Here is a 72,089-nt window from a genome sequence, read left to right on the forward strand (position 1 = left end):
ATCTGGTGATGTGTGGAACAGATGTTTTAATTTACCTAAGAGAATTTGCATAATCAATTTAACATGAGGCTTATCAAACCTGCCAAAGAGCAGGTGACAATATGGAATTAATATGATTACTAATTTGACACATCATTGAGATTAATGTGACCTTTCTTGCTCTCAGAATACCCAGAGGTCTTTACAGACAGGAATAATGTGCTGTGAGCTGCCATGTGTAGCAACCTGAAATCCACCACCCCAGTCCCAGAAATAAAGCAACCGCTTGGCTTAGTCTGGCCTCATACTTCTACTCCTTTTCTTTCAAACTCTCTTCTAAGTTGAAAAGAAGGCAGTTAGTGAGTATTGTAGAAGCCATCAGAGTGTTCATGAAAAGCAATTGATTTATCTTTCCTCCAGTACTATAAATGGTACTACCTTCTCCCTGGTCTGTTGCTTTATCCTTGATCCCAGCCTTAAAGAGATGTCACCTTTGAGAATCCATGGTGAGGATCCATTTAAGTCTTTAAGTCTAGAGAATCAAAATAAGGGGTTAAGATTATGCATTGGTTTGATTGCAATAGTAAATTATTGGAAATAATAGAAATGTTCACCAGTAGGGTATTGGTTAAATAAAATATGCCAGCTGAATGTATACAACCATTCAAATGATATGGGAAAAGTATATTTAATAACATAAAAACATGTTTGTGATATGACATCAACAGATCATATCATAAAATAGTATATGTTGTATAATTTTATTTTTTATATGGAAAATTATGTGTACATCTCTCTGGAAATATAGATACCAAAATGTTAATCATAGTTATATCTACATGGTAGGATTCAGGGTGATTTATGGGTTTTCCTTTTTATTTATCTATATTAAAACATTTTTTTTACCATGAACATATATTTTGTGTGTAGTACAGAAAAAAATTAATATTTTTTTTATAACTGGGAGGTGAGGATGGAAGATTGAACTTAGCATCCAATTTCACTGTCTCCCAAAACTCCATTAAGTTTCCTATAAAACACACACACTTTGGAAGCTAGAAGGCAGATATAAGTACGGTAACTGCTTTGATTGGCTAGAGAAGGCCTAATCCCAAAGCAAGCAGTGGGGAAAGCTATGGACCAACCTGCTTTATGCCGCAAAATCCTCCCAGGGATTGCTGCTGGGACTGAGTGTAGAGGGGATGGGTGATGAGAGCACCAAGTAAGGAGAACTGGGAAAAGCCATTTGAGAGGCTGCTGAATCTCCAAGTACAGTTTCTCATCATTTGTCATTCCTCAGCCCTAGAGCCTGTTATCCATCACCCTCACAGAAGTTTGGACATTTATTATCTGGAGAGGGTCTCTGTACTGTGGACACCAGGTGGAAGTCTGAACACCATACCAAAAACAGAACAAGAAGAGATCTTATACTCACCAAATGCTGAATGCAGAGCCCTTCCAGGTCTTTTCACTTGGCTCCAGAACACCAGCAACCAGATTCCTACCCTTCCAGATAAGAGACTGGAAGAGGCTTCTTTACAGGCTACATTTATGCTTGGTTGCTCAAAATTTCAAAATTAAACAGTGTATCACTTAGGCTTACATATGTATGTTATATCACCAAAAGAGAAGTAAGGGAATGAATACTCTTGCTCCCTATGATTGGGAGGAAGGGGCTGCAACTGGGGTAGAATCCTCGTAGTTTTAATTTCTTAAACCAAATGGTAGAAATATGGGTGGTAATACATTTTATTATTCTTATTTAGACTCTCTATGTACATTTTATACACTCTTCTCTAGTTATTACATATTTTACAATTCAAAAAAGTTGGTGGTACCCCAGAAGATAGTTCTAGGATAAAGACTAAGGGGAAGCAAAGCATGACCTTTTCCCTCCTTGTGTTTTTCCTCTTTCTTCTTTTCATTCCTATTTTGTTTCCTCTAATCTCCCATTTCCTCTTTCTAATTTTCTCTTATTGTATCTTAGATCTCATAGTCACACCACAACAGCCTTCCTCTGGGAACAAAAGTTTGTAGATATCTCTCAACAAAATTTAAAAGATATTACACATTTTTTTCTCCATGATTTTTATTCCCTAATACTTTTAAAATTGAGGAACAATTTATATATGATAAAACATACAGATCTTAACTGTACAATTTGATGAGCTTTGAGAAAACATATACACCATGTAACCTCCATCCCAATCAAAATATAGAACACTTCCTTCCCTCCAAGAAACTTCCTCATGCCTGGTCAATCCCCCACCCCTAGAGACAAACACTACTCTGATTTCTATCACCATAAAATAGTTTTGCCTATATTAAACTTGATTGCATGTACTCTTGTTGTGTCTGGCTTTTCTTCCTCTACATAATGTTTTTTAGATTCATCTATGTTGATACATGAATAAGCTTTTTAGCTTTACTTTTTATTGCTGAGAACTTTTCTATTATATAAATATGCTACAATTTGCCTTTACAATTTTAAGAAATGTTGTCAGGTTTAAAACATTTTAGTCCTTCAATGGATGTGAAGCGGTACCTCACTGTAGTTTTATTTCACATTTCCTGATGAGTAATGATGTCGAGCATCTTCCCACTCACTTGTTGGTGACATAGATCTTCCTTTGTGAGGTGCCTATTCAAGTCATTTGACCATTTTATAAATAGAATTGTTTTCTTTGTATTATTGGTTTGTCAGATATCTGAGTTAATACTTTATCCCATTCTGTGGCTTGTCTTTGCGTTTTCTTAATGGTATCTTTTTTTATTTTTTTAAGATTTTTTTGATGTGGACCATTTTTGAAGTCTTTACTGAATTTGTTACAATATTGCTTCTGTTTTATATTTTGGTTTTTTGGCCATGAGGCATGTGGGATCTTAGCTCCCAACCAGGGATCAAACCCACACCCCCCTGCATTGGAAGGCAAAATCTTAACCACTGGACTGCCAGGGAAATCCCTTAATGGTATCTTTTGATGAGCAGAAATGTTTAATTTTAATGAAGTTCAATTTATCAGTTTTTCTCTTATGGTTAGTGCTTTCTATAACCTAAGAAATATTTGCCTATCCCAAGGTTGCAAGAATATTTTCCCATGTTTTCTTCTATATGCTTTAGGGTTTTAGCTTTCATGTCTATGTCTGTGATCCATCTCAAATTAATTTTTGTGTGTGGTGTGAGGTAGGGATCAAGTTAGTTTTGTTTTTTTTTCCATATAGATATCCAGTTGTTCCAGCATCTCATGTCTTTAAACTGACAGAATGTGCCTTTATACCTTTCTTTGCTTATCATGCAAAAAGAATTCTAAATCAAACCTTAAATCTTGTGATACATATCTTTGTCTCCCACATCCTGCTGCTGCCCTAAAACATAGCCAATAACTTTTTTTTTAAACATCTTTATTGGAGTATAATTGCTTTACATTGTTGGATTAGTTTCTGCTGTATAACAAAGTGAATCAGCCATATGCACACACATATCCCCATATCCCCTCGCTCCCGTGTCTCCCTCCCACCCCCTCCATCCCACCCCTCTAGGTGGTCACAAAGCACTGAGCTGGTCTCCCTGTGCTATGTGCATAGCCAATAACTTTAAGTGCAAATTATTAATCCCCCAGACAATTACAAATTATTTCCTTCTTTAGAATCATATATTTCAGATTTAGGGAGAAAAAAAATTTTATTTTAATTTTTTTTAGATTTATTTTTATTGATTTATTTTTGGCTGCATTGGGTCTTCATTTCTGTGCATGGGCTTTCTCTAGTCGCGGTGAGCGGGGGCCACTCTTCATTGTGGTGTGTGGGCTTCTCATTGCAGTGGCTTCTCTTGTTGCGGAGCAAGGGCTCTAGGTGAGTGGGCTTCAGTAGGTGTGGCTCACAGACTCTAGAGCATAGGCTCAGTAGTTGTGGCACACGGGCTTAGCTGCTCCACGGCAACTAAGTTGCTCCTGGTCCAGGACCAGGGCTCGAACCTGTGTCCCCTGTATTGGCAGGCAGATTCTTAACCACTGCGCCACCAGGGAAGCCCCGAGAAAAAAGATTTTGTAAGGAAAAATCTTTTTAGTTTTTCTTTGACTCTGCCTTTCCAATGGTTAAGATATTGGGTTGAAATCTTATGGAAAAACCAAAACGAACTTTTGGGCCAACCCAATACAAAGAAAATCAACTGTTAAGTTTGGTGCTGCAAATTTACATCTATTATATAAAGGGTGAAAAAATATGAAACAACATTGTGGTTTAACTCATTTTTTTTAATGTCTTCAAAATTGGCATCTGTCTCTTAAAAAATCAAGTTTACCTAAAACCAAAAGAATAAAGTTCCAAAAACAAAAATAGGGGAAAACGTCAAGTAATGCAGAGATGTCAAGGAACAATGGAAGTGACCTTTAGATGTAAAAATTAGGAGTGACCTAAATGAGGGGACTCTCTGCAGGATGGTGGAGGTGGAAACAAGAGGAGGAAGGGAAGCTGAGGGAAAAACAAGACTTAACAGGGATGAATAGAATTAAGAGGCAATTTTCTAAGAGACAGAAAGGAGGAACCAATAAATTTTGGAGATAAAATTTCTTTGGGTGTAGGGGCTTCCCTGGTGGCGCAGTAGTTGAGAGTCCGCCTGCCGATGCTGGGGACACGGGTTTGTGGCCCGGTCCGGGAGGATCCCACATGCCGCGGAGCGGCTGGGCCTGTGAGCCATGGCCACTGAGCCTGGGCGAGCGGAGCGTGTGCTCCACAATGGGAGAGGCCACAACAGTGAGAGGGGCCCGCGTACCACAAAAAAAAAAAAAAAAAAATTCTTTGGGTCTTGCCTGGCAAATATCAAATACATTCTGATGCTAGAAATCCCATATATGAATGCTTACTTTTTAAAAGAAATTTTATTTTATTATTAATAGATAATATTTTAAGAACATTTTTGGATTTACAGACAAATTGAGCAGGTAGTACAGTTCCCATATATCCCACATACAGTTTCTTATATTATTTACATCTTGCATTAGTATGGTAACTTTGTTACAATTAATGAACCAGTTTTGATACATTATTATTAACCGAAGTCCATAGTTTATTCATATTTCCTTGGTTTTTGCTTAATGTCCTTTTTCTGTTCCTGGATCCCATCCAAGATACCACATTACATTTAACTGTCATTTCTCCTTAGGCTCCTCTTGGCTGTGACAGTTTCTCAGACTTTCCTTGTTTTTGATGACCTTAACAGTTACAAGGAGTACTGATCACATATATCAAAGGATGTTTGTCTATTGAAATTTGTCTAATGTTTTACTCATGATTAGACTGGGTTATGGGTTTATGAGAGGAAGATCACAGAGGTAAAGTGCCATTTTTATCACATCATATCAAGGGTACGTACTAGCAATGTGATTTATGAAATGACACTTGATGTTGACCTTGAATTGGCTGAGGTAGTATTTATCAGGTTTCTCCACTTTAAAGTTACTCTCCATCCATCTCCTTTCTACACTGTACTCTTTGGAAGGAAGTCACTATGCACCGCCCACACTTAAGGAGTGGGGAGTTATGCTCCCCCTCCTTGATGGCAGCATATGGACATAAACTATTTGGAATGCTTTTGCATGGGAGATTCGTCCCTTCTTCCCATTTATTAATTTTTCAATCATTTATTTATATCAATATGGACTCAGGGAACTTTATTTTATACACTGTTATAATCCAATAATACTTTATTTGTTTTGCTACTCAGATTATTCCAGTTTTAGCCATTGAAAGCTCTTCCAGTTAACTCTGCATGTTTACTTTCTAACCCAAAGCTGTTTAGTGTTCAGTTCGGTTTTTATACCATGAGATTTAAAAGCAGGAATGGGATCTACAGTATAATTATTATATTGGCAAAAACTGATTTCTTCAATATTAGATGGCCTCCTTCCCTTTAAATGCCGTAGAGGAATCTTGTTCTCTTTGCACATTAGAAATGATTAAAAATGGAAAATGTCAGCATTTTAGAGGGAGCAGTGTTTGATCTTTCATACATAATTCCAACAGCCAGCTGATAAGAGCAAGCTAGTTTCAGGGCCGAGGCACAGGGTTCAGTCTCTCCAAGGCTGATTAGCATCTACTGTCCAGCCACTAACTATGCCCCACAAGCTGAGCTTGGCACCAGCCAGCTTGGTTTTACAGATGTTGACTCAGTCTAGAAGTAGCTGTCTGGGCACAAGGGCATGCCTTGAAGATAGTGATTCAGCTCAAGGGCTTCAAAGACAAAGGCTGTCACAGAGCTGGGACACTTGGGGATCCCAAGTCAAGGCCTCAAAAATGTATTGATAGATTATAAATGGAAAGGGCCTTGCTATAGACTGAATGTTAGTGTCCCTCCAAAATTCATATGTTGAAACCTAATCCCTAATGTGATGGTATTTGAAGATGGGGACTTTGGGAGGTAATTAGGTCATGAGGATGGAACCCTCATAAGTGGGATTAGTGCCCTTACAAAAGAGACTGCAGAGAACTCGCTTGCCTCTTCCACCATGTGATGACAGAGGAAGAAGACAGCCGTCTATGAACCAGGAAGTAGGTTCTCACCAGACACTGAATCTGCCAGCACCTTGACCTTGGACTTCCAGCCTCCAGAACCATGAGAAATAAATTTCTGCTGTTTATAAGCCACCCAGTCTGTGGTATTCTATTATAGCAGCTAGAACAAACTAAGACAGGCCAGTATTGTTTATTTTTCCTATATAACACATCACTCCCAAACTTAGTGACTGAAAACAACAGTCATTTATTATCTCTCATGGTTCCTATGTGTTGGGTATTTGGGAAATACTCAGTGGGGTGGTTCTGGCTTGGAGTATCTCCTGATTTTCAGTCAAATGGTGGTTGAGAACTGGGGTTGCCTCGAGGGCTTCTTCAGCCACACGTCCACGACCTGGGCTGGGATGATCAAAACCTCTGCGGACTAAAACAGCTGGGGCTCCCAGGTGTCTCCCTCTATCTCTGTGTGGTCTCTCCACATGGTCACTCCAGCATGGCAGCTTCATGGGAGCTGGACTTCTTACATGGTAGCTCAGGGCTACCCCAGGAGAGGGAGAGAACACATGCTGAAGGCATGTTGCCTTTTTCTAATTTAGCCTCAGAAATTTCATGGTCACTTTGCCAATTTATTAGAAGCATGTCACTAAGTTCGGGCCATATCGCCTCCCAGTCCTATGGCCCAGGAAGCTGGGTGACAGCTCCTCCCTGCTATTAGTCCTGGGACGGTGCACCCTGGTGATTTCCCTGCACGCTGACCACACCTTTGTACCGTCCTTGTATTAAACGCTCCGCAAATTACCCCCTTGTGAGCCGCCATCTGTTTCCTGCTCTGACATTGACAGTTACACCCATCTCCCTCTTTGAGATGTGGTGATGACTTGCCCAAGTTCCCAGTCAGTGATCTGGGGCTTGGGATACCTAATCCAGAGCCGTTTTGTTTCCACCCTATAGCTACTGCACATGGAAACTGGAATAAACCCCCTGAAATCCTTGATTACTCCCACAGGGTGTTGCTTATATGGAGCTTCACAGTGCTGTGCTGAGCCTGAAGCAAAAGGAAGAATCGCTAAGACCACTGGTGTCTTTATCTAAGACTTTGATATTTTGTTTATCCTGGGGTTTTTTTTTTGGCATCGGTTTTCCTTTTAAGTTTTACCGCATCATACTATTTATCATGATGATGAGTTTCTGTGCCCCAGAGTGCCCTAACTACCCTGCCTGAGTCCCGGCCCTGTCCCCTTACCCCTCCCCACTTTTCTCACCGCCACTCCACACAGCTGGCCGTGGTCTTCAGAGCCGACTCCAGGAACTGTTTCAGCCCTTCCTCCCTTCCCTTTCCTCAGGTTTCACATTACCTGGTTGATGTCACATCGTTGGATGTTGACAGCTAACATTTGAGTGGTGACAGATCTTTAATTTGTAACTAAATGGGAAGAGCAGAAGCCCCTTTTGCCATTTGCTTTTAGGTACCAGCCAGGAGTGCCAGGAGTGCCAGGTGTGGGTGTGTGTGTGCTCTTGCTGAGGATAGAGATGGATGAGATGCAGAAGCAGGCTTTCAGGAGCCTACCTTTAGGGTTGGAGACAAACATACTAAAAGTCATGACAAAATATGGTAAGGGCTTTCAGGCATATATATAAAACGTTATGAGTCTAGAGCAGCTAAATCTGTTGCTCAGAGTGTGTGGAAGGAAGGGCGCAGGGGAGGGAGGAAAAGAAGGGAGAGAGGGAGGGAGGAGGGAGGAAGGAAGGGTTGGCAGAGGGGAGGAGCAGGCTGGCCGCTGCCAGGGGTCCAATAAAAGTCAGCTAAGAAGGCACCGCAGATAGCTCACCGCTGCGTTGCTTGCTTGCATTTTTCTCTATTGCTTTCCTTATTTAGAACCTCTGGTGTCACTCCACGTAACTGGCAGACTTTTCTCCTTTAGATCTATTCTAAGGCACTAAGAAATGAGCCTCTTTACACTTCCTTTGTCTTCCATCAGAGAAGAGGCTGATGTTCTGTGCCCATGCGCGTCACCACTACCTAATGACAAACACACCAGTACTGGACCCGGCTGTACTTTTCCCTTTGATGCAGGCAGTGAGGGATTACTAAATGGCATTTCATTATGATCTACTGGCTAGATGTTAGTCATGGCATATTTTAGAGTAAGCCCGAAGGGAGCTGAGATAACAATGTCACTCCAAAGTCAAGGATGCCGTTGCAGAAACATGAGCAACCCCCAATCTCCTTCGCAGTTATTGATCTGCCAGCATCTTGCTTTGGCCTGTGCCATCTCACTTTCTGCTGCTAGTAATTTTAAAACCTAAAATATAATTTTGGGGGTGAATGTCCAGGGTTGCTGTCTTTGAAGGAGGATTGATTACCTGGCTGGATAGAGAGAGATCTTTTTAGCCTAGACTTCGTTTCTGACTCATTGTGATAATTGGGCACATCATTTAATCTCTCTTCTTTCCTCCCATCATCACTGTTTGTTTGGAAGTCTTGCCAAATCGTTGCTTTCTTATTCCCAGTATCCCTAAGGCTTAACAGAGGACGTCATTCAATAATCCCTGATATGGAATCAAATATTATTCTCTTTGGGTAGTTCCTAATTATCTTATCTTCTGTTTCTGCTTTATAACTTCAACCTTCCCCTTTCCTCAATCTTATCAATTTCTCTACTCTCTACATTTCAATTTTTCTCTCTGTTGCAGCTAAGCCACTATCCAGTATAATGCACCATCTTTAATGGGGCCCATTCCTAGCTAGTTTTTGAAATGCAGTTCTGTAGTATATTTAAACTTATTTCTCTCTTTGTCTAACTATGGCTTTTAAAGTCTGTTAATGTTCTAATATGAAGTCATTCATTCTAATGTAATAATAATATAAAAAACATATCCTACACATGCGCTCATAAAATTATCATTAGAAGGAAAGCCCTAGTGATAAAGACAGATAATATCATTGGTATAATTTAATAATATCTACACTTAAGGTTATCCTTTCTGAAGGGCATATATTATAATATTTAATTCCTATACAGGCATACCTCGGAGATATTGGGGTTCAGTTCCAGACCACTGCAATAAAGTGAATATTGCAGTAAATTGAGTCATAAAAATTTTTTGGTTTCCCAGTGCATATAAAAGTTACGTTTATACTATACTGTAGTTTATTAACTGTGCAGTAGCACTGTGTCTGAAAAACAATGTACAGACCTTAGTTAAAAAATACTTTCTGGGCTTCCCTGGTGGCGCAGTGGTTGAGAGTCCGCCTGCCGATGCAGTGGACACAGGTTTGTGCCCCGGTCTGGGAAGATCCCACATGCCGCGGAGCGGCTGGGCCCGTGAGCCATGGCCGCTGAGCCTGCGCGTCCGGAGCCTGTGCTCCGCAACGGGAGAGGCCACAACAGTGAGAGGCCCGCGTACCGCAGAAAAAAAAAAACAAAAAAACTTTCTTTGGCTCCCCTGGTGGCGCAGTGGTTAAGAATCCACCTGCCAATGCAGGGGACAGGGCTTCGAGCCCTGGTCGGGGAAGATACCACATGCCGCGGAGCAACTAACCCGTGCGCCACAACTACTGAACCCGCGTGCCTAGAGCCCATGCCCTGCAACAAGAGAAGCCACCGCAATGAGAAGCCCGTGCACCACAATGAAGAGTAGCCCCCACTCTTGCAACTAGAGAAAGTCCGTGTACAGCAACAAAGACCCAACACAGCCAAAAAAAAAACAAAAAACAAAAAAATTTCTTGCTGAAAAAGGCTAATAATTGTCTGACAATGCAGGGTTGCCACAAACCTTTGATTTGTAAAAAATGCAATATCTGTGAAGTGTAATAAAGTGAAGTGCAATTAAATCAGGTATGCCTATAATAATTCCCAGTGTAGATCACCATTTTACAGGTGAGAGAACTTATGATCAAAGAAGTCATTGAACCAGGGTTTTTGTTTTTATTTTGTTTCTCTATTTTGAAGACACCTATTATTTTGTGAATCCAGCATTCCTTTTTTTTCTGGAAACCGCTTCTCCCTTCCCCATTCATATGGCTGTCATGAGAACAGTCATGGAACGACTGGATCCTATCCTCTGGCCTCGGAGCCTTTTCCCACTAAGTTTGTGGACTGGGGATTATGAGTACATTGGATCAGAGTATTTTTATTTGTCTAAGGGTAACTTGTAAAGCTAAGGCATTACTGGTGGCTGGTTTACCACCACAAAAGCTACAGATGTTGGGAGAAGGCAGCCTGAGACAGAGAGACTGGGAAGTAGCTCCTGACTCCTGTTTTCTGCTCAAGCATTCTGCAAGCCATCCTGATAATAACTTCCCCTTCCGTTCCAGTTCGCTATCAGTCACTTGCAACCTCCAAAAGTCCTAACCTCTATTGACTGCTGGTCGTCTTAACCACATCAAAGGGAGATAATGGATTTGAGTTGAAAGTCACTGACATGTGAGAGTTTCATTCAAAGGCCAAGTTATACTAGACCCCCCAAGGAACTAGTTTAGTTTCTTCCTTCCTGATCTCAAACACATCAGAAAAAGAAAACTTAGGTATTAAAAATAACTACGTTAAGAGAATGGACTTAAGGACACTGGGAGGGGGAAGGGTAAGCTGGGATGAAGTGAGAGAGTGGCACGGACATCTATACACTACCAAACGTAAAATAGATAGCTAGTGGGAATCAGCTCGGTGCTTTGTGACCACGTAGAGGGATGGGATAGGGAGGGTGGGAGGGAGGGAGTCGCAAGAGGGAGGAGATATGGGGATATATGTATATGTATAACTGATTCACTTTGTTACACAGCAGAAACTAACACACCATTGTAAAGCAATTATACTCCAATAAATATGTTAAAAAATAAATAAAAATAAAAAGGGTTTTGGGAGGCATACCTGATTAGGACATACTACAGAAATCATCTTCAGGAATATTTTAATGACAGAAAAGTCCTTAAGGTTGTGAACATCTAGAAAGATGAGTTGTATTGATGCTGTCCTTAACTAGTTACCCAGGGAGCTTGTGAGTAACCATTTGTTCCATGGACAGTTGGGAGTAAAGATATTTTATTAATCTGATATCCAGTGTTAGGATTTCACGTTACCACAAAATTCTATTGAGCTTAGGGAGCCTTTCTGCAGGTGTTATTAACCTCATTTCGGACTGAAGAAAATTTGGCAGAACATCCTGAAATAAATCAGCAGCACTGCAAAGAAAAAGATCGGTAAGAATTTCTCTCGTAGGCTAACTCCCTCTTTTACCAGATACTGTGGGCTATCTAAATTAATCCAAATGATGACTCTCCCCCACAGAAGAAGGAAATTAAAACTTTAAATCAACCAAAAAAAAATAATAGCTACGTTAAATAAAATAGTCAAATTCATTCAAACAGCAAGTCATCTTGAAAGAAATGGAAAACTAGTTGTTTTTTTTTTTAGTTTTCTTTAGTGTCATTGTGGTGGGTCATGTGACCCTTTACTGAAAACTAGTTTTTGTTGGTGGTGGTTAATTACAATGGGCTATATTCAGGCATCTTTATTTCTTAAAGAACTCAATCATATGTCCCATTTCCAACATTTCAACATACCACTCGGGAAAGGGAAAAGGAAGATCTTCTAGAGCAGGTATCGCTAATGTTCTCTGTTCAAGTGATTAACAAAAGAAAAAGTGTACTATTATATGTAGGGAATACTTAAGGGAATCTTAAGACAGACCCTAGAGTAGAAAGAGATTTGGGATTACATTGTCCCCTTTCTGCTTCAGGCACCGCAGTGTGTAAGCCTTGGCAGACTCCACAAACTTGCACTTGGCTCTCATAATCATGTCATAGGCCCTGTGGGTGACAACAAAGTCACTCTTTATGCTGCTTAGAAGTTGGCTATGTGCACCTCTTCAGCCTCAGCAAAATTTTAAAATCCCACCCCTGCCATGTTCATGGATTGAATATGGCTCTGTATCATGTGGCCACCTTGACCTTCAGGCTTAACACAGTGACAATTTGCTCTGGGGCTTTGTGAAAGGAAAAATGTCTTACCTAATGAAAAGGATGTCTTAACCCTTCCTAACAATAATTTAAGATCTAAAATATACTGATCAGGGATTGTATTAACATCAGCATGGGAGAGGCTGTCTAGAAAAACATGGAGAAAAACTAAAATGTGTGCAGAGAATGGAGGTGAACATATGAATAATTTCCAACCAGCATGCTTGGGGACTCTGAATTAACTCAGAACGTATTTCAAAATAATCAGTTTGGTTAAACAAATATTAAGCTAATTGTTTCAATGACTAAATTGGTCCATGAAAATAATTTTTCTTCAGACATAGACCTAGTTACTGTCCAGAAACTTTTTCTACTGTCTAATCCAAATGGCTCTTCCATTGCTCTCACCCATTTTTTTTTTTTTTTTTCCCACGGTACGTGGGCCTCTCACTGTTGTGGCCTCTCCCGTTGCGGAGCACAGGCTCCGGACGCGCAGGCTCAGTGGCCATGGCTCACGGGCCCAGCCGCTCCGTGGCATATGGGATCTTCCCGGACCGGGGCACGAACCTGTATCCCCTGCATCGTCAGGCGGACTCTCAACCACTGCGCCACCAGGGAAGCCCGCTCTCACCCATTTTTAATACTTCGGCTCACAGAGAATGGCTACCTTCTCTTTGTCCTCCAACTCCATCTTCTTGTTATTCCCCTATAGGTTCTAATTTTCATCCTTTAGTTACTCTTATTTAAACAAAACAAAACAAAACAAAAACACGGTTTCCACTGACTTAGTAGATATTTGCCAAACTGGTGAAAATAACACATGAATAACCCCACCTAGGATTTGGTAGGAATGAAATTCTTTTTCTACCATAGTTTGTGGATTGTTTCGTAAAATAGGATGTTAGCCCTCTGTCATCGTGTTTCCCCAGCTCTTTCTGGAGACAGGCCTGGCATGTGTGCAGTTGAGGTTAAGCCATTTGTTTTTCTCTTTTTTTTATTCCTCTCAGGTTTCTTTATACCCTCTCTAAAATTCAGACATCCAAAGAGTCCCAGGGTGGGGAGAAGGACATAGTGGCCAGTGTTTATGACATTTGGGTGCCCTCTCCTCTCATGCTGTCTGTGGTCTGAGGACTGTTTACAAAGTTGGACTATGGTAGGAAGGCCTCCAGGTTAAACAATTAAGAGGCAGCTCCTTCAGAGCTCAGAATTGTCTTAAATATGAAAATATCAAGTTCTGACACCACTAGACAAATGGCTGCTTCATTCTGAGTATTTATAAACTAAATATAGAACTATTTCCTTGAGTCAAAACCCTATATGATGGTCTTATTATTTGGAATAATTTTTCTTTTTGGCGGCACGCGGGCCTCTCACTGCTGTGCCTCTCCCGTTGCGGAGCACAGGTCCGGACGCGCAGGCTCAGCAGCCGTGGCTCACGGGCCCAGCCGCTCCGTGGCATGTGGGATCCTCCCGGACCGGGGCATGAACCTGTGTCCCCTGCATCGGCAGGCGGACTCTCAACCACTGCGCCACCAGGGAAGCCCTGGAATAATTTTAATAGTAAAGAAAGCTGTGGGTAGTAACCATGTTTTCTGTCAGGCAGAAGTAAAAACATGATTTTTTTTAGGATTTGTAGTGGCCTTGCTCAGCACAGAGATTGGAGAGGGGTGGGAAAACTGAAAGTGGAGATCTTCATATTTCCCACAGTTTTGGACATAAAGGAGAAGCAATTCTCTTCTCATCTAATCAGCAAAAATAAGGTTAACTTATTCCTGCATCTCTAAGTCATTTGTTTAGCCCTGGAAATTTGATGATGAGCCGTTTTAATAAAGCTTCTCAGCAGGTCCTTCTACCAGAGTATGAAAGTAATCCAGGTATTCGAAGGCGTGAAATGGAATGACTACATCTTTCAGTGGTTCAGATGGATGTTAAGGTCATGGCCACGGTTAGCTGGCCCAGGAGTGTGTCCATCCTGTATACATTCAGGCTATGTGACAGAGCTCGGCTGAAATCCAGGAGTCCATGGACTCCACAGTTAGCTTTCTATTAAGGAAAAGCTTACAAGAAACTGGACCAGGATAAAGCAAAGACCAAGGGACAGAAAGAAAGCTTGAATTACATGATTGCAATAGTCTGCGAAATCAGCTTCTCTCTGGAGCTGAAAATGCCTCAAGTTTCTTCCTGAGAGGCATGAGAAATTACATGAATACTATATTCTCTGACAATTTCCAACATGGCTCCATTTAAGGTTATGTGACAAGTCTGTATGATAAGGTTGTGTGTGTTTGGGTATTTTATGCCTGTGGGTAACACTGTCACTTGGCTTTGCAAAACCAAAAATTCCCTGCATGTCCATGGGAGAGGATAATTCAGCATGTGGCCGACCAAGTAAAATGCCATCCCTTATTCTCTATCCTTGCTTCATTCTTTCTCTCACACTTTAATTCACTAAGTTGTAAGTGTCTGAAATCATTCTCGGTGAATAACGCTGGACCACTCGGAAAGTTTGCAGCTGAGAGCTGGACCCTCGTCATCACCAAGCACTTTGTCACTGAGACAGAGTAACCCATGGTTACTGAGCTCAGATCAGTTAAGGGGCAGAGAGCCTCCCCTCCTCACTGCTCTATAAAAGAGACCCGCAAAGGGACCCTACCAGCTTCTAGCTCTCAGCCTGGGGGAGCGCGTGGGAAGCAAAGCCCAGACCTGCGGAGCAGAAAGCACCAGCTGCAGAGGCAAGGCCGGCATGGCTCCCACTTTCAAACTTCAGTGTCACTTCATTCTGATCTACCTGATGGCTCTAAGAGGGGAGAGCCGGTACCTGGAGGTGAGCGATTACCCGGTTGACCCATCACACCTTCCTGTGGTGAGTGTCCAGCCTTGGGGGTGGGCAGGCTGCCTCTGCTCTCAGACATGTTTTGGTTAGCTCTTTCTTCCGCATTTACTGTGCCCCCTCTCTCCTCTGGTTTCCCCTGGGTCTTCCTCCCTGCCTCTTCCTCCTTCCCTCTGGTCCCTGGGCATACCCTGGTCTGATGGGAAAGGTCTAAACCTTCCCGTCTTCTCCGGACCCGGGAGACATTGACCCGGTCACTTTATTCTCTTTGCTGCGGGGCAGGGAGGGTGCCTTGCTTCTGGTCCCCCTTCCCCCTCCTTGAACTTTTGCGGACTGACTGATTTTCCTGGCCAGCTGCGGGAAGCTGTGGACTACGACCCTTTCCTACTCTTCAGCGCCAACCTGAAGCGGGAGCTGCCAGGGGAGCAGCTGTACCGCCGCGCTATGCGTGAGTCGGGGCTGCCTGGCTGGCGTCCGCCCGCGGGCAGCGGGGAGGTGGGGATTGTTGAGGACCGCGGGGGGCGCAATTCCCATGGCTAAGGGTCAGTCCGAGGAGTCGCACTGGGGCGAGATGGGGTGACGCACCCGGAGCGCGGGAGCGGGGCGCAGCCGAAGCTGGGAGTCAGGGCGCGAACGGAGAGGGGCTGCCCGGGTGCCGCCGCAGTGGCTGCAACCCGGGACCCCCAATCCCGCTGCCCTCCCCCTCCGTCCCCCAGGGTGCCTGGACATGCTGAGCCTCCAGGGCCAGTTCACCTTCACCGCCGACCGGCCGCAGCTGCACTGCGCCGCCTTCTTCATCGCAGAGCCCGAGGAGTTTATCACCATCCACTACGAACTGGTCTCCATCGACTGTGAGAGCGGGGACTTCCTGAAGGTGAGGCGCTCCCGCCAGGCGCAGCCCCAGCCGCGGGGCAAGGGAGGGGTCATGGCCGGGACGCTGCGCCCTAGCGTGGAGAGCCGGCGACGCTCGTAGTTAGATGCTCCGGTGGTGCAGGAGTGGGAGAGGCGCAGTCCGGGACCCCCGCGCAGCGTGTACCTCGCCCCACTCCCAGAAGGGCGAGTGCCTTGGTCTTGCAGTGGTTTAAATTCATCCCTGTGCGCTCTCGGTCCCGGGCGCTTCCAAAGACTAGAACTCGTGGCGCGAACCACTGTGTTGCAATCTGGAGCAGGTGAAAAGGGGTACAAACCAACTAGTACGAGCCCTCGGGTCCGCCGAACCCGAGGTCCTGATTAGAAGGCGACCTCACATGTCTGAGATGTGAGCCCGCCTTGCTCCTGCTGGTCCCTTTCTCTGTGGAGCTGTTTCAGGCTCCCAGACGCTGTCTTCAATGCCTGGGTGACCTGATTTTGGAGCAGAAGGGCACTGGCTGCAGGGAAGGTTGCTGAGAAGGAATCTAGTCTGAGGCAGGTGGGAGGCGCGGAAAAGTCCCCACTCCCAGTTCTCCATGAGTCTAACGGGTCAGCTTGGGATGGATGCTGGACTTCTCCAGTCCAGTTAAAATGAATATGATTAAAATCCCAAAGTGGAATTATTTTGGAACCTGTCAAACGCCATAGAAGAGGACTGATCTGGTGAAATAATTTGTAGCTGGTAATTTTACTAACGTGAACTAGGTTGGACTCATTAAATTGGAGACCTGTGGTGATTTTAAGGGTAAAGTCAATAGACTCTGACCCTTTGTCCAGCCAACTACAAACTTCAACAAGTGAAGGAAAAAATTCCGAACTTGCATACCAGCCATTATCGTCTAAGTGTTAAAGTAGTTCTTGATATTTTAATATGTGATAAGAGTAAAAAAATGAGGAAAATGGGTGTGTATAACCATCGGCAGGTAGGTAAAGTTGCTGCTCCAGTTTTTCCTCTTGCTATTTTTGAGAGATTTTGTTCATATTTTAATGAGGAAAGAGAAAAACTGAAACCCAAATTATGTTCCTGTGGAATTCTTCTGAAGGTAGGATGTGTGGAAAATATGACCAACACAAAAATGTATATCGTCTGTAGTTTCATTTACCAAGGTGGCTGAAATGATAAAGTATAAGAAAGTTTATTTACTTTGGAAATGTTAGAGTTTACAAAGCGGAAAAAAGCAATAATTAAATAATAATGCGACTTGCAAACAACCCTCACAGTCAAAATATATACAAATAGAAGGGGGGTGCAGGGGGGTGTGGGTTGTCTATTCCTCACTTATGACCGAAGGCCCGTGGCTGGATAACCTTTTCCCCCTTTTCCACACACCTGTGACTTCAGGAGTTGATGAAAGTGATCATCTTTGTCTGTATTTTTTGTTGGAAGGTATTTGATGGTTGGATTCTCAAGGGGGAGAAGTTCCCCAGTTCCCAGGATCACCCTCTCCCCATGACTGAGCGGTACATAGATTTCTGTGAGAGTGGTCTTAGCAGAAGGAGCATCAGATCCTCCCAGAACGTGGCCATGATCTTCTTCCGGGTCCATGAACCAGGAAATGGGTTCACATTAACCATAAAGACAGATCCTAACCTCTTTCGTAAGTGGACTGAATGTCTTCTTAGTTGGAAGGCAGGACTTGGGGGGAGAGAGTGTCAGTTATGCTTTTCAAAGGTAGCATCATTGCACAGACTTAAGAAATTTGAAGTGAGGAAGTATTTGAATGGAAATTCTTTTGTAATTAGAAATGATCTAAAGGATATTTCCAATTCATTATTATGAAAATCAAAGCAGTTTTTAATTTATTTACCACGCTAGGTAAGATACTAATTTATGATGGCTGGAATTATATTTTTTCTCCAATCTTATTCTGATCTCCTGAGCTACTACAATGTATTCAGTGACAAACTTTAATCCCTCCAAGTCATTCCATCGATCTGGATAAGCTTGAGGGATCAGATATGAAACTGCAGTCCTACAGATATTTCGGTGAAGGCTGAAAGACTACATATCTGGGATGTGTAGACAGATTTCATGCCCTGAGCAGAGGGTTGGACCAGAGAACCTCAACATTGCCTTCTGAGTCTGAACCCATTGCTCTAATTTAGTTCATTTCTGGTGGATACACAAATAGATGCTATAAAGCTGAATAGCCCAGGCCTAAAACACATTATCTTAATCAGAAAGAGTTCATTCATCTGTTTATTATTTCTTCCCCATTAAGAGGAAAATGTTTATAAAAAAATCAGGAAAACATTCATTTTTGGTTGTATACAATAGTATTATTAACACTTCATGTGGTTGAAGAATGGGGCCTACCTAATCTGCCAAAAAATAATGTACTGACTGATCTCCCAAATTTTGTTTTTAAAAAACAAAAAAAAAAGCTTTTTGAAAGAAGCCCCCCAAAATGGCTGTTTCTGAGGACTGGAGCAGAATAACACTAGAGGACAACACGAACTGTTTCTCCTATATCCTGTTTGCTTAGAGATCAGAAACCTTCTAGAATCATCAAGGGATTTCAGTTCTTTTCGAAATTAAGTGTAATTAAAAATATAAGATGGAAGCAAAAGGTAGTTCTGACATAGTCTGATCAATCAGAAACTTTTGTCCCATAACTGGCCAAAAAAAGTACAAACTCTGATGCTTCTAGTTTCATAGCTAGAAGAATAAATTTATTGTAAGTCTAGTCGTGAGATACAAAACAAAATTTCAGAAAGACTTGGGAGTAGATAATCATTTAAAATTTACCTATTAGTCAACTTAACACCCAGGAAATATTTATCAGACATAAGCCTGCTTTGTATTTTTCTCAGCCTACTTTGTAACTAGTTTAATGTTTCTTCACTTTATTATCTCAAAAGTAACATGTAGCTCCAAGTTCAGTTAATAAAGGTTTCAGACAGACAGGGTTTGAGTTCTGGCCTTACCTTTAAGCCTTGATTCTTCCAGACTCCCAGCTTGAACTTGGACCCTAGTTAATGAAGTGTTCCTAGAACTTCTACCAGCTAGTATTGTTTGGTTGGTTATTAATTTATGTCTTGTGAGTGTTATAAACAAGGTGACCCCCTGAGATTACGATCAGAAGTCCCCTTGCAGCCAGGGCCTCCTGACAATGTCCATACATCACTGGTGCTTTTTATTCCCCAACTCCTTCCTTTCTCCAAATCACCTTTGTGATAAGTACTCTCTTCTGGGCCACAAGCCCCTAGACCATGAATAGGAGCTTAGAATAAGGATGAGATAAATTTCTATAAAAGCCCAGCATACCAAGCAGTGAAAATGTGATTTTGTTTTTCTACAAAGCCTGCAATGTCATCTCCCAGACCCCAAATGGAAGGTTTACTCTGGTCGTGCCACATAAGCATCGCAACTGCAGCTTCTCCATAATTTATCCTGTGGTGATCAAAATATCTGATCTCACCCTGGGAAACTTAAATGGTCTGCAATTAAAGGTGAGTTGCTTATTTGCTTCCCAGTCACTTCCTAAGACCTCAGCTTTCTCAGAGCCAAAGTAACTATACAGGGCAGATGTGGATGAGCTGGTGTAGTATGTCCTTCTGTTTGGCGGTTAGAACTCACACGAGCCTGCCCCCGCTGCTTTAATAAACTCCTCTTCTATTTCCGTTATACTGCAAGTTGCATACTCAGGTGCCTCTTCTGACTACTTGAATACTTTTCTTGTGATGTTAGAAATGCTTTCAGTTGGCAAAGTTGTGACATATAATTACAATTGAACTCTCTTGTACTTGCCTCTTTTACAAAAATTATCTCCTAGCAGAACCTAGTGTGAGTCATCTACACAGCTGTTTTTCTGATTATTGGAATTTTCTTTTGACATGAAGGAAGTATCTCATTGACAGACTGTGTTATGAAGGAATGCTAAGCGTAGCATAAAATACAAAACTGGATTTTTATATTGCAAAATACAGTAAAGTTTTGAAGCGTTTTTTTGCATTACATTTAATTCCATACATTTTGCAACAAAACATTAGTTGAGACTCCCCATCAACTTTTTCCCCCATGAACTTCTGTATGGATTTTACCATTAATGCTGAGCTTGACCACATTTATTTGCACTGGTAGCTTGTTTCCTTTGAGTCATCCTCATTTCCTTTTATGTTCTCATATGCCTAGGTTAAGACAGCTCATGCATTTGCTGGCATCAAAGATAGTCATACTTCCTAATCAGAAAGATTGCAGTGAAAACCAAATAAATAGGATTAGGGCTGAGAAAAGCAGTAAATCCAATTGCATTTAAGCCCTAAATTCATAGGCCAGTGCCTATTTTTTAAAGTTGAACCTTAGTGGAAGAATAATCCTTTGATAAAGGCCAGGATAAGTGGATGTCTTTGGTTTAGCCTTATAGGCTTGAGATTTTTTGTACGTCATTCTTGATGTTTAATATAGAAGATGGCAAGTGTGATAGATTGAGAGATCTGCACTTTAGTTATCTTTGGCTACGAGGAGTATACTTGGTGCTTACCACTTAAAAAAATGTGAAGTCTGCAGTGTTCTAGGTATCTATTGCTTTACAAAATATTCTTTGAGTGCTTACCATGTGCAAGGCATTCTTCTAGATGCAGGAAATTAGCAACGAACAAAACAGGTCCTACTCACATAGAACCTGTATTCTAGTGGGATGAGACAGGCAAAAGTATAATGTATTTCAAATAGTGGTGAGTGCCCTACAGAAAATGAAGCAGAGTGGTGGCTGGGGACAAGGGGGTAGAGTGAGGGGCAGGCAGCTACCTGAGATGAGATGGTCAAGAAAGAAATCTTTTGAGAAGGAGACATTTAAAGTGAGATTTCATTGATAGGTAAGAAGGAGCCAGCAGCCACAGGAAGAGCTGGGAACAGAGCAACAGTAGTGCAGAGGCTCAGAGGCAGGAATGGGCTTGCTGAGTTCTAGAAATGGAAAGAAGGAAAAGTAGAGGGGGAGTGGTATCATACAGCATCAGGCAGACAGGCAGGGCCAGGGGGTGGACAGCCCAGCAGGTAATATTACAGAGTTTGAGTTTATTTTCAGTGGGAAACCACCGAAGGGGTTCAGGCAGGAAAGTGACATAATCCATTTGATTATGCTCAGGAGGGGTGAGAGTGATTGGGAATTGCTGGCCTCATGACCAAAGTAATTGACAAAGTCCACGATGGGAAGGAGACGGTCACCTAAAGGTCATTCTGGCTTCCATGAATGATGATGAATGGGCTGTAGGGGCCAGAGTGGTGCAGCAGTGCACCTAAAAGGCCATTGTCATGGTCTAGGCAAGAGATGAGAGTGACTTGGTCCGGGGAGATAGAACCTCAACAAAGAAATCTCGGGGGTTACTGTTGAGGAGCTGAACCCCAGAGGTCCCTACACAGCTCAGCTTCTGCCGTTGTTTATAAGAACAGCTGAGAGGTTTGGAAAGAGGAGAGGAAAGTCACTGAATGCCAAAAAGTACGTGCTCCCAACCTCCTTGTTTCTTGGTTTTGTTCCCTTCATTTTAGCTTCCTTTTCTTCCCAACTTCTTATTCCCCATTTCTCTCTCCTGAGCCTGCCTTTTCCCCTTCACCTCCTCCTGTGAAATTTGGAACCTATAGAACCAGGTGGAATGTTTAGTCTAAGACATATTCCCCCGGACACCCTCTACTCAAGGGAAAGGCAATTACATTTTTTCCCCTTTACCTCTAAATGGCTTATTCAACTCTTCATACAAGAAAATGAGCCCTGTACAGAGTGGGGCTAACTAACCCTCTATTTCATCATTGATGAAATTACGTGTGAAATACCTAAGCATAGAACCCAGAACAGAGTAGGTGCTTTAAATATATATACCCACACCTGCTTCCTTTCATTAGTCAAAGAGTTGCTGTTGTATTATTTTCTATTGGTTGTTTATTTCCAGTTGCATTTCAATATCTTCCAAATGTTGGACTGTGTGCGCTTATGTATGTGTGTGTTTTACATTCTCTGTTTTAGATTTTGGTCCCTATGTAGCATGGTCTATCTGTTTAGCTTCTAAGCACCTTGCCACATTCCGCTAGATCTCTTGATGGCTATGTCTCAATGAAGAAGAGGATCACAGGCAAAACTGGCTGTATAATTTGTGGGGGGACAGTACAAAATGAAAATACAGGGGCCTTATTTTAAAATTATTAGGAATTTCAAAATGGTGACAGCAGAGCATTAAGCCAAGCACTAGGCCTTGTAAGTGTGAGCCCTGTGGGCACGGGTGGCACGATCACAAGGCCAGCCCTGATCACGGGAAATGGGTGGCCCAAACTGTGACATTTGGGGCTGAGAGGGGGTCTGCTTTGTTTGCGTGGGAAAGTGAAGCACAGGAACTGCTGTGGATGACACAGTGTGGAAAAGATGAAGGGAAGCAGAAAAAGGTGGTTACAGTGCATCACACAAAGTCTTAAGACTACATACTTATTTTGAGTAGCTTGAAATAAGTTTATTTTAGTTGGAAGGAGAAAGTTGATGGTAACTCTAGCTAATTTGAGCCCCAAATGAGGGGTCTCTTCTTTTTTTTAATATTCTTATAACTAGTCTAAATCCTTATCAGTAGAAAGGATAAGAATTGTCTCAATAGCAGAAAAAGTCTTTTATAAAGAAGAGGAAAGGGCTTCCCTGGTGGCGCAGTGGTTGAGAGTCTGCCTGCCGATGCAGGGGACGCGGGTTCGTGCCCCGGTCCGGGAGGATCCCACGTGCCTCTCGGCTGAGCCCGTGAGCCATGGCCGCTGAGCCTGCGCATCCGGAGCCTGTGCTCCGCAGCGGGAGAGGCCGCAGCAGTGAGAGGCCCGCGTTCCGCAAAAAAAAAAAAAAAAACTCTGACTGCATGCATGAAGAAATTCAAATAATTCATTGTGTATGTCCAAATGATTTAAAAAGCAAAGCATTTTCAGATTCAATTTTCATATATTGTATATGGAGTTTACAGATTCCAATTTCATCATTCTAGTCCTTGAGCTTATAAAAAAATGTTTTTTAAATGCACATACATTTTTTAAAATGATTCCTCAACCGATTTAGAAAAGCAATTCCTATGATTTTGTTTTTCTTTAAAAAGTCTTACTTCCCAGAGTCCTGGATGTTAAATTAAATGGCGCTGCCGGGATGTCTACAGCTGACTGAATTCACCAACTTGCCATTGGTCCAATGGTTTGACTTCCTTAATTGGTTTAAATACATCTTCCTCTGCTGCTTTATTCTCTTAGAAGTCCTCAGCAGGTTGTGTGGGAATAGGAGATTTTGTGGAGCTGCTGGGAGGAACTGGACTCGACCCTTCCAAGATGATGACTTTAGCTGATCTCTGCTATCCTTTTCACGGCCCTGGTAAGATATTTCTTTGATTATTATTTATGTGCCTATTAAGATTGTTTCCTTAAATAAAATGCCTCAAATTTTTTATACATGGGAGGGCAAGTTCCACCAAAAAAACTTCGATTTTGCACATTGAGCAACTGTGAGGATTTTGCATTTGAGCCTAGGCACAGTATCAAGAATGCATGACCACAATAGCTGACGCTGGGAGAAAAACTTATGAAGTAACAAGGTTGCGTGTTTAAGGTTTGCCCTAGGTACGACTATGAAAAAGACAAAGCTTTTTGGTTCTGTGCTCTGTTCACCTTCTTGAAAGTCCCTGCTTTCCTCCTCTCGAGACTAAAGATTTTACTGACTGAAAACCGTTGTTCAAATAGTGGATGTATCGTCAATTAGTAATAGTATAAAAATGAAGTAATATCTAAATAACTTTACCATACATATGTATATGTGTGTGTATTACTCATAGTAAATATTGATACATTAGAAGGTGATACGCTTTATTAGAAATTCTCAGAACTGCCGAATGTCCCCAACTTCTAGCAGCAACACCAGCCTCTGAAAGACCACTGCAAAACAGGTAAATTCTGAGATCTAAAAGTGGTCACGGGTAATAAAAGACCTGGTTCTCGCCAAACAGAATCAGGTCTTCTTTGTTATAGATCAGTGAAGCTTTTCCATTTGATTATGCTCGGGTTGGGTGAGGAGGGTGGGAATTGCTGACTAGTGACCAAATTAATTAACGAAATCCAAGTGTGTGGGGAGAGGGTTACGTAAAACATTCCTGTAAAGGTCACTCCTCTATCTGTACTTCTGATGCAGGAACCAGTGATTATCTTTTAAGAGACAGAAGTCAAACAAGAACAGTCTTTCAGCCCTTACCATAGCCCCCTTCCTCTTTTTAAGCACACATCACTAACCAACTAAATAATGAAGCTGCAAATCAGACAGCCTTTTGATCAGCTGTTACCGGTTTTAATTAAAGCCAGGTCTGCCAACCAGTATTTTCTCTCTCTGAGCTAATGCTGGGAACTTAATAAACAAAATCTCTCTGAAATAGAATTAATGTACACAGGTAAAGGGAAAAGATTTCTAAAAACCCACTTTGCTAAAAGCTTGAGCGTTAGTTTATACTAATTTACACTTGAGCCCTGGTTTAAACCAGTGCATCATGGCTTCTCTCCCTTTGTGTGTGCTCTCAGAGGCACTGGATCCTTCCAGGCTGATGGAGAGCACCTGTAAGGAGCTGCGTTTGAGCTGGGTAAAAAGATTAGATTAAGAACTGAAGCACACTCATGCCTTAAAATTTAGATAATTGAAGCCATAGTAATTTTGGTGCATGAATTATGTGACTTGATTTCAAAGGGTGTGACTAAGGCCAAAAAACTACTTTTGCCTATATTATCTAGATAATTGAAACCAGTCTTAAGATAATGTGAAGGCTTGAATTATCTGACTCACTGGTTCATTTTAGACTTCACTTTTTTCTTGAATTCACCATGTTTTCATGAGCCCCTCTTAAGTCGTTCAGACAATGAAGAACTCTTAGGTATCCTGCCCTTTACAATGGATTGTATTAGGAATCATGTCAAATAATAAATGATATGCGCATTAACTAAAGGAAGTAAGGCACGTTATGTAGATTAAAGTTCAGAGTAAGATCAGAAAAGAATGGCCTTGCAAACAATTTAAAGAAAATTAGGGACTTCCCTGGTGGCGCAGTGGTTAAGAATCCGCCTGCCAATGCAGGGGACACGGGTTCGAGCCCTGGTCCGGGAAGATCCCACATGCTGCAGAGCAACTAAGCCTGTGCACCACAACTACTGAGCCTGTGCTCTAGAGCCAGCGAGCCACAACTTCTGAGCCCACGTGCCACAACTACTGAAGCCTGCATGCCTGGAGCTGTGCTCCACAACAAGAGAAGCCACTGCAGTGAGAAGCCCGTGCACTGCAAGGAAGACCCAACACAGCCAAAAATAAATAAAAAAATAAATGAATTTATTTTAAAAACTTTAAAAAATTAACTTTGGACTTCCTCACAGAAGCTTAGCCTAGACTCCCTGGTGCTTATATTAAAATAATTATAGGGTTTATATTTATTATGTCTCCAAATTGACTTTTACCTAAATAACTCTATCTGGCTGTTTTACTTCATTTAAACCCAGGTGCATGTTTGTGAAGTAACTGTTATACAAGGTTAATAACATTTCTCAGAATTTAGGCCTTATAGAGACGTGGGGAAAAAAAGATTGAGAAAATTAAAACAGCAGAAAGGATTATTGTAGGGCAGATAAATCTTGCCTCAGGAACCAGATTGAGGCTGAAGAAATAAAATAAAAGTAATTTTAAATAAAAATGCTGAGTTTCACAAAACAAACAGGTACAGAGAACAAACAGATGGTTGCTAGAAGGGAGGGGAGTGGGGAATGAAAAGAAAAACAAAGGTAACTATGTGAGGTAATGAATGTTGATTAGCTTGACTATGGTGATCATTTCACAATGTATATTTATATAAAACCATCATGTAGTACACCTTAAATATATACAATTTCTGTCAACTATACCTCAATAAACCTGAAAAAAAAATTTTGAAGAATGCCTTAAACACACACACAGTTTCAGTGTATAACTGCTCAGGCACATCTGTACTAGAAGATACATAAATGTTGCCAGATGCTTATAAAAATAATGAATAAGATTGGATTTAAGAGAATTAAGGATATCAAAAGCCATTCCATATAAGAAGTACAGAAAAAAATTAGAGATAAAAAGTACAGGTGAACAATAGAACAAAAATGAGTATACTTAGTGTATGTCTAAACCATGCAAATGATATTTTTGTTTATATGTAAAACAGAATTATTACTGAGGCGCAGAAAATAATAAATAGGTGATATTTTTAGTCTACATAAATGTCCCGCAATACACTCCATCCTTCAGCCCTGCCCTCTAAATAAATGCCACTTGCACCCCCAGATATAACCAAAAACTGCCTCTGCAAATTTCCAACCTGTCCCTAGAGGGCGGCACTGCCCCCTCTGAGGACCCAACTAGAGCAAAGGTGCAGCAGGTCGGATGCTTGCCTTCCTTGGCCTTCACCACCAAAGCTTTGCAGGTAGGAGAACGCAAAAAGCACAAGGAGATATCTTCTTACCTCTTTGCAGCCAGTTTTGTTTGACTAACAGTGTTCTTGCACATGAGGAGAAAGGCTGAGCTTAATTTCACTATTCTACAATTAATTATACAGTTGACCCTTGAACAACAGTGGTTTGAACTGCGGGGGCCCACTTATAGGCGGAGTTTTTTCAATAGTAGATACTACAGTACTACACGATCCTAGGTTGGTTGAACCCGAGAGTGTGGAACCTCGGATCTGGCGGAACCGTGGCTCTGGAGGGAAGACTATAAATTATAGGCAGATTTTCGCCTGTGGGGAGGGTCCTCACCCCTAACGCCTCACGCACCCCCCACGTCGTTCAAGGTCAGCTGTACGTTATAAGAATGAGAACAAACACGTTTCACCTGATGGCAGATGCTTGGTTTGAGTACGTGAGAGGAAGCTACATCCCCTTGCTTTCTTCGTGTTTAAATGGTCTCGTGGACAGAAATGGTTTGACTGTGTCCTTTCTAACCTGCTGGGAAACTTTTACTTTTTCCGTGAATTATAGCCCAGATGAAAATTGGCTGTGACAACACGGTGTTGCGCATGGTCTCCAGCGGAAAACATGTAAATCGTGTGACTTTTGAATACCGCCAGCTGGAACCATACGAACTGGAAAACCCGAATGGAAACAGTATCCAGGAGTTCTGTTTGTCTACTCTTTGAATAACCAAGCCAATGATTTCCATGCTGCTAGCTAAGGGAATTTTTAATGGCCGTTATATATGATTTTGATGAGCAGCTAGTAAAGAACCTTTCATACCAATCAGTATTCCCAACCTTGAGCACATATCACACACACTAATTTTTGTACCTTGCTTCTTTTTCATTTGTAAGATATAAATGACCGCGTGGCAGAAAATAAGCCCTCCCCTCGACCCCAGTAGAAAACCAGTTTCCAGTAATTCTTTGATATGCTACCAACCTGAACTGGTTAGACGAGTGCAAAGAAATGTGCAATGAAAACTTGTATCTCAAGGGAAAATACTACAAAGAACTAAAAATGTTAGTGCTCTTATCAGTTTTATGACAGGAAACGCATGTCCGTGTGTACCAAAGTCGTTGCATCTATTTATTTTCTGCTTATTATTCTGTTTATAGTAGAGAATACTTGTAGCTAGTATTATTTATTGATTTGTAACAACTTGTTTTTAACAAACATTTGTAGCATGTAAAACACTTTGCATCCGTAAATCCAAACATGAATAAACATATTCAGAATGTTGGCACCTCAACACCCTGCTTTGTTTTCCTGAGTAGTTCCTTCCCTTATTACCATCAGAAAATAATGTTCTCAGGTGGTACAGCACCAAATGCTGAACTAAATCATTTTAGACTTCTTAGAGCTCCAAGAACCCTGGGTCGTTAAGTAGGATTATTTAGGGCAGAAGGTAAAATTGCAGTGTTTGAACAAAAAACACTAACCAGTTGGTGGTGATAGGGAAGCAGGATATGGGGCTCCCTCTTCCACTGTCCTCCAAGAAAACTGAGAATACATGTCTTTGTCACGGTAAAGAGTGTACTTTTCAACAGGGACAACAAAGGCCTTAAACTCTCATAGACACAATTTGCAGAAACCTGAGTACTTTTTTGGTACTGAAGGCAGTTTACTGTTGACTGAACCTTGTCCACGTTTGGCTTGAGACCAAGCATGTGGTCTGTAAAAGACACCTTGGGGTCAAAAATGAGGCCCTGAGGAACAAAGGAAATACTCCTAAGTGAATAGTCCTCTTTACTTTGAATTAATGGATGGAAGCTGCGAACTGTTCCATACTTAATGGCTTGATTCTGATTCTCCAAACATATTTAGATAATTTTATAATGGAATGTACTGGAATCCCATACACTGGGCTTGTTAACAAAATCTGAAAACCAAGCAGAAAGAAAAATAGTTGTCTGAAAGTGCTAAAAATACCCAGGACTGAGACAAATTTTGTCTCAGTAGGTATTTTGGAATGAGTGGATACTTTAGCAAATGAATGAATAAATGCCTGAATGGATAGATGGATAAATGCTGGGATGAATGAATAAATGTCTGAACATATGGCTGTATAATTCCTGACTAGTTACAAAAGATGCTGGATTTCTTATTTCATAGAAAATAAATTCTGTGTAGTTGAACCTTTTATCTTTTTCATAGTCTTTCTAGCAACCAAAGAATTAATGCAGTCACGTATCACAATCTGAAGTTTCTGGTTCTTAACCCTTATGATCCCCTTATGCTGAGTAGAGAAAATAAGTGGTCTTAAGTCAGGAGGCAAGTATTTTTACCATGGATGTTAGGACAACTTGCTTTTGTTCCTAAGGGACATTTTGCAAGCTACTTAGCCTCTCTGCCCTAAAATGGGTGGGACTCTGGTCCCTAAGGTTTCTTCTTATTCTGCAGTCATTTATTTGTGACATACGAGACTTCAGAGCTTGTTATTGCATATTTGTGTACGTTCTTTGAGAGGAAGTGAACTGTCTGTGACTTATTCTTTGGAGATCCATGACTCAGTCTTCATTCCAAAAGGATAGGACAGCTTTCTGGAAACAAAATGGTAGATGAGATCTCTGGAGGGAAGTGCAAGAAAGTGTCTTTGCTGACACCTTCTTTAGGCAAGCAAAATGTGATATGAAATTTTGGCCAGGGCTTCCCTGGTGGCGCAGTGGTTGAGAGTCCGCCTGCCAATGCAGGGGACACGGGTTTGTGCCCCGGTCCGGGAAGATCCCACATGCCGCGGAGCGGCTGGGCCCGTGAGCCATGGCCGCTGAGCCTGCGCGTCCAGAGCCTGTGCTCCGCAACGGGAGCACAACAGTGCTCCTCTCACAACAGTGAGAGGCCCGCGTACCGCAAAACAAAACAAAACAAAAAAAACAAAAAAATTTTGGCCAAATTTGACTTTCTAAAAAAGTCAGTATGCATAGTAACTAAGGTGATCGATTCTGTAGCCAGACCTCCCAGCTCTGCCACTTACTTGAGCAAGTCATAAGTCTGTATTGCTCAGTTTTTAATCTGTAAAATTGGAGTTATAAAGATTTTTGGCAAGATTAAGTGTTTAAATGTATTTAAAGCCCCAGAACTGTCTTGTATATGTCAGCTGTCACTTTTATTATTATTTCTCACTTGTAAGCCAATATGCTGTCCCAGGTCCTCCCTACTCTGAGAGGGGCACTTGCTTTATGCTCTGAAGGGTTTGTACTGATTCAATTGTCCTGTTTCATCCCAGGACATTGTGAGGAAGATAGGATTAGTTAGGGTTGTTTTCTGGGACCCAGAAGCAGAGTAAGGTCACTGAAAACATTTGAGGGTAGATCATGGCAGGGCTTAGCAGGTTCCCATGTGCCTCTCCTCCCAGCTGACCCTATCTGTAGTCTCTGAACTGCTCCAGGACCAATGCTGACCTCGGACAGGAGGAATTTGAACAGCTCTTGTCTACCATGCTGGTTACGAAGGAGTCATTTCACAAATGATCTGCCTTGACTGTCTACCCTTGTGCCCAGGCCCCATCTCTATAATATTCCTAGCTCTTGGTTATTTCATCCTAGCTCTTATCTGACCCTAATCTTATCCTCCACTCCAAACCCCACATCTTCTAAATACTAAATGAGTGACTTGGCTCTATACTGATCACTGAATTCCCAAATTCCTGCTGTTTCCCTGTCTGAAATTCTGAGTATGTTTGCTCATAGGTTTTATGTCACTGTGCCCATCCCATCCTCTGGACACTTTTCTATCTCCTCTAAGCCTGCCTCTTCTGCCGCTGTCTTCCAGCCTATTATGTGTGGAATACACTGGTCTGCCTATGATATTGGACTTTCTCCCAGTATCTAAAATACATGTCTTCTTCAACTCTTCCTGGCACTGCTGCTTTCAGTTAAGAGAATAAGGTAGAAATGCATTTTGTTCACCACAAGTTATACTTCTACCTCCTAAGTATGCAGCTAGACTACATTTTCCAACCTCTCTTACAGTTAGGTTTGGTTCTGTGACTGAATTTTGACTGAAGGAATGTGGGTAGAAATGATGCCCAACCCTCATATGATCCTCTGTACTTTCTTTCTCTTCCCCCATCTATTGGTAAGATACTGAGGTTCTAACAGAGGATTCCAAGTTCATACAAGGAGACAGAGCCATAGGATGCAAGGAACCTGGATCCTGCTTTGTAGTTTTTATTTTCCTTAGGAAATATATTTGACATAGGACAAATTTTTGTGACAAAGATTCTTCCAGGGCTTCCCTGGTGGCACAGTGGTTAAGAATCCGCCTGCCAATGCAGGGGATACGGGTTCGAGCCCTGGTCTGGGAAGATCCCACATGCCACGGAGCAGCTGGGCCCGTGCGCTGCAACTACTGAGCCTGCGCTCTAGAGCCCGTGAGCCACAACTACTGAGCCCATGTGCCACAACTACTGAGGCCCACGTACCTAGGGCCCGTGCTCCGCAACAAGAGAAGCTGCCGCAATGAGAAGCCCATGCACCACAATGAAGAGTAGCCCCTGCTCGCCACAACTAGAGAAAGCCCGCGCACAGCAACAAAGACCCAATGCAGCCAAAAATAAATAAATAAAATAAATAAATTTATTTAAAAAAAAAAGATTCTTCCAGATCTCTCCCAACTTCAAACTTTCCTTTCTTGCTATTTTAATAGGGAGGCAACATTACCAGAGTTTGCCTGCAAGGTAGACTCTTCATGAAAGAAAAATAGAGATTTGATGGACAGGGTCTACTTGAAGGCAGTTCACTTATGTGCTTAACAAGACCTGATAGAGAGTTGTGGATACGAGCTCTTCTTATGGGGTAATCACATGAAATTATATCTGAATACACTCATCTCTGTGCTGTGGAGTATTTCAGAAGAGAGAAACAATTTTGTATGTTCAAAGAAGCAGACTGAATGATCTCAGTTTCAAGAGGTCATTTGTAATAGATTACCATCCATTTTTCTCTTTGCGTTTAAAAGTATTTTCTTCATGTGTTAAGACAAACTGTACAGAGAAAGAAAAAGCAGAGAGGCAAGAGAGAAAATATGGATAAGAGAAAGAAGCCTTGATTAGAGGGTTTGAAAATGTTGTGAAAATCGGGGTCTTCAAATTGGACTCTGGGTTTTGCTCTTGGTAACAACTGTACTCAATCCCTCTGTGCTGAAAAACGGAAAATGAGAAGTGTTTTGTGCTTTAAGGAGAAGACTTAATATCAATACTAGGACATACAGCTGGATAAGTTAGACAGAACAGTGATTTTTGTAACTAGATCAGTTATCAGATATTGGGGTTTCCTAGTAAGAAGATGGACTCCCCCCTCCCAACTCCCCTCCTCTCTCCAGTTTTCTGAAGTATAAAAAATGTGTCCTGTGCTATTAATGATTCAGAGGTGATCAAGCCAGTCAAGCCAAGCAAAGTAGATGGCTGCCTATGTGGTGTGATTTGAGGGACAGTGAAAGACCCACTTGACAGAAAATAGCACCAAAATTCACACCCTCATAATCCTTGTTCTTTTTTTTCTTTAAGATGTATTTTTAATTAAGCAAGTAATTCATGAGTACTTTATTGCATTAAAACATTGAGACCATACAGAGGTAACTAGTTAACGAAGTGACTTCAAGTCAGTAATTAATTTGACCGGACAAGGTTTCGCTAATTGTTATTACATGACATAGCATTGGTAGGTGAGCTTTGAATAAAGGAGACTGTGGTGGGTGAAATCAAGAGTATGAGGTACTGAGAAGAAGATAGACCCAGAGGAACGTAGCATTGAGGCTGCTGGGAAGGCCAGCCAGGAACCGATGAACCCACCACCTTGCTGAGAGTTTGCAGGGGAGGCAAAAAGAAAACTTGCAACGGAGTTGGCTGTTGTCAAAGATAAACTTTGTGGCACTTCCTCAGTTTTGCCTGCGACCAGCTCAGGAGACACTCTTGCCTGTGGAGCATGGATGGGACCAGAGATACAGCTTTAGAGACAAGATCTAGTCCTATGAATACAGGCGTCACACTGGAGGGGGAGGAAGCCTGACTTCGGAACCAGACACAGGGTTGAGTTCTGATTCGGCCACTAACCACCTGTGAGCCCTTGATTAGGTCCCATTTGTTTATTTAGTTTTTTATTTCTATTTCCTTGAGAGACTGACCTAAGAAAACACTGGTATGATTTATGTCAGAGTATGGTTTGCCTATGATCTCTTCTAGGAGTTTTATGGTGTCATGTCTTATTAAGTCTTTAAGCCATTTTTGAATTTATTTTTGTGTGTGATGTGAGGGCGTGTTCTAACTTCATTGATTTATGTGTGGCTGTCCAGCATTCTCAACCTACTTGCTGGCGAGACTGTCTTTTTCCCATTGTATAGTCTTGCCTCCTTTGTTGAAGATTAATTGACTGTAGGTGTGTGGGTTTATTTCTGGGCTCTCTATTCTGTTCCATTTATCCATATGTCTGTATGTCTGTTTTTGTGCCAATACCACACAGTTTTGATTACTGTAGTATTGTCTGAAATCTGGGAGGGTTATGCCTCCTGCTTTGTTCTTTTTCCTCAGGATTGCTTTGGCAGTTCTGGGTCTTTTATCATTCCCTATAAATTTTAAGATGATTTGTTTTAGTTCTGTGAAAAATGTCATGGGTAATTTGATAGGGATCGCATTAAATCTGTAAGTTGCTTTGGGTAGTATGGCCATCTTAACAATATTACTATTTCCAATCCAAGAGCATGGAATATCTTTCCATTTCTTTGAGTCATCTTTAATTTCCCTTTATTAATGTTTTATATTTCTCAACATGTTAGTCTTTCACCTCTTTGGTCAGGTTTATTCCTAAGTTTTTATTTATTTATTTATTCTTTGGTACGATTTTAAAAGGTATCATTTTGTTTACATTTTACATTCCCTTTCTGATATTTCAGTGTTGGTGTAAAGAAATGCAATCGATTTCTGTATCTTAATTTTGTATCCTGCTACCTTGCTGAATTTATTTATCAGCCGCCAACCATCTGTGAGCCCTTGAGCAAGTCCCCACACTTCTCTGAGCATCACCTCTCTCACATGCAAAGTATAAACAGGAGCACCTACCTTTTTTTTTTTTTTTTTTTTTTGTGGTATGCGGGCCTCTCACTGTTGTGGCCTCTCCCCTTGCGGAGCACAGGCTCCGGACGTGCAGGCTCAGCGGCCATGGCTCATGGGCCCAGCCGCTCCACGGCACACGGGACCCTCCCGGACCGGGGCACAAACCCGTGTCCCCCGCATCAGCAGGTGGACTCTCAACCACCGCGCCACCAGGGAAGCCCTCACCTACCTTTTTAATGTGATAGTTTCCATGAAGTGTCAAACACTATTCTAGGTACATGGCAGATGCTATAAATATGTGTGTCCCTTTCCTGGAAAAGTTGTTTATTAGTCAAGGCTTTGGTAATATAATTTCATCTTAAATGCTGTAAAGAAGTACTACTTAAAGGAACTAAGAGACGGTTCTTTTAAGTGAAAAGAATTTATTTGTAAAAAGAAAATAGCTGTTTGTTATTGTAACATCCAATTGTTATTGATATATATTTTTTCCTTGAAATGGCCTTACTGCTACAGTATTTACTCATCAGTTCATTGAAATGTGGCGGTCCATTTGCAAATTTCATAGTATCATAGCACCACCTTGCCATCTGCCCAGTGAAAGCCAGTCTTCTACCCATCGTGTCCAGGCTTATTAACAAGAGCCTCTACGATTCTTCCCGCTCCTGGACTTGCTGGTGAGAAGCAACTTGCTTACATTGAGTGCCCCTTAAGGGACACTGAAATGCCAACCTCTGGGTAAAGGTAGGAAGGGGTGAGGCTGATATAACTTTCTGTAATGCTACACGTTTAAAAACAAAACAAATAAACCAAAACCAAAAAAAACCCTATCTCTAAGATGGGCAGACGTTAAGAAAATGTTTGGCTTTATTCTTAATTCAAGTAATAATAAAAGGTAATATTTATTGAACACTTACTATGTTCCTTGCGCTGTTCTACACACTTCCCATGAGTTAGGACATTTAAACCTATCTCCGTTTTATAGATAGAGGGAGAAACTGAAGCCGAGAGAAGTAAAAGTGAGTCGTGTCAAATCTACTGAAAGCAGTAGAGCCAGGATGCAGACTCCAGTGATCTGACATTAGAGCGTGCCCACTTTACTATTGCACCACCCTGCTGGGGACCGTTACTAGAATAAAGTATGAAACATTGCTTTCACAGAGAGTTTCTGCCAGCATAGCAGTGACATTGAAAACTTTTGGGTCCTTATTCCTTTTGAACACACCATTCAAAGTGACTTTAGGGCATTTGAGGATATTATAACAAATCAATCCCAATCCCAATTTCAATTCTCAGAATGGCTAAATGTGATGGCTAATTTTATGTGTCAACTTGGCTAGACCATGGTACCCTGTTACGTATTTGGTTAAATGTTTGTCAGGATGTGGCTGTGAAGGTATTTTTTAGATGAGATTAACATTTAAATCAGTAAACTTTGAGTAAAGTAGATTCTCCTCTGTAATATGGATTACCTCATCCAGTCAGTTGAAGCTCTTAAGAGAAAAAAGATGGAGGTCCCTTGAGGGAGGGGGAACATCCTATTGGTTCTGTTTCTCTGGAGAGCCCTAACACACTAAATACTACTTTTTTTTCATTTATTTTATTTTTTTAAATTTTTATTTTATATTGGAGTATAGTTGATTTACAATGTTGTGTTAGTTTCAGGTCTACAGAAAAGTTATCCAGTTATACATATACATATATCTATTCTTTTTCAGATTCTTTTCCCATATAGGTTATTACAGAATATTGAGTAGAGTTCCCTGTGTTATACAGTAGGTCCTTGTTGATTATGTATTTTATATATAGTAGTGCATATCTGTTAATCCCAGCCTCCTAATTTATCCCTCCCCCTCACCTTTCCCCTTTGGTAACCATAAGTTTGTTTTCTAAGTCTGTGAGTCTGTTTCTGTTTTGTAAATAAGTTCATTTGCATAATTTTTTTTAGATTCCACATATAAGTGATCTCATATGATATTTGTCTTTGTCTGACTTACTTCACTTAGTATGATTATCTCTAGGTCCATCCATGTTGCTGCAAATGGCATTATTTCATTCCTTTTTTATGGCTGAGTAGTATTCCATTGCATATGTATGTGTGTGTGTGTGTATACCATATCTTCTTTATCCAGATGGACACTTAGGTTACTTCCGTGTCTTGGCTATTATAAATAGTGCTACAATGAACATTGGGGTGCATGTATGTTTTCGAATTATGGTTTTCTCTAAATAGTACTTTTTTTTTCCCTGAAAATCTTTCCCTTGTATCCAGCCATAATGACTGTAAGCAAAGTTATTGCTAAATCCCTGTTTACTAATGAAGGGTCTGAGGTGCTTATATCTCTTCTCTCTTACATTGTCCTCTCATAATCACACTGACTTCATATACAGGGGCACAAAAGGGCAAAGGAGTGGGTGCCAGAAGATTCATTAGCACCTTCCCCACATCACTTTGGTCTACTTACCTGAGAACCAGGTGTTGAAGGTGGCAAGGGCCAAAATAAAACCCAGCTCTCACCCAAATAAACTATGTCTGAAAAGGAAGTCCAAAATAAAAATGGCTCCTGGATTTCATTGTCCCATTTTTAGGAGGAACTGTAGAAAGAACAGCCAACAGTTACACAGAAACTTAAGATTTTGACTACATAAATTCCAAGCAATATTCTATTTATAACCAGCACTAATTAAATGTTATCGCTTAACCTTCATGATTAACAAAGGTTTTGCAGCTAATGTCAAATTTCAGCTGAAAGGATTTTAGCCTCCTTCATTTTTTTCTCAATGAAACCAATTTGGAAAACTCTTTCAAAGTGACATCTTTAATTGGAAAGCACTCCCTTGTGCATGGATGAACAATGTGTTTCCTCATGTCACTGATAAAATGTGCTCTACCTAGGGCTGCAGAAACATCTGGAATATAACTGTGTAAAGGGCAAGAGTAGAACATTATGGGGGGAAAAAGCTCAGAAGATTCATTTTTTAAAAATATAATAAATTTTAAAAATGAAGAGACAGTAAAATATAAAGCTCAATGGATGGGTTCAAAGGATTGGGCAAGCTGAGAAAATCAGCTCTGAAAGAAGTTAAGAAGTGTGAAGGACAGAATAGGAGACACTGGTGTACGTCTGAGAGGGCCACTGGATGGTAGGTAGGCACTTTGTTTCTCCTCATTATAAATGATGAAGTTTCTCAGATACCTTGCAGATTTTTTTTGTTATTTTCTATCATTTTTTAATTGAAGTATAGTTGATTTACAATGTTGTGTTAACTTCTGCTGTACAGCAAAGTGATTCAGTTATATATATGCACACATTCTTTTTTTTATACTCTTTTCCATTATGGTTTATCATAGGGTATTGAAAATAGTTCTCTGTGCTATACAGTAGGACCTTGTTGTTTATCCATTCTATACATAAAAGCTTACATCTGCTAACCCCAACCTCCCACTCCACCCCTCCCCCAACTCCCTCCCCCTTGGCAGCCACAAGTAGGTTCTCTATGTCCGTGAGTCTGTTTCTTTTGTAGATAGGTTCATTTGCATCATATTTTAGATTCCACATATAAATGATATCACATCATATTTGTCTTTCTCTTTCTGACTTACTTCACTTAGTATGATAATCTCTAATTGCATCCATGTTGCTGCAAGTGGCATTATTTTGTTCTTTTTTATGTCTGAGTAGTATTCCATTGTATATATGTACCACATCTTCTTTATCCATTTATCTGTCGATAGACTTTAGGTTGTTTCCATGTCTTGGCTATTATGAATAGTGCTGCTCTGAACATAAGGCTGCATGTATCTTTTTTGAATTATAGTATTTTTTTGTTTTTTTTGTGGTACGCGGGCCTCTCAGTGTTGTGGCCTTTCCCGTTGCGGAGCATAAGCTCTGGACGCACAGGCTCAGCAGCCATGGCTCACGGGTCCAGCCACTCCGCGGCATGTGGGATCTTCCTGGACCGGGGCACGAACCTGTGTCCCCTGCGTCGGCAGGCGGCCCCTCAACCACTGCACCACCAGGGAAGCCCTGAATTATAGTTTTGTCTGGATATATGCCCAGGAGTGGGATTGATGAATCATATGGTAATTCTATTTCTACTTTTATAAGGAACCTCTACACCATTTCCCATAGTGACTGCACCAACTTACATTCCCACCAACAGTGTACAAGGGTTCCCTTTTCTCCACACGCTCTCCAGCATTTGTTATTTACAAATAACAGACTTTACTAACAGACTTTATTAATGATGGCTATCATTAAAAAGTCTACAGACTTTTTAATGATGGCCATTCTGACCAGTTTGAGGTGGTACCTCATTGTAGTTTTAAGTTGCATTTCTCTAATAATTAGCAATGTTGCGCATCTTTTCATTTGCCTATTAGCCATCTGTATGTCTTCTTTGGAGAAATGTATGTTTAGGCCTTCTGCCCATTTTTTGACTGGATTGTTTGTTTTTTTCTTGTTGAGTTGTATGAGCTATTTGTAAATTTTGGAAATTAAGCCCTTGTTGGTCACATCATTTGCAGATATCTTTTCCTATTCCATAGGTTGTCTTTTCCTTTTGTTTATGGTTTCCTTTGCTGTGCAAAAACTTGTAAGTTTAATTAGGTCCCATTTGTTTGTTTTTATTTCTATTGCCTTGGGAGACTGACCTAAGAAAACATTGGTATGATTTATGTAAGAGAATGTTTTGCCTATGATCTTTTCTAGGAGATTTATGGTATCTTGTTTTATATTTAAGCCTTTAAGGCATTTTGAGTTTATTTTTGTGTATGGTGTGAGGGTGTGTTCTAACTTCATTGATTTACATGCAGCTGTCCAACTTTCTCAGCACCACTTGCTGAAGAGACTGTCTTTATCTCCATTGTATATTCTTGCCTCCTTTTTTGAAGATTAATTGACCATAGGTGTGTGGGTTTATTTCTGGGCTCTCTGTCCTGTTCCATTGATCCGTATGTCTGTTTTTGTGCCAATACCCTACTGTTTTGATTACTGTAGCTTTGTAGTATTGTCTGAAGTCTGGGAGGGTTATGCTTCCTGATTTGTTCTTTTTCCTCAGGATTGCTTTGGCAGTTCTGGGTCTTTTATGGTTCCCTATAAATTTTAAGATGATTTGTTTTAGTTCTATGAAAAATGTCATGGGTAATTTGAAAGGGATTGCATTAAATCTGTGGATTGCTTTGGGTACTATTGCCATTTTAACAATATTAATGTTTCCAATCCAAGAGCATGGGATATCTTTCCATCTCTTTGAATCATCTTTAATTTCCCTTATTAATGTTTTATAGTTCTCAGCATATAAGTCTTTCACCTCCTTGGTCAGGTTTATTCCTAAGTTTGTTTTTTTTCGTGCGATTTTAAAAGGTATTGCTTTTTTATGTTCCCTTTCTGCTATTTCACTGTTAGTGTAAAGAAATGCAACTGATTTCTGTATGTTAATCTTGTATCCTGCTACCTTGCTGAATTCATTTATCAGTTCTAGTAGTTTTTGTGTGGAGTCTTTAGAGTTTTCTATATACAGTATCATGTCAACTTTGTAGATTTTTTAAATAGTTCTTGTGAAAATTACTATTTCAAAAAGTGATCTCATAAAGATGCTGTGAATAACTGATCACTTCTATTAATTAGATGAATGTAGGTGAACAAAGTAGTAATTCAGGGTAACCCCTCTGCTATAGACTGAATGTTTGTGATGTCCCCAAATTCATATGTTGAAATGAATCCCCAGTGTGATGGTACTTTGAGGTAAGGCCTTTGGGAGATGGTTGGGATTAATGCCTTCATAAAAGAAGACCAAGAAAGCCCCTTACCCTTTCTGCCATGTGAGGTTACAGAGAAAAGATGGACATCTGGTAAGTGGGACCTCACCAGACACTGAGTCTGCTGGTGCCCTGATCTTAGACTTCCCAGACTATATAACTGTGAGAAATAAACGTTTGCTATTTCTAAGCCACCCACTCTATGGTACTTTTGTTATAGCACTGGTACTTTTGTTGTAGCAGCCAAAACAGACTAAGTCACTCTCTCGGGCCTGATTCATCTGCTAATTCCTGTTGTAGTCATTTTGTTTTGTTTTGTTTTTTCTTAAGTAATCTGGTAAAGTACTTCAATTCCTCATTTTATTTCTTTATTATGTAGATTTTAATTTAACTGATTCTCAAATTGTTGCACTAACACATTCTTTTAGTTCTAGAATTGCCGTCATCTTTCTACAATAGTAAATCTAATATTTATTCAGTGTTTATAACCTACTACTGGCCATCGTGAAATGGTTTACATCAATTATCTAATTTAACCTGACAACAATCCAAAGAGGTAGGCAGTATTATTATCTTTTTTTTACAAATTAAGAAACTGAGGAGGAAAGAGGTTAAGACACTTACCCAAGGTCATACAGCTACTCGTCCATAACAGAAAGAAATTCACATTCCTTGGTCAAGGTTAATTCTTGGTGGGACTTCCCTGGTGGTGCAGTGGTTAAGAATCTGCCTGCCACTGCAGGGGACACAGGTTCAAGCACTGGTCCGGGAAGATCCCACATGCTGCAGAGCAACTAAGCCCATGTGCCACAACTACTGAGCCTGTGCTCTAGAGCCCATAGGCCACAACTACTGAGCCCATATGCCACAACTACTGAAGCCTGTGTGCCACAACTACTGAAGCCTGCACACCTAGAGTCCATGCTCCACAACAAGAGAAGCCTCCGCAATGAGAAGCCCACATACCACAAGGAAGAGTAGCCCACGCTCACCGCAACTAGAGAAAGCCCACGCACAGCAACGAAGACCCAATGCAACCAAAAAATAAAATTAATTAATTAACTTAAAAAATATTAACTCTTGGCAACGATGACTCATTCCTAATTATCAATCATTTTTTAAAATACTATCTGTTTTACGGTCCCATCTCACCTCATCCTGTTCTATCCTCCCTCCTCCCAAATAAAAAAGTCCGAAGTCTGGGAAAAAATATATAGATAATTCAATGGGTTTGTTTTTATTATTTGCTTTTCAATGGAAGTACTGGGTCATTTCCTCATTTTTCATTTCATTACGTGTAAGATCTGGCTTGTTGTATTTCATATGTCAGGAATGAAGGAAAGTCCTTCAAACGTGGTGTTCCGGCTATCCAAACATTTTCGTAATGATACTTATGTCAAGGTTTAGACAATGAATTCATTGCTGTGATGAATAGGAAGAAACGGCATGACCTTGTGTCCTGACTAAAAGAGACAAAGCTTGCTTTTGGCATTTTCTTTGGCAATGTTTCCAAAAGCCTCCTCCATTTGGTGCTTCTGGAACATGGCTCCTGATTCACAGATTGCAGTCTCTGAGCTGACTGGGTGAGCTCAGAATCAGAGGGACAGGTCTCCTAATCTAGACAAGGTACCAGAGAAGCCTGGGGACAAAATACCTGGCACAGCCTGGAGACATTTTCTTATGATAAATTTAGCCTAAATTGCAAGCCTTATTCTTACTGCAAAAAACAGTGACTCTTTTCCACTTTTTCTGTGAAATCTTATCAGGCCACCAAGGCTAATAAAAAAATGTTTCAAAAGAGAAATGCCTTGTACACAGCTGCTGGCTGTGTTATTATTTGAAGGGAAGTTAAATTTGGCAGTGCTTCTTAAACTATAACATGAATATGAATCTCCGGGCGATCAAAGGTCAAATTCTGATTCTGGGGTGGGATCTGAGACTCTGAATTTCTAACAGTCCCTGAGAGATGCTGATGTTACTGGTCCATGAATTATGAGGGTATAGGGACCTGTATGGGGGAAGGAGGTTACCTTTCAATATAGCTAACCAATGGTTGGTTTATTTGTTTTTGCTTTTCTTGAGGCCTGTGCTAAGTAATAAAATCTACCTCCCTTTTTTTCCACCTTGTCACTTGTGTTTGGAGAAACACAACAGAAGGAGCAAGCTGTAACTTGTGAACAGCAGACACATTAATAAAAGAAAGCGCCAGAGGGAGAACCCATGACCAGCTTGTTGCCATGACACCCGGTTAATGACACCGGGAGGGAAGAGTGATTCTCCCTGGAGCTGGTATCAAGTGACACCATCTTAATTACTCATGGAAAAGACTGCCCTGCTTCCAGCCAACAATTATTTCCTGATCGATACCCCTGTCTTGTTAAGGATGCTGTCTGACCATTTATAACCAAACATCTGATATACTTTCCCTGAGAGGGAGGCCCACCCCTCAGTTACCTCTACTCAGCAGCAGCCGCACCCAAACCACACACAAAAGCCTCTACGTTCAGCTGTTCTGAATTGTTTGAAACTACTCATTATCTGTTCTGCTTCAGTGACTTTTGACTACAGATGGAAAAATAAGAAGGGCACACAACTTCCCTTTCAGCAACTTGTCTTATGCTTGTGGGTAAAGCCTTGCGTGGGGGAAGGGAGGAAGGTTGTCTTAGGGCCTCTCTGAGGCATCTTCCTGACGTCGGCTGCAGCCACTCTCCCCTCCTCTCACGCCTGTTCACTTCACTTTTGGTTGTGGCCCAGGGGCCTCATGGACTCCTGTCCCATCTGATACCTGGTGGGATATGGGTGAGGAGGGCGGTGCGGCTCTCACTTCCCCTCTTGCTTCTCTCTGTTACTTCCTTGCATAACATCACCACACTGAGCTGAACATTTTCCTGAGTGTAGCAGGTTGAATACTGTCTCCCCCCCTGCCCCAAATTCATGTCTACCAGGAACCTCAGAATGGGATCTTATTTGGAAATAGAGTTTTTGCAGATGTAATTAATTAAGACAAGGTCACATTAGGCTAGGATGAGCCCTAAATCCAATCACTGGTGTCCTTATAAGAGCAAAGGACACACAGGGAGAAGGCCATGTGACAATGGAGACAGAGACTGGAGTGATGCAGCCACAAGTCGAGGAGTTCCAAAGATTGCTGGCAACCACCAGAAGCTAGGAAAAGACAAGGAAGGATTCCCCTCCTAGAGCCTTCAGAGAGAGCATGGCCATATCCATACCTGGATCTCAGAGTTCTAGCCTCCAGAACTGTGAGAGAATAAATTTCTATTTTTTGAAGCCACCCAGTTTGTGGTACTTGTTATGGCTGCCCTAGGCAACTAACACAATGAGTGAGGGAAATTAAAGGAATTAAAAGGTATGCTGGAAAGAATTTAAAACTGTGGAAAATATGACTTCTCCTACACTCTAAAGAAAAAATCTCTGAGAATTAAGGCCTTCATAGGGCTCCACCATTTCCCCACTTTACTCAAGGTTCAGGTCAGGGCTTTGTACGGGAGCATCTTCTCCAAACCTCCACAGTTCAAGTCTGTCATCCAGCTCTTGTGAAATCTCATGCACTACCATTAGGGACTGGTTTCACCCTAGGACTGATTTCCCTTCCCCCACAGTTTATGATAATAACCCCTAGCTGTGTTTTCTCCTAATTCTGAATTATCCAGCCCAGAAGCATACTATAGGGGAAGGGCTTCCAGCAGGACCGTCTAGAATGAGCAATGGTACAGTAAACTTATTCAAGCGCTCCTTCCTGTGGAAGCTGTGGACATGCCCCTGCTTTCTTTTGAGTGTTCAGTGTGTAACTCTGGGACTGCAAATGTGTGTGTGTGCGTGTATGTGGACACACACACATGCACACACACACCCCTCCCTAGGACACACACCCATTCTCAAATACAATACAATCCAGTGGAGGAAAGAAAGTTTTATAACTGCTTCATATTTAACAAGGCCACCTGTCTGCAGTGGGGTTAGAACTTTATATGGTGGAACCATTACTATTACTGTGTAGATGGAGATAATGGGGGTGTTTCACCTTCAAACAGAGGATAAAAACATAAGCCTCATCGGGCATTTTTGGCACTGAAAAAAGGGAGAGAAAATCCCTGTGGCCATTCTCTGTCTCTTAAAATCATAACATTTCCATTTTCTTTTAATTAAAACAACAAAACAACAACAGAAGAGAGTTCTGGCACAAAGAATGAAGCCAGCACCAACTATGGCTGATCATAAAATAAGAAAAGAAGAAAAAAAAGGAATTGAATGGAACAGAAAAGAAAGAAAACATTGACATCTGAGCTCTGGGCTGCAGAAATTGCACCTAAACAATAAAGAATGCCTAGTTGCTCACCCTGTCTCCCTCTCTCTTTGGAATTCTGACACTTTAGCTGGGTTTCCTTGCTTCCAAAAAAATGAATGGCTTCTGACAAGAGTGGTTTTTGGAAGAAAGACCTGCTATTGGCGTTGAGGAAGATTGATTCTCCTAATTTATAATCAAGGTTTTTTTGTGTGTTGTTTGAGCTCAAAATTCATTCAGATAGACTTTCAGAGTTTTCAATTGATTAAAGTGACTCAGAAAAAACAATCCTGAGTGTGTGTCTTTCTTTCTTTTTTTTTTTTTTGCGGTACGCGGGCCTCTCACTGTTGTGGCCTCTCCCGTTGCAGAGCACAGGTTTCGGACGTGCAGGCTCAGCGGCCATGGCTCACGGGCCCAGCCGCTCCGCGGCATGTGGGATCTTCCCGGACCGGGGCACGAACCCGTGTCCCCTGCATCGGCAGGTGAACTCTCAACCACTGCGCCACCAGGGAAGCCCCTGAGTGTGTGTCTTTCTGCTGTGCTAATCTTAAACCACTTTAAAAACTTTTTTTTTATTAGCATAAATAATGCAGGTTGATTATCAACAGATAAGGAAAATAGGTGTGCAAAATAAAGGAAAATAAAAGCATATAACAGCATTGATGCAGGAATAACTATGAATATTATTACTAATATTGCTAATATTCTTCCAGGCTTTTTCTTTATTTACAAATATTATTAATATGTTAAAGATGGGATCACACTGTATTTTCTGTTTTCTAATCTGCTTTTGCTCCTAAACTATATTTTGTAAATATCTCCCTTGTCAGTAAGTGTGCTTCCATATTGATTTAGTCGACCCTGTAGTACATTTGTACAGTGTCAAGTGAGCTGGAACTATATTTCCCAGAATTTCCTTCCCCATATGGCCCTGGTTAGAGTTGGTCACAGGAGAAATTTATGTGAGTGGAAACTGATGGATGGTGGAAAAGCAGCTACAGCTGTTTTGTTACATTGTGAGGTGATCTGGGACCAGGTGCTGCTACAGGTCCCACAAACTATCACCAGTCTTCTGGTTCACTTGTGAGGGTGGAGTGACACATGGCCTTCAGCAACTTTGGCTCCTTTCGCGTCTGTGAATCCCGAGACAGTTGTACGTGCAGCTCTGTGTTGAAGGGCAGGAACTTACACTGCAGGTTATCTGCATCTTTAAGATTGAGAGACGGATGTGGTGTTCAGGTTGTCATCTTTGAACTTTGGGTTATTCTCACAGGTTCCAGTTTGTCCATCCTTCTTTCTCAGGTTCTGGGTCTGCCAATTTCAAGCCCAACACCAGAAGCAGAAGCTGCAGCCTTATGTAGACTGCTTAGCCACCTCCCACGTTGCCTGATGTCTAATCCCTACTGTGGTTCTGTTTCTCCTATCGAACAGTAATCAGTCCAGAATTTGGTACCAGATGTGAGGTGTCCTTGTTACCTATTGCTGTGTAACAAAACATCCCAATGTTTACTGGCTTAAAACAATAATAATAATCATATTGTTAACTCTCCTGGCTGTGGGTTGGGCATTGGGGAAGCATCCAGTGGGGTGGGTCTGGTTTGGTTCTTGCCTTTAGATTTCCGCTAATAGTTTTCTCAAGGCCCTTCTGGTTCCACCCACAGCCCAGTCCCAAAGCCAATGCCACTTGCTTTAGGGTTTGGTTATGGCAGCATTCAATTTCCAGCCACTGAATTCTCTGTTTGTCTATCACTGGCTTAAAAATCACCCCAAAACAATAATAATCATTATATTATCTCCCACAGTTTCTGTGTGTAAAGGATTTGGGAAGGACTCAACTGCCAGGTTGCAGCTCAGCATCTTCCTATGGTGGCACTCAGATGATAGTTGGAGCTAGAATAGCAGGGGGCGGAGCAGCTGGGGACTGGCCAGGCATCTCTCTCTTCACTTGTAGTCCCAGAGCCTCTCCCCGTGGGCCCCCTCACGGCATGGCAGCCTCAGGGCATTCTATGGAGGCTGAAGACTTTAACAAGTAACCCCGTGAAAAAGGCATACCTTTAATTACTCATTTTATTTTATTTTTTATTTTTATTTTTCTTGGCTGCGTGGCATGTGGGATCTTAGTTCCCTGACCAGGGATCAGACCCGTGCCCCCTGCATTGGAAGCACAGAGTCTTAACCACCGGACTGCCAGGGAAGCCCCATTACTTAGTTTATTTTTGTTTCAAGAGTATAATATCTTTTCTTCCTTCTCTAAGGATATATTAATAATACATTTTTTTAGTTCTCAGCTCCTTCCATGGTTTGTTTCCTCCAAATTTTTTGTTTGCTCTCTTTCCTAAGTCTCATTATTTTAATTTGCATCTCTTTAATTATTAATAAGGTTAAACCTTTAAAAGCTGCTTATTGGTCACATGCATTTTTTTTTCCTTTTTGAATTGCCTGTTCATTTCTTTTGCCCATTTTTCTATTGCAGTGATTGTCTTCTTCTTAAAGGTTTTATTTTATTTATTTCCTTTAATATTTATTTATTTATTTAGCTGTGCCAGGTCTTAGTTGCAGCATGTGAGATCTTTAGCTGGGCCATGCGGGATCTTTTTTTTTTTAATTGCTGCATGCGGGATCTAGTTCCCTGACCAGGGATTGAACTCAGGCCCCCTGCATTGGGAGTGTGGAGTCTTAACTGCTGGACCTCCAGGGAAGTCCCTTAAAGGTTTTAAAGAAAGCTTCATATGAAAATGACACTAAATGTTTGCATTCATATTGCAGATATTATTCCTCCATATAGTTGTCATATTTTCCAAGCTAAAAATTAGGATAAATGCTGTGTAAAAGAATGTTTAGGGCTTCCCTGGTGGCGCAGTGGTTGAGAGTCCGCCTGCCGATGCAGGGGACACGGGTTCGTGCCCCAGTCCGGGAAGATCCCACATGCCGCGGAGCGGCTGGGCCCGTTAGCCATGGCCACTGAGCCTGCGCGTCCGGAGCCTGTGCTCTACAACAGGAGAGGCCACAACAGTGAGAGGCCCGCGTACCGCAGAAAAAAAAAAAAAGAATGTTTACCTGATTTACAAATGTATGTATATAAAAAGATTTACCAAAATCTATAAAAATAAGTTATAATAATTTGGCTTTAAAGAAAATAATAAAAATTGCTGAAATAACTGTTCTGAAAACCACTACCTATAAGATAATGGCTCTCAATCCTGGCTGCACATTAGAATCATTTGGGGGACTTTCAAAAGTACTGATGTCTGGTTCCTACCCACACCAAAGATTTCTCTGGAGATCTGCAACCAGGGTTGGAAACCTCTGATGTATATCATCAGTCCTGTTGATCAAGGTAGACTTCTTGTGGGTAAAGATTCCCTCATGGAAATCTTGGAGCAGAGCACTGCATGTGAGCTTGCCTTCCTGGGCTTCTTTTGAACCAGCCCTCTTATTGAGAGGTTACAAAAAGTCCATTTGTTCATACGTGTCTCCTCCTCCCCTGCCACCACCAGCTGCCTGATATTCTGAGTATTATTGTCAGTCCGTAAGGGCTCTTCTCTTAAGAAGTAGGGTATTTGCATTTAGCTAAGGCATCATGTTGCTTGGAACAGTAATACATCGCCTACCTAATTCCTTACAACCCAAAGTGGGGTTTGGACCAGCAGGCCCTTAGGTCCCACCCCAGGCCCAGTGAATCAGAATATGCCTTTAAATCAAATTTTCAGATGACTCATAGGCACATTCAAGCTTGAGAAGGATGAATATACAGGGAATTGTCCACCAGGGTGTAAGCTTCAGGAGGACAGGGACCTTGTCTATCTTGTCACAGGAAGCACTTGCAGTAACATAAGTTGAATTATGAATTTCATTATTAAAGGAAGTTAAACATGTTATATAATATGAGTCATATAATATGGGTCAACAGGACTTTCTTTGGGTGCCGTAATGACAGGCAGAATCATATTCTGAGTATATATATTATTCAATGTAGCATGATATTTATGTATGCTGTATTAGTATGATTTAGGTTGCTTGGCACACATGCTGTACCTTAATAGGTATAGTAACTTATTACTGCTCTTTGTATTTATTTTAACATTCCATAAAAGACTCTCATGTAACTTATTTCATTTAATCTCTAAGGTGTGTAAGGACTTGACTCTATGAATCAGGAGAATATGGATATCTCCACGTAGTACATGAACAAACACAAGATTGAGAGGTTTGTAGAAGGCTTGATAGTGAGTTAATACTAAACTAGAATTTGCACTCAAAACCCCAAAGTTCCTAGTCTACGGGCTAACCACTGAAGGCTTGTATTTAGAACTCAGCATTGTGTAATACTAATACTGCAGGGAGAACATGAAAAAAATTATAATAATGGGTAATGCAACTTTTTCATTTAAAGGCATTTCCCCTAGTTTTATACATTGCTACTTTTTGTTTTGAGTTAACTAATTAACGTTTACAGTAAAACTCCCAAGTGAATATTGACAATACAATCCTTTAAAGATTCCCTGAAACAAAATTTAAAATAAAATCGTACTGGGTATTCATCAGAGAGCTAACATGAAATTGTTCTTCCTTTTACAGCTCTATATCTTTGTGAGCTTGGAAGGAGAACATATTCTATTTTATGGAACTGTCACTTTGGTTTGTGCATCAGAAAATAAACCTTCATTTCTTTTAGATGGCATTCAGAATAATCTCTGATCCTGTAATTTACTTCTTAGTTCACCAGAGGATATTTGCAGCAAAGCAAACCTCAGAGATGGTTGTTTAGGATCATGTTATGACGTTAGAGGTGAAGTAGATAAGAGGCATTTGGAGGGAGTTAATGACAATGTGATAAACTCTTATAAATGATCCCTTCCTTACCTATTTTTATACAGGAATGTCATTAGATGCATTCAGCTATCTTGTTCAATAGACTTTATTGTTTAAACCCAACAGTGAGAACTGTTTCATAGTTGTCTTTATGTCCCTCAGAATTTTGTACCTGATTGCTTTGCATTTGATATGAGTTCCACAGAGTTGTTTAATTGAATCGCTCAAGTGTATTGTGACACCCCATGTTTGTATCCTCTAGATGAAGACCCCCCAGAAAACCTAAAGCAATAATGACAAACACTATACTGAATCCAGATTCTTTAAACTATCCTCAAATAGATTCAAATGGGGCATTATCAAACTGTAGATTTCACCTCTGCAAAGTCTGCCCTTAGAGTGAATACCATACATAACATCCCAGCACCATTTTTTCCCCTGGAGCTTTCCCCACCCCTCCCCTCTTGGTCTAAGTAGAAAGACAATAAATTTGGACATGGTGAATGGGTCATGCACCACAGATCTGGATGTGTTTTATTCTGGAAGTAAGTGACAAATGTAAGCAAAGTTTTACCTGAAGAGACCTGGAGAGAAAAAACAATCATTTCTATATACTGAGAACTTGTAGGTATAAGGTGCTGCCCTGAATTCTTTATATATAACAGGCTCTACTATCACTGCCTTCCGTTTACAGATAAAGGAAACTGTGACATGGAACTACTGAGTAGCCCTCCCAAGCTAGTGAGTGGCAGTGCTGGGATTGGAACTCAGGCTATCTGACTCCAAAGTCATTACTCTCTGCGCTATGCTGCCTCTTCAAAATGATGGTTAACCTTTCCTCTTCTTATTCAATGAATTAAGACCTCCCGCCCCCCATTAGAACTAATTTGTCCTGCATCCCATTCCCACTTCGCTGGATGAACTTATTAATAAAACCTATCATTAAAGACCCACCCTAAAGTTATCATGGGAAGCAAAGAGTTTAAGGGATTCCAGTACCAATTAGCTTTCCCAAATAGCATATTTTGTTTAGCTGTGACTCTGGAAGGCCAAAGATTGATGCTAATCACCATGATCTTGGTGGGCCAAGATGTTTCTGAACAAGTGGGATGCTCCGTGGGTGCCCAGGCAGATGGTTTCTCTTTTCTGGATCTCAGTGTCCCTGTCTGTATAACAAGGATTTTGGATTATGTGATGGGCAATGTTCCTTCCAGGCCTACACCACCTACTTCAGCTTATTACTGTTTCCTGGGCATGTGAGTGGGCACCTGACTGCCCAGGGCTCCATGATATTCATCTGCAATTCTGGGCAGCTCTTGAAGCAAGTATGAAGGATAAAAATGCCAATAAAGCAAAACATATATGTGGTGACAAAGCCTGACACAACTGATGAAAAATAATGCAAAGAAACTTCATGAAACCCAAGCAAATAGATGAATGATGTAAGCGTTTGTTGGTCCTCCTTGGTGGGACAAATGAAATGGGTATCAGTATGGTAGGACAAAGCCCATTGTAGCCCTTTGTCAATGACCTTGAGGAGTGCTGGCTTCTACTCTTTACCAGGGTATCAACATTTTCTATACAATAAATACCTGTAGAGCATCTAATATATGTCAGGGACTGTTCTAGGCACTGAGGATCATGTATGTCTTAGTTCATTTGGGCTGCTAGAACAAAAATATAAACTTATATGTTTATAGCTTATAAATAATAGAAATCTATTTCTCACAGTTTTGGAGGCTGGAAGTCCAAGATTAAAACAGTGGCAGATTCCATGTCTGGTGAGGCCCCACTTCCTGGCTCATAGATGGCCTTTTTTTCACTATAACCTCACATGGAAGAAATGGTGAGCTAGGTCTCTGGGGTCTCTTTTCTAAGGGCACTCATCCCGGTCATAAGGACTTTGCCCTTATAAGCTACTTACCTCCCAAAGGCCTCACCTCCTACTACTATCACCTTGGGGGTTAGGATTTCAACATATGAATTGGGGGGTGGAGAACACAAACATTCAGTCCACAGCAGTCTAATAAACAAAACTAAGATTATTATCCTCATGGAGTTCATGTTAATTTTAGAAGGAGCTACCCTTTGTCCTTTTTGTTCAGATGCTTTTTGTTTTTTCAGTCCTCTTAGGGGTAAAATGTGGGAAGCCACACAGAATGAGGCAACAAAAGTATTACCAAAAAGTGGCCCCAATTCCCTGACCATCTAACGGCACTGGAGGAACCCGAGATGGGATGCGCCTGAGGTGAGGTCCTGAGGCATATAACAGGTAAACTTCTGCAACGGTATGGCTCCACGTTCAACTTGAAAGCCTTTTCCCTCCTACAATGAAGTGGCCTAGAAATAGGAATTTTTAAAAAACAATGGTCTAAGATATCTTAAGTCCAAAACACCACTCGCCTCAGAAGGTGCAGGCTGAGATTCCTCGTGGTATTTCTCCTTCTGAAGTGATTGCACATCAGCTACCTCCCTCCCCACCTGGGCTTCTAAGAGTCATTACATTCTTGCCCTGTCTTCCCCATCATGTCTTTTTTCCTTTCTGCTATTAAATGGAGCTGACTGTACTAGAATGTGCAGAGAATAAATAGGCCTCCAGACTTCCCAACTGCAGAGTGGTGGTCAGCAGTGCAACGAAAAGGAAACACTGGATGGCAATTGCTGTCCAGAAACACTGGCTGATTTTAACAGTTGTGGACCCTTCTCCTGCTACAGTGATATTTTTGTGCCTATGTTTGTCAAGGACTACAGTGTTGTCCTTGGACCCTCTCTGGTCACATGCTCCAGACCAGCAATCTGGGCTCTGACTTCTTAAGTGTAGTTGAACTCGGGAGAAAACTGCTGGAGACTTTGATTATTCCAATTATTCTTTAAATAATTACTGTCCTCCATTTTTCTGAATATGCTGTCTTCCAGCCATCTGGACTGGGTCGCCCCTGCCTCCGAGTTTGTGGCTGAGCTAACTCACTGCAACCACCAACTGGGATGAGTTTGACTCCCTGGGGCTTCATTATCCTCTCCCAGCTGCTTTCCTACACAAGTGTGAGCCCTTTGGGCTTTGCCAGGGAAAGAGCTTCAAAGTGTGGTGCTTACCCGGTTCTAGGATCTAGAAAATATGCATCCAACAACACTTCCCCTTGCCTGTCCCCACACCCTGGGGCAGGGGACGAAGGAGTTTGGGATGGAGGATTGGGCATAAGAAAGTTGTCTTCCTTTTAAAGCAACCGAGTGATACAACCACTCAACCACCTGCAGGATATGACTCAATGCAGGAAATTGTGACACTTGCCTTCCATGCTTCTCTCCTCAGAGCTGTCTGCCGTTATCCAGGGCAATAAGCTTCACCTTATTTTCAAATCCCTCCTTTACCTTTACGTAAATTCATTGTCTCAGTTCTCATTCCTTAGGACTCCGTCTGTGTGACAGCAGTGGGGAGCGGGTCTTAGGTGACCACCTATGAGTTTATCATGGGAGTGGGTGTCAGCAAAACAAACAAAGGATCTGTACTTCCTTATTCTGATTGCTGTCAAATTAGGACTCTGAGATGTAGACGACCACGCAGCTGGGGGTCAGAGATGCCAAACGTGTCCCCGAAGAGGCTGCTATTTATTAGATAGTCTGAAAGAATCTTGTTTGAGCTGTAAGGCCAGCCTCGATGTTTGCTTTTGAGAAAAAGAAACGTCTGATATATTCAGGGAGTAAGGCGGATTTGTTATCCTCACATCGTGCAGCTGGTAATAGGAATCATTTAAGCCAGTATCTCAGTCATCACTGGAAGTAGATTCTGAGGCTTCTCCATGGAATATTTTGAGTCAGTGAGTCTGAGGTGGGCCTGGGAGTACGCATTTTTCACAAGCTTCCCACCTCCCTTCCCCCTGACTCCAGGGAAGTGGAGAAAAATTTTTTTTGTTGTTTGTGTGTTTGTTTGTTTGTTTATTGAAGTATAGTTGATTTACAATGTTGTATTAATTTCTACTGTACAGCAAAGTGATTCAGTTATACATATATATTCTTTTTCATATTCTTTTCCTTTATGGTTTATTACAGGCTATTGAATATAGTTCCCTGTGCTGTATAGTAGGACCTTGTTGTTTATCCATTCTATATATAATAGTTAGCATCTGCTAATCCCAAACTCCCAGTCTGCTCCTCCCCCAACCCTCTCCCCCTTGGCAACCACAAGTCTGTTCTCTATGTCTGTGAGTCTGTTTCTGTTTCATAGATAAGTTCATTTGTATCATATTTTAGATTCCACATATAAGTGATAGCATATGGTGTTTGTCTTTTTCTTTCTGACTTACTCAGCTTGGTATGATCATCTCTAAGTCCAAGAGAAAATGTTGATTTAAACCAGTGGTTATCAAACTGTAGCCTGCACCAGAATGATCCAAAAGGCTTGTTAAAACACACCTACCCCCAGAGTTTCTGATTTGGGAGGTCCTGGTGGGGCTTGAGAATCTGCACTTCCAACAAGTTCCCAGGTGACGTTGATGCTGCTGGTCCAGGGACCACATTTTGAGAAGCACTGATTTAAACAACCCAGTTTCTCTGTGCGGATCCTTTGCTTTGAAAACCCTTTTACTGCTGTGGTAGGTCGGTAGATCAGTGGGAAGAGGCTCGGGTTGTGGGGTTTGGGTGTGGGTGTTGAACTGTTTGTGGTCCGGGAGGCGAGGAGTTGTACTGTATCCCAAAGATGCACTCCGCAGCAACTTCTGGACTTCATGGCCCTCTCGCCACAGCTCCCTCCCCTGAAGGCTTTGAACCAAGCAAAGCCTGCTGAAGTAGGAGCATAGCTGTTGTAGTCTGAGCATTTTCTGCCTATTTCCTTTATTCCACCGACCTCCGTGGGTGTCACTCTTTGCCGCCTGTTACCAACATCATCATATTTGTGTTGCCTACAGTTGTCAGGTGCTCTCAACGGTATCTGATTTGCAATACAAGAAAAGATGGTTTAATGAAAGAGTTAGCTTTTAATGAGAGTCCTGACTTGCTGAAACCACGATTGTGTAATCCTGCTTGAAATCATAGCAGCAAATACATTTTAAAATTCTAAATATCCCCAAACTCCCATTATATTCAAGAATCTTTTAAACATTGGTTGCCTGAAGGAAGGGGAACTCTGAGCTAAGGTGGGGAGGAAAGTTTTCACCAAAAATTCTTTCACGGTTTGAATTCTGAACTTGAATGAACTCTTAAAAAGATAAATCTCAAAAAACAACAAAACCAAAAACCCCCTCTAACATTGCACCGTAGCACTGACTGGAATAAACAACAGTAATCCAGCTCCGTGTGTTTCTTTAAGTTTTTCATTTATTTTTGAATATGGAGTCCATTCACATGGTTCAACATTTTAAAAATACATAAAAACAGATACAGTAAAAAAGTGTCCTCCCAATCTCACCACCCTTTTGACTGAATTCTTATCCTCCATCCTCATGGCTAACCACTTTTATTAGTTTCTAGTAGATTCCTTGTAAAATTGTTTTTTATGGAAATACAAATATGTTTTTGTTTTTCTCCTTTTCACATTTTAATAATGTGTCCTAAGGCTCCTTCCATATCAGATTAGACAACTTCCCATTATTTCTCTAGTCACAGAGCATCCATATTTACTAGTATTCCATACTTTGTTTAGCCATAACAGTGGGCATTTGGGTTGTTTCCAAACTTTTGTAATTATCTGTTCCTTCTTGCAACATTAAAAAAAATTGTTTGAAGTTGTATCAGTCGTCTAATTCATTTGCTGATGAATGTGAATGAGGTCTTCCCATGCCAGCCACCGTCCTGGGTGTTCCTGAGGAGCCAGGTGAATGGGGTCCCTGGAATACCCCACCCAACACACTGTACTCATTTATCTCCTTTAGTCCCCACAGACACCTTAGGTGGTAGGTACTTCTTGTGTCTCCATTTCACAGATGAGAAAACTGAGGCTTAGAAAAGTCAAATAACTTCTCTGACCTTCTCCATGCATCTGGAAGACGGCCGAATTTGTCTTTAAATCTTGTTTATCTGACTCCAGAGTCAGATCCTGGGATTTAATTAATTTAATGTTAATTAAACTCTTACAGTACTTTTTTCCATTGGTATCTACACATTGTTTTTCCAGGAGAAAAGAAGCACTGATTCATTATGACTCTAATCTCTAAATGTTACTTAGGTTATAAATGTAACATTCTTCCCACGATCATTCAATTTTCTTAATTTCAAGAATAAGCAATGCATTAATTCCATGGGTTAGGGACTGACTTACTCCTCTTTGCTTCTGCTTCTTCTCAGCCAGCACCTGGCAGGACAGGCACTTAGTGGGTTACATGGTCTCTTTCTCTTTTATTACCCAAAAGTATTCATCTTCCTGCTGCCCCACAGTGGGAACTGTTTGTCCAGCACTTGGAGCACCTTAGAGGACAATGTTATGGGTACATCTAAGCATTTTTACTTTCAGAGACTTTTTTGGAGAGTGGCAGTGTGATTTTTGCTGTCATTAACATTCTACTCACTCTGAATAGTGGTTGTATTTGGGTGGAGGAACAATGGTAGTGAGGTTTTCTCTGCGTACCTGTTTTCCTCAAAAATCTGTATCCTTTTAAATAAAAGTTATTTTGCTAGTTTTTTTTAATTTTAAAAGAATTGCATCGATATGGTCAGAACTCAATGAATATTGAAAAGCATAAAATAGGAAAGATTGAAGTTTCCTTTCTACCCACCCATCTAGTCAATCTGTGCCCACCCCCACTGCTGCATTCCATTTCTCAGCCCATTGACAGTTTCTTGGGTATCCTTTCAGAAATGTTTTATGTGTATTCAGAATATATATGAAAAGCTGCAAAAATTCCAGCAATGGAGTTTTAACCAATCAATCAGGAATTGCTAATCAGCACTAGTTAGGTTCTCAGCTTGATAGACCCCTGCCATCCCCTAAGACAGTACCCGTGCAACAACCAACCTGATTTTTTTGCCTAGTATAACATCCTTGTTCCTGCTGCCTTCTGCCTGTAAAGGTCTTTCATTTTGTACAGCTCCTGGGAGCTCCTTTCTAGCTGTTAGATTGGATACTGCCCAATTCATGAATCATTGAATAAAGCCAATAAGATCTTTAAGATGTACTCAGTTGAATTTTGTTTTTTAACGGTGCTTTAAGAGGATCTATATGAAATTGGCACATGGGATGGATTGAAGTGGAGGAGAAATTCCTCCAAGGAGAGCAGTTAGCACGTTATTGCTGTAAACCCAAGTCAAGGGATAGGATAAATCTATGGGAATGCAAAGAAAGGGATTAGAGAAAAAGAATGGTGCTTTACATGGAAAAACAGGCTTTGCAGATGTGATTAAGGTTAAGGACTTTGAGATGGGAGGGTATCTTGGGTCATCCAGGTGAGCCCAGTGTAATCAACGAGTCCTTAGAAACAGAGACGTTTTCCTGGGCTGTGGAGCGAAGAAGACACAACTGTGGCAGAATGGTCAGAGATGCAATCTTGCAATCTTGCAGGCTTTGAAGGTGTAGTAAGGGGGCTACAAGCCAAGGAATGTGGAACGCCTCTAGAAGCTGGAAAAGGCAAGGAAATGGAAAGGAACAACCCTGTCGACACCTTTATTTTAGTCCAGTGAGACCCACGTTGGATTTCTAACCTACAGAACTGTAAGACAGTACAACTGTGTTTTTTTAATTGCTATATAATTGACATACGACATTATATTCGTTTTAGGTGTATAACATAATGACTCAATATTTGTATATACTGTGAAATGATCACCACAATAAGTCTAGTTAACATCCATCACCAAGTAAGTAGAATGGACAGGTTTATTGTTAGTGATTGAAAAGGACTCAGCGCTGTGGAATAAACTCTAGGTGTGCTGCATTCACAACTCTTAGCTGCTCTTTTTTTTTTTTTAACGTCTTTATTGGAGTATAATTGCTTTACAATGGTGTGTTAGTTTCTGCTTTATAACAAAGTGAATCACTTATACATATACATATAACCTCATATCTCTTCCCTCTTGCATCTCCCTCCCTCCCACCCTCCCTATCCCACCCCTCCAGGCGGTCACAAAGCACCGAGCTGATCTCCCTGTGCTATGCGGCTGCTTCCCACTAGCTATCTACCTTACATTTGGTAGTGTATATATGTCCATGCCTCTCTCTCGCTTTGTCACAGCTTACCCTTCTCCCTCCCCATATCCTCAAGTCCATTCTCTAGTAGGTCTGTGTCTTTATTCCTGTCTTACCCCTAGGTTCTTCATGACATTTTTTTTTCTTAAAGTCCATATATATGTGTTAGCATACGGTATTTGTCTTTCTCTTTCTGACTTACTTCACTCTGTATGACAGACTCTAGGTCTATCCACCTCATTACAAATAGCTCAATTTCGTTTCTTTTTATGGCTGAGTAATATTCCATTGTATATATGTGCCACATCTTCTTTATCCATTCGTCCGATGATGGACACTTAGGTTGTTTCCGTCTCCGGGCTATTTGATCCTCTGTTTTGTGGTTGTCAATGTCTTGCCAGCAGTCGCTGCCTCCTGCCCCTGTTTACCCACAGAACCTTGTTCGTTCTTTTCCTGTACCTTTCATTCTGCCTCTGAGTTAATTTTGGTTGCTTATATGTGTGCTCTACCACTACTAAAATTAAGTCTTTGACAGTAGAGAAGTAGCATACATATTTAAATCTCTCTCAGGTCATAGCAATGATCTGTGTACATAGTAGAAAGATAATAAACACTTGCTGAGTGTTTTTTGAGTGAGTAATGGTGACTGAATTAAGTGTTAGTTTTCAGATTCCTAGAGTACCACCTACTTGTTCTTTTCATTTCTTTCTTTAAAGTTTTATTAACTAATATAAGCTAATTAAAAAACCTAGGAACTATACTCAAGTGAAAATAAAAAGGAAAATTACCCATTATCTCTCAACCATGTATAACACCCATACATATGATGCTGTTTATCTATCCAGGCTATTTTCTATACATATGTAAACATATATAGAAATGGGATCCTGCTACATAATTCTTTTTAACTAAAAAGCTAAAGAGTGGTATTTTAAACTAAAAATATGTAATCTAAATGCACTTAAATACAATCACTATATCCCTGTATTACCATTTGACAGCTGCAGAGCATTTCATGGTATGGATGTACTTTGTAGTTCTACATTTGTATTACTTCCCAATTTTTGTCTTCACAAAGCTGCTAAAATCTTGTTTCTTGGCTTCTGCTGTCTTGTTAGCTTGGGGCCCACCCATCAAAGAGACCCACAATGTCTTTTTTTTTTGGCTGTGTTGGGTCTTCGCTGCTGCACACAGGCTTTCTCTAGTTGCGGCGAGCAGGGGCTACTCTTCTTTGTGGTGTGTGGGCTTCTCACTGCAGTGGCTTCTCTTGTTGCGGAGCACGGGCTCTAGGCACGTGGGCTTCAGGAGTTGCGGCACGCGGGCTCCAGTGGTTGCGGCACGCGGGCTCTAGAGCGCAGGCTCAGTAGTTGTGACGCACGGGCTTAGTTGTTCCGTGGCACGTGGGATCTTCCCGGATCAGAGAACAAACCTGTGTCCCCTGCATTGGCAGGTGGATTCTTATCCACTGCGCCACCAGGGAAGCCTCACAATGTCTTATGTGGTTGTAGCAACCCTTAACTCCATCATGACCTGGGAGTATTTCCTGGTGGCTGGTTGCACAGGACCTTTTTTGTATCCTTAAGAAAATTGTGTGGGATACAGTAAAGAAAACTGTACTTATTAAATCTGCTTTATTCTTTTGCTGTATAGATGAAAATGTATCTGAGAATATATTTAAAACTTTAAAATGACCAAGCACTTCCTATATCATCTGGTATTTGACTAGAATTCATTGTCTGTAGCAGTGTCTTCAAACTCCAGGTTAATTGTAAAGAAACACTAAACAGTGAACACCAGTAAAGAAACACTGATGAAACTGAAATCAGTCCAAATGAGTAAGACAAAAAATGAAGATAACCTTGTTACATGGGAGTTCTGTAGAATGCTCAAAAATGTTAACGGCTTCATACTAGCTTTTCTTTCCTTCCTCCCCCCCCTTTGAAAGAGATCATCAGTTAGCCTGTGTAGCATTTTACATAGAAAACCATAAAGCACATTCTCAAAACCGTTGTTTTTTTTTTTTTAAACATCTTTATTGGGGTATAATTGCTTTACAATGGTGTGTTAGTTTCTGCTTTATAACAAAGTGAATCAGTTATACATATACATATGTTCCCATATGTCTTCCCTCTTGCGTCTCCCTCCCTCCCACTCTCCCTATCCCACCCCTCCAGGCTGTCACAAAGCACCGAGCTAATATCCCTGTGCCTTGCGGCTGCTTCCCCCTAGCTATCTACCTTACTACGTTTGTTAGTGTGTATATGTCCATGACTCTCTCTCGCCCTGTCAAAGCTCACCCTTCCCCCTCCCCATATCCTCAAGTCTGTTCTCCAGTAGGTCTGCATCTTTATTCCTGTCTTACCCCTAGACAAAACCGTATTTTGAGTCATTGGTTGATGGAATCAAACTCCTCTGGTTTTCCTCACTGCAGGTCCGCAGCCAGGCCAGGGTGGAGCTGGTGATGGTTACCATCAATAAGCCCTTACACACATCCCCCTCCCTGTTACAGAAAAACCTGCCCTGTAGAGACAGTTAAGGTCAAGAGTTGAGGATTATGGCGGTCATGTACTTGAAACATGGCTTGCCCCAGGCCTTCTGGATTTTGATATCCAATTATCAAGAGTCAAATAAGATCAGGTCACACTAAACCAAATAAAAGAAATAGCCAAAGGCAAAACGTAATTGAGAACATTCAGGAAATGACACAAAGTATTTAGTAAAACTGTAGAGGTCATTGACTCATACTTTATGAATTTAATTCTATAGGCACATAATATATTAAAGAAAAGTACCAGGTCTATGATTACCTTGTGTTTTTGACATTTTACAGACCTTGAGATCAGATATGAGCACTCAGTTTGATCCAGTGCTATGTGCTGCCACTGTAATTAAGACCTAACGAAGTGAAAAGGCTTCTAACAAGTGTGTCATAGAAAATGCTGTGATTCACCGACCAAGAATGAATTAGAATACTGGAAATATGTTGCCAATTCCTTTTCCATTAGAGCAGACTGAACTGTATAAAATAAATGCATTATCTGTTATTTATGACTCACGTGTAAGATTTCTCTTGGTAAGTGAAGAAAATCTTTATATAACTGTTAATCTAGTATCTGGTGTTTTACAATAGTAAAAAAAAAAAGTGTTGATATTTTACAATTTCTTGCTGAAAGAAGCCCATAAAATGGAATGGCATCATTTCATTGTTTCTTGGGGCAGACCCATCCCAATTCCTATACTAACTTATTTTTTTTTTTAACATCTTTATTGGAGTATAATTGCTTTACAATGTTGCGTTTGTTTCTGCTGTATAACAAAGTGAATCAGCTATATGTATACATATATCCCCATATCCCCTGCCTCTTGCGTTTCCCTCCCACCCTCCCTATCCCACCCCTCTAGGTGGTCACAAAGCACTCAGCTGATCTCCCTGTGCTATCCAGCTGCTTCCCACTAGCTTTCTATTTTACATTTGGTAGTGTATATATGTCAGTGCTTCTCCCTCACTTCATCCCAGTTTACCCTTCCCCCTCCCCGTGTCCTCAGGTCCATTCTCTATGTCTGTGTCTTTATTCCTGTCCGGCCCCTAGGTTCGTAGGAATCTTTTTTTTTTTTTTTAGATTCAATATATATGTGTTAGCATACGGTATTTGCTTATCTTTTTCTGACTTACTTCACTCTGTATGAAAGACCCTAGGTCCATCCACCTCACTACAAATAACTCAATTTTGTTTCTTTTTATGGCTGAGTAATATGCCATTGTATATATGTGCCACATCTTCTTTATCCATTCATCTGTCGATGGACAATTAGGTTGCTTCCATGTACTGGCTATTGTAAACAGTGCTGCAGTGAACATTGTGGTACATGACTCTTTTTGAATTATGATTTTCTCAGGGTATATATCCTGTAGTGGAATTTCTGGGTCAAATGGTAGTTCTATTTTTAGTTTTTTTAAGGAACCTCCATACTGTTCTCCATAGTGGCTGTATCAATTTACATTCCTACCAACAGTGTAAGAGGGTTCCCTTTTCTCCACACCCTCTCCAGCATTTATTGTTTGTAGATTTTTTGATGATGGCCATTCTGACCCGTGTGAGGTGATACCTCATGGCAGTTTCGATTTGCATTTCTCTAATGATTAGTGATGTTGAGCATCCTTTCATGTGTTTGTTGGTAATCTGTATGTCTTCTTTGGAGAAATGTCTATTTAGGACTTCTGACCACTTTTGGATTGGGTTGTTTGTTTTTTTGATACTGAGCTGCATGAGCTGCTTGTATATTTGGGAGATCAATCCTTTGTCTGTTGATTCGTTTGCAAATATTTTCTCCCATTCTGAGGTTTGTCTTTTCGTCTTGTTTATGGTTTTGTTTGCTGTGCCAAAGCTTTGAAGTTTCATTAGGTCCCATTTGTTTATTTTTGTTTTTATTTCCATTATTCTAGGAGGTGGATCAAAAAAGATCTTGCTGTGATTTATGTCAAAGAGTGTTCTGCCTATGTTTTCCTCTAAGAGTTTTATAGTGTCCGGTCTTACATTTAGGTCTTGAATCCATTTTGAGTTTCTTTTTGTGTATGGTGTTAGGGAGTGTTCTAATTTCATTCTTTTACATGTAGCTGTCCAGTTTTCCCAGCACCACTTGTTGAATAGACTGTCTTTTCTCCGTTGTATATCTTTGCCTCCTTTGTCTAGATTAGTTGACCATAGGTGCGTGGGTTTAGCTCTGGGCTTTCTATCTTGTTCCTTTGACCTATGTTTCTGTTTCTGTGCCAGTACCATATTGTCTTGATTACTGTAGCTTTGTAGTATAGTCTGAAGTCAGGGAGTCTGATTCCTCCAGCTCCATTTTTTCCCCTCAAGACTACTTTGGCTATTCAGGGTCTTTTGTGTCTCCATACAAATTTTAAGATTTTTTGTTCTAGTTCCATAAACAATGCCATTGGTAATTTGATAGGGATTGCATTGAATCTGTAGATTGCTTTGGGTAGTATAGTCATTTTCACAATATTGACTCTTCCAATCCAAGAACATGGTATATCTCTCCATCTGTTGGTATCATCTTTAATTTCTTTCATCAGTGTCTTATAGTTTTCTGCATACAGGTCTTTTGTCTTCTAAGGTAGGTTTATTTCTAGGTATTTAATTCTTTTTGTTGCAATGCTAAATGGGAGTGTTTCCTTAATTTCTCGTTCAGATTTTTCATCAGTAGTGTATAGGAATGCAAGAGATTTCTGTGCATTAATTTTGTATCCTGCAACTTTACCAAATTCATTGATTAGCTCTAGTAGTTTTCTGGTGGCATCGATAGGATTCTCTATGTATAGTATCATGTCATCAGCAAACAGTGACAGCTTTACTTCTTCTTTTCCAATTTGTATTCCTTTTATTTCTTTTTCTTCTCTGATTGCCGTGGCTGGGACTTCCAAAACTATGTTGAATAATAGTGGTGGGAATGGGCAACCTTGTGTTGTTCCTAATCTTAGAGGAAATGCTTTCAGTTTTTCACCATTAAAATGATGTTTGCTGTGGGTTTGTCATATATGGCCTTTATTAAGTTGAGGTAGTTTCCCTGTATGCCCACTTTCTGGATAGTTTTTTATCATAAATGAGTGTTGAATTTTGTCAAAAGCTTTTTCTGCATCTATTGAGATTATCATATGGTTTTTATTCTTCAATTTGTCAATATGGTGTATCACATTGATTGATTTGCATATATTGAAGAATCCTTGCATCCCTGGGATAAATCCCACTTGCTCATGGTGTATGATCCTTTTAATGTGCTGTTGGATTCTGTTTGCCAGTATTTTGTTGAGGACTTTTGCATCTATATTCATCAGTGATATTGGTCTGCAATTTTCTTTTTTTGTAGTATCTTTGTCTGGTTTGGGTATCACGGTGATGGTGGCCTCATAGAATGGGTTTGGGAATGCTTCATCCTCTGCAATTTTTTGGAAGAGTTTGAGAAGGATGGGTGTTACCTCTTCTCTACTTGTTTGATAGAATCCACCTGTGAAGCCATCTGGTCCTGGACTTTTGTTTGCTGGAAGATTTTTAATCACTCAATTTCATTACGTGTGATTGGTCTGTTCATATTTTCTATTTCTTCCTGCTTCAGTCTTTGAAGGTTATACCTTTCTAAGAATTTGTCCATTTCTTCCAGGTTGTCCATTTTGTTGGCATAGTGTTGCTTGTAGTAGTCTCTTAGGATGCTTTGTATTTCTGTGGTGTCTGTTGTAACTTCTCCTTTTTCATTTCTAATTTTATTGATTTGAGTCCTCTCCCTCTTTTTCTTGATGAGTCTGGCTAATGGTCTATCAATTTTTTTTTATCTTCTCAAAGAACCAGCTTTTAGTTTTATTCATCTTTGCTATTGTTTTCTTTGTTTCTATTTCCTTTATTTCTGCTCTGATCTTTATGATTTCTTTCCTTCTGCTAACTTTGGGCTTTGTTTGTTCTTCTTTCTCTAGTTCCTTTAGGTGTAAGGTTAGATTCTTCATTTGAGATTTTTCTTGTTTCTTGAGGTAGGCTTGTATCACTATAAACTTCCCTCTTAGAACTGCTTTTGCTGCATCCCATTGGTTTTGGATCGTCGTGTTTTCATTGTCATTCGTCTCTAGGTAATTTTTGATTTCCTCTATGATTTCTTCAGTGATCTGTTGGTTATTTAGTAACGTATTGTTTAGCCTCCATGTGTTTCTGTTTTTTACGTATTTTCCCCTATTTAGTTTCTAATCTCATAGCGTTGTGGTCACAAAAGATGCTTGATATGATTTCAAGTTTCTTAAATTTACTGAGGCTTGATTTGAGACCCAAGATGTGATCTATCCTGGAGAATGTTCTGTGCGCACTTGAGAAGAAAGTGTAATCTGCTGTTTTTGGATGGAATGTCCTATAAATATCAATTAAACCTACCTGGTGTATTGTGTCATTTAAAGGTTGTGTTTTCTTCTTTATTTTCATTTTGGATGATCTGTCCATTGGTGTAAGTGAGGTGTTAAAGTCCCCTACTATTATCGTGTTGCTGTCGATTTCCTCCTTTATCGCTGTTAGCAGTTGCCTTATGTATTGAGGTGCTCCTCTGTTGGGTGAATATATATTTATATTTGTTATATCTGCTTCTTGCTTTGATCCCTTGATCATTATGTAGTGTCCTTCCTTGTCTCTTGTAACATTCTTTATTTTAAAGTCTATTTCATCTGATATGAGTATAGCTACTCCAGCTTTCTTTTGATTTCCATTTGCATGAAATACCTTTTTCCATCCCCTCACTTTCAGTCTGTATGTGTCCTTAGGTCTGTAGTGGGTCTCTTGTAGACAGCATATAGTTGGGTCTTGTTTTTGTATCTATTCAACAAGCCTGTGTCGTTTGGTTGGGGCATTTAATCCATTGATGTTTAAGGTAATTATCGATATGTATGTTCCTATGACCATTTTCCTATTTGTTTTGGGTTTGTTTTGTAGGTCCTTTTCTTCTCTAGTGTTTCCCACTTAGAGAATTTCCTTTAGCATTTGTTGTAGAGCTGGTTTGGTGGTGCTGAATTCTCTTAGCTTTTGCTTGTCTGGAAAGCTTTTGATTTCTCCATTGAATCTGAATGAGATCCTTGCTGGGTAGAGTAATCTTGATTGTAGGTTCTTCCCTTTCATCACTTTAAGTGCATCATGCCACTCCCTTCTGGCTTGTAGAGTTTCTGCTGAGAAATCAGCTGTTAACCTTATGGGAATTCCCTTGTATATTATTTGTCATTTTTCCCTTGGTGCTTTCAATAATTTTTCTTTGTCTTTAAGTTTTGCCAATTTGATTACTATGTGTCTTGGCGTGTTTCTCCTTGGGTTTATCCTGTATGGGACTTGCTGCACTTCCTGAACTTGGATGGCTATTTCCATTCCCTTGTTAGGGAATTTTTCGACTATAATCTCTTCAAATATTTTCCTGGGTCCTTTCTCTCTCTCTTCCCCTTCTGGGACCAGTATAATGTGAATGTTGTTGCATTTAATGTTGTCCCAGAGGTCTCTTAGGCTGTCTTCATTTCTTTTCATTCTTTTTTCTTTATTCTGTTTTGCAGCAGTGAATTCCACCATCTGTCTTCCAGGTCACTTATCCGTTCTTCTGCCTCAGTTATTCTGCTATTGATTCCTTCTAGTGTATTTTTGATTTTAGTTATTGTATTGTTCATCTCTGTTTGTTTGTTCTTTAATTCTTCTAGGTCTTTGTTAAACATTTCTTGCATCTTCTCGATCTTTGCCTCCATTCTTTTTCCGAGGTCCTAGATCATCTTCACTACCATTATTCTGAATTCTTTTTCTGGAATGTTGCCTATCTCCGCTTCATTTTGTTGTTTTTCTGGGGTTTTATCTTGTTCCTTCATCTGGTACATAGCCCTCTGTCTTTTCATCTTGTCTATCTTTCTGTGAATGTGGTTTTTGTTCCACAGGCTGTAGGATTATAGTTCTTCTTGGTTGTGCCCTCTGCTGGATGAGGCTCTTTAAGAGGCTTGTGTAAGTTTCCTGATGGGAGGGACTGGTGGTGGGTAGAGCAGACTGTTGCTCTGGCGGGCAGAGCTCAGTAAAAGTTTAATCCATTGACTGTTGATGGGTGGGGCTGGGTTCGCTCCCTGTTGGTTGTTTGGCATGAGGCAACCCAACACTGGAGCCTACCTGGGCTCTTTGGTGGGGCTAATGACAGACTCTGGGAGGGCTCTCGCCAAGGAGTACTTCCCAGAACTTCTGCTGCCAGTGTCCTTGTCCCCAGGGTGAGCCACAGCCCCCCCTCCCCTGCCTCTTCAGGAGACCCTCCAACACTTGCAGGTAGGTCTGCTTCGGTCTCCCCTGGTGTCACTGCTCGTTCCCGATGTGCACACTACTTTGTGTGTGCCCTCCAAGCGTGGAGTCTCTGTTTCCCCCAGTCCTGTCGAAGTCCTGCAATCAAATCCCACTAGGGTTGAAAGTCTGATTCTCTATGAATTCCTCCTCCTGTTGCCAGACCCCCAGGTTGGGAAGCCTGACATGGGGCTCAGAGCCTTCACTCCAGTGGGTGGACTTCTGTGGTATAAGTGTTCTCCAGTTTGTGAGTCACCCACCCAGCAGTTATGGGATTTGATTTTACTGTGATTGCACCCCTCCTACCATCTCATTGTGGCTTCTCCTTTGTCTTTGGATGTAGGGTATCTTTTTTGGTGAGTTCCAGTGTCTTTCTATCGATGACTATCCAGCAGGTAGTTGTGATTCTGGTGTTCTCACGAGATGGAGTGAGAGCACGTCCTTCTACTCTGCCATCTTCTTTTTCATTTATTTCTGATTTGATCTTTATGATTTCTTTCTTCTGCTAACTTTGGGTTTTTTTCTTCCTCTTTCTCCAATTGCTTTAGGTGTAAGCTTAGGTTGTTTATTTGAGATGTTTCTGGTTTCTTGAGGTAGTATTATATTGCTATAAACTTCCCTCTTAGCACTGCTTTTGCTACATCCCATAGGTTTTGGGTCATCGTATTTTCATTGTCATTTGTTTCTAGGTATTTTTTAATTTCCTCTTTGATCTCTTCAGTGATCTCTTGGTTATTTAATGTGTATCATTTAGCCTCCATATGTTTGTATTTTTTACAGTTTTTTTTCCTGTAATTGATATCTAGTCTCATAGCACTGTTGTTGGAAAAGATACTTGATACAATTTCAATTTTCTTAAATTTACCAGGGCTTGATTTGTGACCCAAGATATGATCCATCCTGGGGAATGTTACATGAGCTCTTGAGAAGAAAGTATATTGTTTTTGGATGGAATGTCCTATAAATATCAATTAAGTCCATCTTGTCTAATGTGTGCTTTAAAGCTTGTGTTTCCTTATTTATTTTCATTTTGGATGATCTGTCCATTGGTGAAAGTGGGGTATTAAAATCCCCTAGTATGATTGTGTTACTGTCGATTTCCCCTTTTATGGCTGTTAACATTGGCATTATGTATTGAGGTGCTCCTAAGTTGGGTACATAAATATTTACAATTGTTATATCTTCTTCTTAGATTGATCTCTTGATCATTATGTAGTGTCCTTCTTTGTCTCTTGTAGTAGACTTTAAAGTCTATTTTGTCTGATATGAGAATTGCTACTCCAGCTTTATTTTGATTTCCATTTGCATGGAATATCTTTTTCCATCCCCTTACTTTCAGTCTGTATGTGTCCCTAGGTCTGAAGTGGGTCCCTTGTAGACAGCATATATATGGGTCTTGCTTTTGTATCCATTCAGCCAGTCTATGTCTTTTGGTTGGAGCATTTAATCCATTTATATTTAAGGTAATTATATGTGTGTTCCTATTACCATTTTCTCAATTGTTTTGGGTTTGTTTTTGTAAGTCTTTTCCTTCTGTTGTGTTTTCTGCCTAGAGAAGTTCCTTTAGCATTTGTTGTAAAGCTGGTTTGGTGGTGCTGAATTCTCTTAACTTTTTCTTGTCTGTAAAGGTTTTAATTTCTCCATCAAATCTGAATTAGATCCTTGCTGGGTAGAGTAATCTTGTTTGTAGATTTTCCCCTTTCATCAGTTTAAATATGTCCTGCCACTCCCATCTGGCTTGCAGAGTTTCTTCTGAAAGGTCAGCTGTTAACCTTATTGGGATTCCCTTGTATGTTATTTGTTGCTTTTCCCTTGCTGCTTTTAATATTTTTTCTTTGTATTTAATTTTTGATAGTTTGATTAATATGTGTTTTGCCATGTTTCTCTTTGGGTTTATCCTGTATGGGGCTCTCTGTGCTTCCTGGACTTATTTCCTTTCCCATGTTAGGGAAGTTTTGACTATAACCTCTTCAAATATTTTCTCAGATCCTTTCTTTTTGTCTTCTTCTTTTGGGACCCCTATAGTTCGATTGTTCGTGTGCCTAATGTTGTCCCAGAGGTCTCTGAGACTGTCCTCAATTCTTTTCATTCTTTTTTCTTTATTATGCTCTGCGGTAGTTATTTCCACTATTTTATCTCCAGGTCACTTATGCGTTCTACTGCCTCAGTTATTCTGCTATTGATTCCTTCTAGAGAATTTTTAATTTCATTTATTGTGTTGTTCATCATTGTTTGTTTCCTCTTTAGTTCTTCTAGGTCCTTGTTAAACATTTCTGTACTTCCTCCATGCTATTTCCAAGATTCTGGATCATCTTTACTATCATTATCTGAATTCTTTTTCAGGTAGACTGACTGTTTCCTCTTCATTTGTTTGTTCTGGTGGGTTTTTACCTTGCTACTTCATCTGCTGCATATTTCTCTGTCTTCTCATTTTGTTTAGCTTACTATGTTTGGGGTCTCCTTTTCACAGGCTGTAGGTTCGTAGTTCCCATTGTTTTTGGTGTCTGCCCCAGTGGGTGAGGTTTGTTCAGTGGCTTGTGTGGGCTTCCTGGTGGAGGGGACTGGTGCCTGTGTTCTGGTGGATGAGGCTGGATCTTTTCTTTCTGCTGGGCAGGACTGCATCCCGTGGTGTGTTTTGGGGTGTCTGTGAACTTAGTATGATATTAGGCAGCCTCTCTGCTAATGGGTGGGGTTGTGTTCCTGTCTTGCTAGTTGTTTGGCATGGGGCATCCAGCACTGGAGCTTGCTGGCCTTTGGGTGGAGCTGGGTCTTAGCATTGAGACGGAGATCTCCAGGAGAGCTCTGACCAATTGATATTACATGGGGCCAGGAGGTCTCTGGTGGGCCATAGTCCTGAACTCGGCTCTCCCCTCTCAGAGGCTCAGGCCTGACACCAGGCCAGAGCACCAAGACCCTGTCAGCCACCCAGCAGACATCTGCCCTGGAGGATGCCACACAAGCTGCTCACAGGAGGTATCTCACCACAGGCACCGCCCCCCCCCCCCCCCCCCGCCAACAAAACTGCCTTTAAAAGGGTGGTGGGGGAGCTGCTGGGTGCTACTGACTACTGTTTACTGCAGGAGCCAGGCACTGGAAAGGCTGCATACGTTGCAGGAGGCTGCCTGTGTCTCCTGTACTAACTTTTTAGTGTGCTGCCATTTAACTCTCAAGCACTGCAGCGTAATTGGATTTATTTACATTTTTTCAGACCATATTGGGACCTAGAAAATTCTATGGATAAGAGGAATCACCATTTTTTCTAAAGATTATCTCTGTTGAAGGGAGGTTGATAGTGCATTGGCTGTGGGTCAGAATCACACACTCTGTCACTTACTAACTGAATGACCTTAGAAAGGTTAGTTAACCTCTCCAAGTCTCTGTTTCCTCATGTATAAAATGGACGTAATAGTAGTATTGGCCTCACAGGACTTGTAACATTTTAATTGAAATAATTGTAGGTTCACAAAAAGTTGCAAGAATAGTACTGTGAGGTCTCTTGTATATATCACCTAGCTTATCCCAGTGTTGACATCTTATTTAAATAGTGCATTATCATAACCAGGAAATTGATTGGCACAATACAATTAACTAGCCATTCTTACTCAAGTTTCACAAGTTTTCGCATGCATTCTTTTTGTTGTTGTTGCTAGGGCTTTGTGTATAAATCTATGGTATTTTATCACATGTACAGATTTGTATAATTACCACTATAATCAATATACAAATGTGTGGATTAAATACAATTACACATTTAAAGTGCTTAGCACGAGACATAGCATATAGAAGGAACTAATTAAATGTTATTATGATTATTAGAGGAAATCAGATGATCTTGCTGATCAATGCTTTCTCATTTGATGAGGTAATTGGGTGGTTGACATAAATGGTATTTTAGAAGCTAGAAGCAAGGCACTTTCCGTTAATCATGCTTTAAATTTTTTTCTGTATTTTATAATGCTTTGACATCTTAGGGCCTTGAGGACCTAGGGATGTGGTGCTTTTCCCAGGATTAGCTAATTCCTAGAGATAGCAAACAACTTGCCTGTGAGGTTGTCTTTGAATAAAAGCCATCCACCCATCTGCCTCTTTTCACCAGACTTCTGATGTAATTTTCCATCCATTCCCCCCGCCCCCAACTCCAACACCTATTCCTTGGCTATAAATCCCTCCTTGTTCTTGTATTTGGAGTTGACTCCCATTTCTTGTCCGTACTGCAATAGTCTTGGCAGCTACACCTATAGCAATAGTCCTGAGTAAAGTCTTTCTTACAAGTGTCAGAATAATTTTTTCTTTAACAACCCCCAGGCTCAGACTATTCTAGACAACACTAATATGCACTTTCCAGAATTAGGGGACCCTTGTCAGGGTCTACTTCATTGCCTGGGGTAAACAATGAGGGGACCAAATTAAAGGGTATCCAATTTCTCCTAGTTTATCTTTGCTGTTCCTTAGATGAAGAAGAGAAAAAAACACATTCTTAGAGGCAGTAATATTGGTACATGGAAAAACTTCATCGAAGAGTTAAAATAATGACCATAATACCCCAGTAATCATTTTCACTTATGCAATAAAGTTAACTTAAATGAGGATTCTAAGATGGGGTCATACTTTTCAGATAGATGACCTGCCCCCAGAGCCCTGTGCTTTTCCAATGGTAGCACTTATGCACTATGTTCCCATCACCTCTTGTCTGAGCCTGGGATCCTCCAGGGCAGGGACGGCGTGGTGAGGAGTAGCCCATAGAATATGGATGATCAGAACCTAGAGAATATTTTGGCTCCTTGGATATACAACACCTACCAGAAGTTAGTTCTTGCTCCTGGAACCTTTTGAAAGTATCAATGCTTTATTGCCACCTTCTGGTCAAAATGTGTCTTATGTTATTTCTGCAAGTCATTAGGTTTCAGTAAAAAGGATTTGACCGAAGTTATGTCCCTGTCAGATCAGCAATCCCACGGTGGCAACCAATATGGACAGAATATTATACAACTGTTGAGAAAATTTCCAAGGATGTGCATACATATATATGTTTATTTATATCACACACACAAATGAATACTATTCTGAATCTGTAAGGATATAAAGGCAAATAATTATAACTTAAATTTCTACAAGTGTTTTTTTTGTTTGTTTGTTTAAGTTTACAAGGTGCTTTTGCATTTGGTCATTCTATTAACCTGAGAAGCGAGTAGGAATGGAATGATTTTTAAAGCAATCCCATAAGCAGATAGGGAATTATTAATGCGTCCTTAAATTTCCTTGCAAATGTTTGTCTTACTAATCTTTTTAACTTTTCTAGAATGATTCCATGTATACTTTTTAAATGTAATTTTAAAAAAATTAATTAATTAATTTTTGTCTGTGTTGGGTCTTCGTTGCTGCGCATGAGCTTTCTCTAGTTGCAGCAAGCGGGGGGCTACTCTTTGTTGCAGTGTGTGCTGTCTTCTCACTGTGGTGGCTCCTCTTGTTGCGGAGCACGGGCTCTAGGCTCGTGAGCTTCAGTAGCTGTGGCACACAGGCTCAGTAGTTGTGGCTTGTGGGCTCAGAGCGCAGGCTCTGTACTTGTGGCGCACGGGCTTAGTTGCTCCACGGCATGTGGGATCTTCCTGGACCAGGGCTTGAACCTGTGTCCCCTGCATTGTCCGGTGGATTCTTAACCAGTGATCCACCAGGGAAGTCCCTCCATGTGTACTTTTTCATTACCAAGCTCACTTTTGCACTTAAAATATAATTCTGTTTTTTAAAGTGACATGAATTTTATGAAAACATCTGTTGGATAGAAAAGAACTTTAATAATCAACTAACAAATGTATATATGTTAATGTCTTATGTGTCACCTTCAATTGACGATGATGCAAACATGTGGAGAACAGATGGCATACGGTTAAGAGCACTGCCTCTAAAAGCAGATGGTCTGAATTTGAATCCTGGCTCTGACTGTTACTGGCTGTTATCTTTAAACAAGTTACTTAATCTCTGGCCTTTGATTTCCTTATCTGTAAAATGGAGGTGATGTCATCCACAATAGTACCTATCCCACAGGATTGTGATGACAATTAAACTAGTTAGTATCTGCACAGTGCTTAAAATAGTGCCTAGTACATAAATGAATTATTTTTGTAAAGCAATTAGAACAGTGTCTGGTACATAGCAAGCACTATGTAAGTATTAACTAAATAAAACAATAATAGAAAATGATTAATATTCACTCCAGACTTACCACGTGCCAGGTTCTAAATTTAGCACTTGGCACACATTATTGTTTTTCATCCTCCTACCATCCTATGTGAAGGATTCTATTATTTAGTTTCCGTTCTACATGGAAACTGAAACACAGAGTGCTTAAGAAACTTGCCGAAAGTCACCCAGCAAGTGTGTAGCAGAGCTGAGATTTAGTTAACCTGTTTCCATCTAAACATTGTTATTTTACTACCCCACTTATGTCTCCATTGCATTTAAACCTTTTCACTAATTTATCAAGTTAATTCTATACTATTTGTCCTCTGGAACCCAAATGAGCTCCTTAAGCACCCAATTTTGTCTTTCTCTTCTAGGTTTTTGGCATATATTCAAATGAGCCTTAATTAGTTCATAACTGTTTTATA

At 40.8% G+C, this 72,089-nt stretch overlaps 1 protein-coding gene across 1 annotated transcript; it reads left to right on the forward strand.

The window, feature by feature from the left end:
* The first annotated feature begins 15,036 nt into the window (after window positions 1-15,036).
* CRHBP (corticotropin releasing hormone binding protein) lies at window positions 15,037-27,883 on the forward strand. The gene is made up of 7 exons (XM_029217710.1): window positions 15,037-15,272; window positions 15,633-15,726; window positions 15,995-16,152; window positions 17,575-17,785; window positions 19,492-19,640; window positions 23,389-23,506; window positions 27,163-27,883. The coding sequence occupies exons 1-7, from the start codon at window positions 15,192-15,194 to the stop codon at window positions 27,318-27,320; spliced, it is 969 nt and encodes a 322-aa protein (XP_029073543.1). The 5' UTR covers window positions 15,037-15,191; the 3' UTR covers window positions 27,321-27,883.
* The last annotated feature ends 44,206 nt before the right edge of the window (window positions 27,884-72,089 follow it).

The sequence above is a fragment of the Monodon monoceros genome, unplaced genomic scaffold, assembly GCF_005190385.1.
Source record: "Monodon monoceros isolate NGI ecotype Baffin Bay Population unplaced genomic scaffold, NGI_Narwhal_1 Super_Scaffold_12, whole genome shotgun sequence".
NCBI classification, from domain to species: domain Eukaryota; kingdom Metazoa; phylum Chordata; class Mammalia; order Artiodactyla; family Monodontidae; genus Monodon; species Monodon monoceros.

Excerpts from the sequence above, each read along its gene's own strand:
- CRHBP (XM_029217710.1), top strand. The coding sequence starts at position 15,192 with ATGGCTCCCACTTTCAAACTTCAGTGTCACTTCATTCTGATCTACCTG. Across the intron at positions 15,727-15,994 it reads GCTGTACCGCCGCGCTATGC|GGTGCCTGGACATGCTGAGC; the intron begins GTGAGTCGGGGC and ends TCCGTCCCCCAG. Across the intron at positions 17,786-19,491 it reads GACAGATCCTAACCTCTTTC|CCTGCAATGTCATCTCCCAG; the intron begins GTAAGTGGACTG and ends TTTTCTACAAAG.